This window comes from Plectropomus leopardus, chromosome 4 (genome assembly GCF_008729295.1).
Source record: "Plectropomus leopardus isolate mb chromosome 4, YSFRI_Pleo_2.0, whole genome shotgun sequence".
Lineage (NCBI taxonomy): Eukaryota > Metazoa > Chordata > Actinopteri > Perciformes > Serranidae > Plectropomus > Plectropomus leopardus.
In genome coordinates this window covers 13,501,107-13,573,195 of record NC_056466.1, presented here as the reverse complement: position 1 = coordinate 13,573,195, position 72,089 = coordinate 13,501,107, and the positions used below count along the sequence as shown (strand labels likewise).

Genomic DNA, 72,089 nt, shown 5'->3' with positions numbered 1-72,089 from the left:
TGATGCAGTCAGTACGGAGGCGCTTGCACTAAGGTCTGCAAGCATCACAGCGTCTGCGTCAATCACTTAGCCTATAATTCCCATCATGCATAGTGCTGGATTTGAGTGGTTTGCAGACAGGTTTGCTGTTTTCTGGTCATACAAACAAATGTCACTTATTGTCAGTGTTTATAGTGTATAGTGTTCTGTTTAGTGTGCAGAGCATGGTGTTTTATGCTGATTAATGTCGTCTTTGTGTTAGTTTATAGTTTACACCATTAGTGAGTTGGCTGTTACTTTTCATTTGGTCAACTGTATTTACAAGTGCAAGGTATTTTTATCATTATTGTGGATGTGAAATTGCTTGTGTTTCTGCCCCCTTTGTGCATTAATGCAGTAATAACAACATGTTTCCTGTAGCTTTGGTTCAGAAATGGCAGAGTAACCTTCTTAGTGCTGAGGCAGGTGTGCTGTTACGCAGATTTGAACACATTCTAAATGTCTTCTGGACCAATCAGATTACTTAGTCAGAAATACTTGTTGAATAATGACACGTATACTCTAGCGCACTATGTCATGGCAGGTGTATTGCTTAGAAACGAAGCACAGTGTCAGGTGTGAAGTTGTTTAGATTAGCGATTCTTAAGAAACCTGCAAGCAGCACCAGAGACAAAGTAATCGGCCTGGTCCAAACAGGCACATTTTGAATGGGCACTGCACTGGCTCCTTTAAATATCAGGATGAACATTTTAGTTGTCAAGTACTATGGAAACCTTTCATAGTGAACATGCATACAGTGATCAATAATATATATATTTTTCTAGTAATCACTTAATTTGCTCACAGTGTTAATATACATAACAACATGAAAAAAAAACATTTAAAAGTATGGTAGTTCTATATTTTTTTTACAGTACTGTACTCTCAAGATACTTGGCTCTCTGTAATCTGTGAACTTCCTGCTGACTATTTGAGGCTGCTGCTGTGTGTGCAAAATCATCATAATCATCTCCTAATAGTAATCAATTTGACCCAGATAGACTCATTCACTCTGAGCTGTTTCCACTGTTCTTGTGACTGAAGGAACACAAAAAACTGTGGCAGAAATATGTCTGCAATGACTGTGATTTGCCATAACTGATAAAATTATAATGTCTCCTATTCTGGCTGCCAAAACTACACTGCACGTCTTCAACTTTATTGAGTTTGTTTAGGAACTAGACTTTTCCATATCAGTTGTTTTACCACTGACAGGAGGAATTCTCATAACCTGAGACTAGTCTTTGAATGTGTTGGATTAAAGCAAGGAACGATATAAAAATGAGGCTCAAAGGCTCGATAAAGAGGTCGGGAATGCCTTTTAAGTCTGATCCTGGACCAGTGGCAGTCTGCAAAGAGAGGAAACATTCACATGTTTTATGTGGTGGTGGTGGGAGGAACTTCTGTCTGCGGAAATGTGCTAACATTTTAAGTGTCATCTCTGGTGTATTGGCCTCTCTTAAATCATTACCTGGGTTTTCTCTCTCACCTCCTATCTGTCTTTGCATCATTGCATTGTATTGCCTGAAAAAGGAGAACTCACTGACAGCACTGGCATTCCCAGACGAATCAAACACCCAGGCGGCAAATGCAGTGGATGGAGATGAAAACAGAAATGCACAAGGGAGGGTTGTTTATGAGAATCATTCCAATTTAAAGCCAGTGCAAGAAAAATGATTCAGAGGAGAGCAAATGACATAAACAGCAAGGCACAAACACTGGAAAAATCAGCAAGGGCAGTAGGTCACCACACCCTGAATTAAATGCCTTCCTGATACATTTTGTGAAAGAAAAAAAGGAAAAATAGTATGAATGTTTACAGAACATTCTTTAAGGTGTGGTGGCACTAAATATCACTCTCGCAGGCCTTTTCGTGACTACACTTTATGAAGCAGATGGCAGGGCGAGGCAGGGCAAAAAGGATTTTGGCACAGCCACTTCACTATACATCCTCTGGGATTTTACTGTTTCAAATTTGGCTCAATTTGGGCCGCGACTTGGGCGAGACTGAGGCCAAGAGTTCAAACGCTCTCCTGGCCGCATATTTCAGCTGTAATAAAATTAGAAACAAGACAAAACAGGCTGCAACTTAACAGCAGACTGTATGTCTCGGGCCCCACATACTGTATGTATCACGCTTCAGAAATATTACCTGCAACCACATGTTTCAGCTCACAGCAACGTGGAGGGGAAAATAAGACATTTTCAGTTTAGAGTCGGCTCAGAAATGAAGGCCAGTTACAGAGAGAAAAGGTCTGCCTTTGATCTCTCCTTCCAGGCCGACATAACAATAACATAATCATTTACCAACACATGAAGTCATGCATGCACACAAACACAAACCTCAACACACAATTCCAAAAGTCTTTTCCTACTCACACAATCCCAAACAGAACTTTTCAATTCGGTGTTTGCATGTGTGAACTTTTTTACAGACAAAACTATTTTCAGAGATGTAATTCAAGATATCACCAAAAAAGTCATTTCGATATCAGTAATCACCACTTCCATCAGAAGAAATTAAATCAGTGACAGGATAAGTAAATCACTTTTGTCTACTTGAGAACATGGCCATTCTTTTTTCTCCCTCGCCTCAGGCCTGCCAAGAAGAAATGACTCATTTGCAACAATTTCTTCGTGTCGGGAGACGTGGGGGGAAAACCCTTAGACAAAGGAAAGAAATGAGTTGTTTCCCCACTCTGAAATAGAGTCAAACACAGCCAGCCTATAAAAAAACACTCATCTGATGCTTTTTAAATACAACAAAGGAGCGGAGCCAAGGTGCCTAACTAAACCTGTCAAATTGGCAGCATGTGCCTGTGTCTGGAAATGCTTTCCTCTCTAGTAACAACTCCCGGGAATTGTGGACTTTTCTTCTGTGAGACTAGAAGAAATCAATCAGCACAAATAAGTATCACACTCCAGTGGTTTTAACAGTTAATATCCTGGCGCACACAGGAAATCAGCTACCAACCTGGTTAAATATTGCTTGCTTGGGCTCTTCACATAGACCCTCTCTATATAAAAACAAAACAAACAAAAAACCCACTAAAAACTGAAACTCATCTAAATTTATGAGAAGACTGATGCTTTTTTTAAATTCACTTATCAGTTGCTGATTGCAAGGTATGCACCTACTGTTTCACTGTGTTAAAATAATAACATGCAAGGGGGTAATACACAAAACGATTTTAATATAACATGTTATGAGAAAACAGTGTTTCTGATGTCTCAGGTCAAAGCCATAATTTTACAGTATTTACGAAACTAATGCTAGTGCGTCCAACTGGAGAAAAAACAGGTGTGTTGTCCTGATCAGACAGTGTTATTTAGCAGCCTAGTAGCAGCTCTTTGTAATGGTTTACAATGAAAGTGAAGCATTTTGCTCACTGCTTTTGTGATGCTGACTGCCCCACGTTTTTCAGCTTTATGCACCTTGTGTTTTTTTTACCCCGAATGCCTTAAAATGAAAAACTTCAACTCAGAATACGAAAGTGCCCAGCTTCAGTGGCACCATATCTGCAGTTAGGCCAAAGCTCCGGTTATCTCACTGTGCCAACTCTGCTCAATAAAAGTGGCCCACTAGGCAGCTTGTATTCCATGCCTGCCGCCAAGCCAGAGAGCTGGGCTTCACAGCCATTAAAAGTTTAAGAGTAGGACACAGAAAAATGTTCTGCTGGTTCACCAGCACAAGATCATTATCAGTTAAGTCCACACCTTCAAGCAGGTTGTATAGACATCCCTGCAATGCTGGGCTGATGCATGGAGTCAGAGCGTGTGTATTGAAAAAAGAGCTAGAACTTAGCAACTGAAGGTTAAGCACATACTGGAGTATTTTGCAGCTCAGTTGCCAGGCATTTCCCTCAGGAGTTGGTAGAAACCAACAACACAACTAAAGGAAGAATGAATATTGGATTTGCAATTGTCAAAGTGTTTGCAACAAAGTTTCAAATGTTTAAGTTGTTCCGTGTCTGCTGGATGTTTAAACAAGCAACTGTTCGCCATATGGACTTTAAGTGGTAATAATATATCAGTGTTTACAGCATGTTGTGTCCTTCAGTAGTTGAAAAAAAATCAGTTATGACCAGGGCTTTCAAACTATAAATTATTTTTACTAGCAAAATTACAATAGTTAATCATGCTTTATCGTATTTTTAATCACGTTTTCAATTCCATTTTTTTTTTTTTTTTTTTTAATTTCAAAACAGTTTTGAAGTCCATATTGAAAAGATAAAGCAATTCTTACCAGACTGTCTTGAGTAGGAATAAAATGACAGCAAGAACTGCATGGGACTAGCACAAAGTGGGCATGTCTGTAAAGGGGAGACTCATGGGTACCCATAGAACCCATTTTCATTCAGATATCTTGTGGTCAGAGCTTAAGAGACCTCTGTGAAATGGCCATGCTGTTTTTCCATTGTTGAAATCTAGCCTAAATTTTGTCCTTTTGCTGAGAAGCTAGCATGGCATTGTTGGTACCTGAGACAGTTGGTTGTTCAGGTCTACTAGTTTTATATATCGCTATCGTCACTCTAGCTTTAAAGCTCAGTCTGGTACGGCCTCTTAAAGATGAGCAAGTTAGCCAGTGATTAAGGTGATTAAAAAACAAACAAACAAACAAACAAAAAAACACATTATGTACAGCCCTCAATTGCATTGCGATTACTGGATTACTGGTTGATGTCGGCAGCCCTAGTTATAACACATTTATAAATTTGCTCTTTCAAATTATTATTTTCATTGCCGTAGTCAAATTAAAAGGCAAAATCAGAACCAGAGATGTGAAAGCAGAATCTCATTATAAATCTGAATTGATTAAATCTAAACAATACCTAACCCTAACCTTCACACAGCGAGGTGCAGTCACACAGGCTTCCATACTGATGTATTTACACAATCTCGCACACACAAACACACACCGTGAGCAAAACCAGGCTGGCTGTGTTTACTGTTTGGCCCTGCGTGTTGATGTGATGAGACACCCAGGCTGATAACACAGGGCCAGAGGTACCGCCGCTCCGTGTTTGATCTCAGGCAGCCAAGGCCAGCTGAGGCTGGGCGACGGGCACAGATGGAGGAGCGGGGTCGGTGAGGTGTGCTGTGTGCTTGATTACAGACTGGATGGGGGCCCCGCGACCTCTTAGCAGGTCAGCTCTGACCTCTGACCCTGACACAGCAGGCCCCGACGCAGTGCTCAATGCTTTCTCCAATAACACAGTGGGATGAAAGGAGTAGCTGTGTGCGTGAAGAGGACTGCACCACTTCCCCTTTGGACCTGAAGAATGTAGCACAACACAGCAGTGCACAGTGGAGGACGGCTGGTGGTGAAGCTTGGCCAGCCTCTGGACATATGTAGGCCCTGCGCAATAAAAAGGAGCCTTGTCATGCCTCTCTAACCTGATCAATTACACCAGTTGAGACCTTGCCCTTTTCCCACAGCGTAACCGAAGGAAATACCTCTAAACTTTCACTTAGAAGAGGACAAAAATACTGCAGAAGATGTGCTTTTTTCTGATCTTCTTTTAAAGGGATACTTCACTGATTTTCAACCAGCTTTGCATCATTTGGTAGTATGTGTAGATGAACTGTGGTAAAGCTTACTCCATCAAACCAGTGCCTGGATATCCCTCTTTCCGAAAATTGTGTTTTGTAATTTACGTCAACCCCGCTGCCAACCCTGCTGCCTCCACCGCATGCTCAAAGGGTATACAGCTGATCAAGAGACACACCTGTCCCTCTCTCTGTCTGTCAAACTGGAACTGAAATCTGATCAAATCATAAAACTAGGCAGTGCTGACTGAATATAAATCAAGATTATGTTACTGCACTGCCGATTTCTTGCCTAAAATGTTTTCAGAAATGTGCTTAAATGCCCCGTTTTGCCGTAATGGTGAGAGTTTATGAACAGGAAGTGCCACCGCACTGTTTTATGCACAGTGAAAACGGTGGCAGAGAAAACACAGATTAAACTGTAAAACTAAGCAGCATTGATCAAGTATAAAGCAAGATTCTGTCACTGAGTTTTCTATTTCTCGCCTCAAACGTTTTCAGAAACATGTTTTAGCTGACCATTTAACTGTTATTCGAGATCTGGCTGGCCGCCATTGTTTCACACGGACCATTTCACGTTACGTAAGGAGCATAGCATTGTAGCTCGAGGTTTCTGCCTCTTGAGCGAAAGCACCTTTCTTCTCTGTTTATGAGGGCCTTCTTTATATCAGTGAAATACGTCTTCAAATATTTCAGTAAAGTTTGTGTTGCACTGTGTGATGCATCAATTATACAGCACACACAGAATTAAACGACTGCCCCTATCAACAATAGAGACCCATGGTGCCAATGGGCAAGCTCAGCAGATTCCTGCAAACTGACAGTCTGCTGCGGAGAAGGTGGCGGTCCCAGCTGGGTGAAGTTTGTAGGAAAACACCCTCACCATTAGTTTCCCTCAAGGCACCTGGGTCAGCCAAGTGTTAATCTGAACCATTAGTCTTCAGGAGTGACAGCGGGACGGGGCTGCATGTGCGCACACAGAGGAGAAAGACTGCCTGTCATGATATTATAGCCCCAGAGGATTTTCTTTTGGCTGTGGTGAGGCAACACATACAAGTCTCAGAGTGATGTGTGTTGAGGAAAGGCAGAGAAGAGATAAGGTTTGTGTCAGTGCATGTTTGTCCAATGTAGTCCATCAATGATGGTGGCATGCAAGCACTCTGGTTTTTGAAGCTTGGAGAATGTAAGGTAATACCGTCTTGCCTGTGAGAGTGAGCCAAGTCTGAGGGGGAAAGTGATCCTTAACTCTCCCTCTCTTTCTATGAGGAGCTTAGTCAGTGCTTCTCTCTTTTCTGTCAGCTTCACCGTCTGGCAAGGATAGAAGGGTGGAGTCAGGTGCCACTTTGTGTGAATCATTCTTTATCTTTGTGAGTAAGACAATAGAGGAGTCTGCTGATTGGATTTGGTAATCTGTGCAGTGGGCGGAGGAGAGGATCCTCATGAGGAAACTTTTTTTCAAGTGCATTGTTTAAAATGTAGTAATGTTACATTGTTAGCTGCATGGCCCCAAGTATTATCACGATAATTTTCCCCATATTGATCGATATCGATATTTAGCGCGATATATAATTCGATAATGCTGCTCTTTCCCTGCCAGAGTATTGTTATTAAGTTGCCAGCCAGCGCCAGCATTTTTGGTCATATTTACTAATCTTTTAAGATCTTCAGAATATTTTGTATTTTTAATTTAGAAAAAATGAATACAAGAACAGATATTCAGCTTTCATACACAAAAATAACATTTAATTCTAGCTTCTTCATTTCCTTTTTTAAGATAAAACTTTATTGATCCCACACCGGGGAAATTCATTTGTCACAGCAGCTCAAGCAGTACAGATAAGAAGGCGAAAGTGACAGTAGGATAAACAGAAATTGTGTATATACCTATCAGAATTTAAAAATATAGAAATATAACAAAATATAAAATCTAAAGTACTAAATGGGCAGGGCTATAAACACATCAACATCATTTGTGCATTTTCATCAAAAAACATAATTTTTTGACAAAAAGCTAAGAAAATCGCATTTTTGTAAAAGAAAGCCATTTTCAAGATTTGTTCTGAGTCAAATTTCTGAAGAGCTATTGGAATGATTGCAATGAAATCTCATCTGGGTGAATTGGTAATCTTTTCTTTTAGCGCAATCATGAAGTCAAAATATCAATATGTCCAACAGTTTGGTTCCAGATTAACTGTGGAACCAGTACCCACACAGCCATACAACATTGTATTTATTCTGCTAGAAAAAGATTTAGAGATTTCACCCGTTAACATCCTGCAGTGAAGAGTGTCCCAGGGATGACATTTTTCTGTTGGCCAGTGTGGAAGCTAACGTCACCCTGGTTACTTTTTCTTTTTATGATTCTTATGCCTTAACTTAACCATCGGTGACTTTATTGCCTAAACCTAACCATCCATACCAGCGTGTGCATTTGCTGACGTCCTGGCATTGGTTGCCATGTGCTTATGTTGTCTAAACATATTGACGTGCTGTGTCATTCCACCATGTGCATTTGTTGACATCACAGTAGCGCCATCTTGAAGCATAAACAGCTGATGCAGAAATATACCTAAAACGTCATTAGTGGACGCAAATGACAAAGCGGCACCATGTTGGAATGAGAACTTGTGAAAGCATTTATCTCAAAGCACCTCTGTATAGCATCGCAGAGCCGTTAGCATGTCTGCAGACTCCTTTATCTTCTTTTAAATTTCTTCCCCAGAACTGTCATGATGTTTTTTACCTTACCTGTATCCTTGGATTTACTGCTTTTATTTTTATAAACTCTAATGCCTAACCTTTCCAAATTGGACACATCCAAAATATATACATAGCAATACAAATTCCCCTCCTTTTCCATCAAGGAGATAATTTAATTTTAATGACAGTTTGTCTGAGACAGCCTCCTGACAGCATTGCCATAAATCAGCAGATCACACGTCTGCCCCTCTCTTCCTCACTTTACCCCCAAGACACTTTCCTCCCCTTCAAGAAGGTGACTCATCCCCCACCAATCAAAGAGCAGCACAAATAATCACTCACCTCGGACCTCCCTCGTTTTTGATTTGCACGTTTGATAAATGGTGTCTTTTCTCTGCTTTAATTGCAAGCTCTTTTCATCATAATTTGATGTTTGTTTCCTGTCGTTTTCTTGGAGATGGCTGCGAACACGAGGGCTATAATTTCGACATCAAGGAAGTTGTTATGAATGACTAGCAGGTGGAATAGACAGCAGAGCAGGGATATCACCGCTGAACTCACCTGGCAGGTGAATTTAGGAACTGATATTGACAAATCGTCACACTGAACAGGCGGCTTGCTCCTTCATGCAGACACAGAAACGCACACGTAGACAGCACAAAGCGCGAACGGGAGATAATTAGGGTAATTTCTGTTTGAAGTATTGTGCATTGCAATGAAAATAGAACAGATAAAAGATGAGACAATAATAGATCTAAAGAGGACCTTGACTGAATGTTGTACCAACAAAGAGCATTTTGTTTGACACAATTCGTCTGCTAAACTGATATGCTCTCTAACTTTATAAGAGGTGGGAAAAAAACATCTAAAACAAAATGTGCTACATATGCATTATGTTCGTCAATACTCTGTGTCTCACCCTGATGTGAAGTCCTATAATATATATAGTTTCTTCCTCAGATTGAATACTGGTTTTTTTTAAGAAGGGAGATAAGGAATCGAAATCCGCTGACGATAAATTATGCCGTGTGTATTGATATATTCCTTCCTTATATAACATGCAAAATGTAGTATCTAAAGTGAGAGACAACTGAATTCAGGTCACAGCTCAGCAGGAAATCTTTCTTTTCATGTGAGATCCAGAGGGGTCACTCTTATGAACTCATTAGGAGAGAAATGCTAATGTAGCTCTGTTTTTTCCCCCTCCTTCCTTCTCTCTCTTTTCTCCCCACTTCGACTTTCCTGGTTATTTTAACAACCAGGGCTGAGATACACCGAGCCTCGCCTGAGAATATAATGTATTTTGATGTCAAGAGAAAAGTGTGTAAGGTGGTTTTGACAGCGTCTTCATTAGAGAGGCTGCCGCTGGTCGCCTTGTCATCAAGTCGCTAAACTAGAATTATTACACAGCAAACAAAGCCGTATCTTTCTCCATGCTGGGTTATCACTGATGTACTTATTCCACTGCTGCAAACAATATTCCATAAATAAATGAAAATTCAATGAAAAAAATCCATATTGCTCAGTGAAATATGTACATTAGTGTCCTGGTGAACGTATGACCCCTCCTCACTTCTCTGCAGTGGTCTCTCATCATGCAGCAGAGGGCATTAAATAATGAATCTCTCACTCACCCAAACTACACTTCCCTTTGCAAGACCAGAATATAAAAACCTAGTAAGTTTTAGTTTATTTGAAATAAAGTCCATGCAGAAAACATAATTGCTACCCGAACTGTATTTTTCCTTGTTCCTTTGTGAGCTAATATGCAACCCACAAAACTGCATTATGTAACATTTGCAATAATTCGCTATAGGTTATTTTTTCTTCTTAATTATCTGATGTTTGCACCTTGAATAGCATCATTCAACTGGCTTTTATGATTGTTGGAGTGTCCGGCATAGTTTCTAAGTGATATGTTTATTAATATTTCTTTGGACAGATAATGTGTATTTTTTAATTAACCTCAGTGTTTGGTCAATATTGGCTTTGTTTCTTCATTGTTCCCCATTGCTGTTAGAGCTCCCATGGTCATGGGAAATCAGGAAAAGTCATGGAATTTAACTATCTTGTCCTCCAGGCCTGGGGAAGTCATGTAATTAGATAGATTCTTGAAAGTTTTGGTAAAGTCTTGGAATATAATGAAATACATTTTTACAGCAATCCTCTGTGATAACCTTTTTGCATGATGTAACATAACAGCAAATTTGTCTTCTGCCACAGCAAAAAGTCCATTGTTGAATTAACTCCCACAGAATTGTTTTCAACACCTTTCCATGATTTATATAGCTCCTCACTTTCAGGGTTAAATTAACACTTTTGAAATAGTTAAACATTTAACACTATGCCAGAGTTCGTTTTATAACTCACCAAACAGAGTTAAAGCAACACCATGAGATTAGATCTATAACACTGTCCTGAGTTATATTTTGTACTAGTTGAGTGGTGTTAGTAAGCCACTAAGTGTCCTGATCTTCACAGAAAAAAATGTTATAATTAATTAACAAAGTACAGAAGAATTAATTCCAAAAAACAAAACAATTTTCCAAAGTAGCATTTATTTTTACTTTTCAAACTTAGAGTCATTTATACAGATAACTGAAACTCAAATGAGACACAAGCAATAGGCAGTCAGAGAAAACTAAATTAAAGAAGTGATAACTCACTAATATCTTTTTACCAGCCAGTGCAAGATGGGGATCCTGATCCTCCTCTGGACTATTTTCAGATGCCAAGAAATGTATCCTGTGCTGCTTGCAGCATCATAGAAGTGTTCCTAAAATAAAAATAAATAAGTAAATGCCGTTTAATTCTAAAATCACAAGAAATTTAAGAGTATTCAAATATCAATGTTATGCACATAGCATCAGGTCACAACATGTTAGTATGACATGAAAGCATTATACCAACAATAATTATGACTTACATAGCCTTCCTTGGTAAATGGATCCTTAAGGGAGGGGAACAGCGTCACTATCTCCGGAGCATACTCTTTTCTTCTGTTTGCCTTAGTGTTGAGGTGCCTGAGAGGAGAGATAACAAAAAGTTGACAAAGTAAATTAACTTTTAGAGGAAAAACAGTATCATATAAAACAAATACCAGTTACAGAGAGAAGATGACACTTGAAGATGCATATCTGCCTGTTGGAACGTGCTTTTTTGCAGCCACTTTAATGTTCAACCACAGTAGAGGTGGATAAAAAACCCACACAACCACTAGATCCAGCCTTAAACCTTAAACAATATTTTAAAAGGTAACAAACATTAAGCTTTGTTTTCATTGACTTTGGCTTACAGGTAAATTGTTGTTAAATCAGTTAAGTTGGATACAGTTGGTAACTGAAGGTTAGCTAGCTACCATAGACTGCAAGCTAACATCAGCTCCCTGGACAAACTTGCTGTCCATTTGTTTTTACTATTCTTCTTAACTAATTAGAATTTGTAAACTAGGCAGAATTGACCATAGACCATAAAGCAATGTTACTAGGCGACACCAAAAATATAGCATGTTTTAATATTATAGGCTATGGGCCTATCAATTTAAAAAATAATCGATAGATTAATTGATTAATTGAAAAAATAATCGATAGATTAATCGATAAAAAAATAGTCGTTAGGTGCAGCCCTAGTTATCTTAAATAGTGACATTATTGTTTGAGATGTCTAATTCTAAATTTCAGTCTTAGAAACCCAAATACACTTATTTGGGAATTGGGAGGAGTATACTGCATAAAAAGTATTGCGACCAATCATACTTCAATGAATCGAATGTATTTAACCATTTTAAAGACACCCCAAACAGAAGTGCCATTTTCTGCAGTTCAAAATCATGTTTATAGTCAAAACTAGTAAGCGTCATTAAATATCAAGGTACTAAAACAATGTTAAGTATGTTTTAATAGCTGCCAAAGAGGGCCTGAGGTCTCACAGCACCCCAAACAGAACATTAGGATTAAGGTTGATATCCCTCACAAATGTTACATTTTATATCTTACAATGCCAATAACCAAAGCCAAAAACCAAACATGAATCATTTAGTCCTGTGATTTCTTTAATCTGTTTCATTTTTCACAGTTTGGATCTCTTCACCTCTTACCTCAGGCCCTGCAGGCCTGCACTGTCTCTTTTTAGTATCTTAATAGGCCTACTAAAATCATTTTTCCCCCCTCATTTCCCCCTTTTCTCCCAGTTTTATGATTAAGACCATATCCAAGGTGAATGCTGTAAAAGACACGGAATAAAAATATATTTCAAGGCAATGAGGTTGTTCCTAGCGTGGTTTTAGGGCAGTGGTGGATGAAGGTAGCATCATTTCAGCTTGTGCCAGAAAAAAGTGTCGGATAATTAAATTAAAGATAATTAGGTAGAACTGACACTTTTCACAGAGTAGGAAGGGAAACAGCCAGAGTTTGTACCTTGTATCACATTTTTACTCTTCTACACTGTAAAATCTGACAAGTTGACTTTAATTTTTAAAAATTAAAAATGTATATATTAATCTTAATTTATTTTTACATTATATCTAATTGTTAAGCTTACTTAAACTTTTGTTATATTTACTTGATTTTGTGAAGTTGTTGCAACTTAAATGACACGTTTAAAAAAATAAATCTGTCTAAGTTTTAGCAACTTGAGTAAACCAAGTTAACTGTGCCATATATTTGTATTCTGCTGGTTGCAAACTAGTCAGTCATATTTGTATTTTCCTAAACATGTTGACAAAACAGAATTCACAAATATCCTAACATCATCTTTGGCAAAATCCTCTGTGATGATCAAGTTAAATCAGACTAATTTGGTTTACTGAAGTTGCAAAGACTTAGACAGAACAAGGTAATTTAAATAGACATTAAGTTGCTACAACTCCACAAAATGAAGTAAATACAGCAAAATTTTTAGAAATCTTAAAATTTAGATATAAGGTTAACATACAGTGCCGTGCAAAAGTCTTAGGCCAACATAGATTTGTTGTTTTAGCAAAGTTGTATTGAGAACATATTTTTATTCTTAGTCTCTTCATTAAGATACAAAGAATACAGATAACACGCAGAATGAATTAAAGCACCAAAAAAATCAGAACAAAATGGCTTGTACAGACTGAATTAAACATTTAGTGTGAAACATGGAATCATACATCCATAACAAAAGGTAGCTCAAACAATAAATATTGAGCATTGGACATGTCTTGAATGCAATGTGTAAATACACCAGATGTAAATCATATATTAGCTGTGTTTAAAACTGTTCACTCACTCACTATTCTCTGTATGGTGTGTATTAAATAGTGAACTATATAGGGAATAACCAAATGAGATTTTGGAAACTAGGTTGGAATTTTCTTCTTGTGGAAATACACCAAAAACACTTTGCATTTTAATATACGGGAGTAAAATGTAGGGTAAATCGTATGTGAACTCAAATTTGCTGTGCAATGTGGGTATTTTATAGTTTACTATATAGTGGATGAAATTGACCTCTAAGAATTCAAACAATACTACAAAATGGTGAACATACTATATAGTGCACTATTTCTGTGATAGGGAATGGTTTTGAACACAGCTATTGTCTGCTCAAATGAGTTCAAGACATGCTGAATGGAAATAGAGGTCACTTTAAATACTTACAACTTTAGCCTGTTGAAGATATTTTACTCTGAAATATTTGCGTTTTTATTAGTGTTTACATATTTCCTGTATGTTTTGTTTGTAGTTTAGTAAAGAGACTACTAAGAAATAAAGACGTATGATGACAACATGCTTAAATAGGTGTTTGAGGTGGCCTTTTGCACAGTACTGTAAATTAAGATTAATAGTTACATCTAACTTCCTTTTTCAAGGCAATTGGTTTCAAGGAGTATTTTAAGTAAGATAAACTTGTCAGATTTTACAGTGTAATTTTTTGGCTGGAAACAAGAAACGTTATGTTAAAGGTTTTTTTTAATGAAAGGTTTGGTTGTTCGGGTCTGCCTGTGTGAAATCTTTCTAATTAACTCTCTCTCTTTCAGTGCTGTGTTTACGCGCGTGTTGGTGCCTGTGTCGCGCGCGCGTGCGCTGGTGCGTGCTGTCGTATATGTGAGTGCGGGCGCGTGAGGGAGCGCGCGCTTTCCGCTATACTCTGGAATGCAGCCAGTCTCTGCTCTTTTGAATCCACACTCTGCTTCCAAAACCCAAAAGCCTTTGATCTTTTTTTTTTTTTGCGCTGTCTCCTTACCCGGAAGAGAACCCCTTCTCTCTCTCTCTCTCTCTCTCTCTCTCTCTCTCTCTGTCTCTCTCTCTCTCAGCTGGGATGAACGCACACGTGGAAATGTTGGCCCGGCTCCACACTCGGACCAAATTTAGTCATACAAAGGCGAGGGAGAGCGAGGAGGAGGGAGGGAGGGTGGTGGTGCTAGTGGTGGTGGTGGGGGAAACCGGGCGGGGGGAGTTGGGGATGAAAGAGCCAGCCGCCGCAAGATCAAAGGCAGCCGCGGCTCCGCCCCGCTAACCCCACCTCCGCGCTTTATAAAGATCTGCCTCCCCATCCCAACTTTGATTCTCACGCAATCTCTCACTGCTCAGACAGACACAGAAAACACGCCACTTCTGCTGCCTTTTTTTTTTTGTTTATTTCCTTTTTTCTTATATTTTCTTGTGAAATATTTGAGCCTCAAATACTCTTCTTTCCTTTTAATCATCTTTCCATGTGTACATTGCTTGATATTTGCACATTTCTTACTCTTAATTAATGACACGATTTATAATTTTTGTGTATCTGCGAGCGTGTGTGCGCGCATTTTTTCAATAATTGTGGAAAACAGTAAACCTAGTCCTCTTGTGATCCCAAAACTGGGCTTTATTATTGTGAGTGTATTAATGAATGCAAATAATATCTGGTCAAATTTGTCATCTTTTCATTTAGAAAGTAAATCCATTCTTTTTGTTTGTTTAATAAGATCCCCATTTGCAGCAGCATTTTTTTCTGGGGTGAACTCAGTAAGGCCTACATGTTTACAGTACAAAAATACACATTCATACTTCACAACACAATACACTAACATAACATATCAAAATACACATCTACTATAAATAAGACAAATAAATGGTCGTATGAGACTTTAAAAAATTAGGGGGCAAAAGTTCTGGGAGCCCTGGCCTGTTTCAAGTTATTTAACTAGACCATTATCCCCAATCACATTTTGTTATCTTGCCTCTGAGGCCAACAAAATTAATAGGCTATAATATTATTTTATTAAATAAAAATAGTATACATTTCATATTTGAACATATTGTCATAAAACATCAACAGCACTGGGAAACCACAAACATGCTCTTGATATTGCTAATACAAAGCAATTTAAAGAGACGTAAAAATAAACAAACAAAAAACAAAACAGACACACACCCCTGTTTTCCCAGATGTTGCCAAATAGCCTAAATACAAAAATAAATCCATACGACAAATTTATATGTTGATGGAAATGTGTAGCCACATGCTTTTTACACATGGAACCAGCCCTTAATGTGTGTTTTTTCTTCTAATTGCATTTCTACAAAAATAACAGTATTGCCAATTCTTGCGTTTAGATTAAATTCCACCCAAACTAGGTTAAACTCGACCTGTTTTCTATTTTCAATTATTTTTATTTGTCCTGATTGTTTTAACTCATCACACACAGCGCGTGCCTCGCCGCTTCCTTCTCTTCTTTCTCTTCTCCTGTCTGCCCATTTGTTGTTCTCTGTGTATAAATCTCTCTCTCAGGAGGAGTGTCAATCGGTGCGGTGTCAATCAGAGCCTCGGCTTCCCTTTCATCTCTCCTTCCTCCCAATGACTGAAGAGAGAGAAAGAGGAGGAGGAGGAGGGCGCACGGCTACATTACTAACACACACATACACACACTGGTTACATTACACTGTGGAAGCAGTGCGGGAGCAGTGGGAAGTCGATGTTTTTTTCCAGTCTTTTTCTGATTGTTTTATGACTTTTTTGCTTTTATCCCTCCTGCGTTGAGGATGTATTTGAAGCATGAAAGCAGCGTCGCTTGTTGTCCTCGCTAAGTGTTAAAACTGCACATCCCTCAGTTACCTTTTCACCTCCACACGGTGTTTTGGTTTTTTTTAGCCTACTTTTTTCTCACTCCACACTTTCAAGGAGCTTCTTCACTGGACCACCGAGGAAATAAACTCACTTTTTTTTAAATGCACTTTTTAAGTCATTTTTTTTACTGGACCGTATCCGTCGTCATTTCGTGTGTGTGTGTATTGAGTGAAAAAATAGTGATGAGATTTTAACTCGTGGTTTGTCTTCCTTTTTTTATTTTTTCCCTCATGACATTGAGGCGTGCACCGGACTCTCAATCTGAGACTTTAAGTTTTTCGGCTCTTTTTTAGTTTTAAGCACTCGTGGTGAAAAAAAGGACGCCGAAATCAGCCACACTCCTCCTGTTGCTTCACTAAAAACACACCGGCAGCGTGTTTGCACGCCGCTTCCTCTCCGAGTGACTCCCGGTCGACGCTCCGGTTAAAGAGGGGGACGTTCACTCGGTTTCGGGGGGATTTTAGTGGGAGTTTTCCCCCTCCTGTAGTTTCGGACACTGCTGGCGTGTGTGTGTCGGCTTCCCAATTTCTTGGTGAAACAACAAACAAAATAAAAAAAAAATGCCACAGTTATCAGGCGGCGGCGGAGACCCGGAGCTGTGCGCCACAGACGAAATGATCCCGTTCAAAGACGAAGGAGACCCGCATAAGGAGCAGATCTTCGCCGAGCTCAGCCACTCGGAGGAAGAGGGAGACCTGGCAGACATCAAGTCATCTCTGGTCAACGAGTCAGAGAGCAGCCCCAACAGCAACAGCCACGATGTGAGTAACTGTGTGTAGACCGATGTAGTGAATGATGAGGAAGAAGGTGGGTATCAACTCTGAACTCCATCACAGCCTGCATCAAGCCTGGGAACAAACTTGTTTTTATCCTTTTAATTCTTAAAGCACCTGGTTTTCATTTAAGCTTTTGGCATTTTTTTCTAATGACTCTGGGTTTGTCTGAATCATCTGGCAGCACAGAATAAAAGGGGTGCTTCAAAGAGCAAATTGACAATATAGGCCTTAAATAATTTTCTCCTGCAGAGCCCATCCGTTCTATAGTGCATGTGAAGCATTTTTATCATAAAATGTACAGTGCTGAGTTCAGGTGCATTTATAGCTTCTTTTGCACTTTGTATTTTATATTATATTTTAAAAAATAATGGCTTTAATGATGCCACCGCAGTCTGCAGACTCAGGTGCACCAGCTTCACCTCCAGAAACCTCCTCTATATGTTACATATTCAGCACCAAATCGTTTTATTTTTGAAGACATTACAGGCCTAAATTGACATTTAAACTTGTCTGCGGCAGCTATAGTTCATTAATTTGTCATGACATTTGGGGAAAATAAACACAGAATATTTTTAGATGTTAGAATTGGGCCTTGTGTGCTTGCTGTGATAAGTAGGCTAATAGCTGTGTTTGCAGGCGTACACTTAACCTTCAGCAGCTGTAAACACCAGCACATGTATCTGTTTAGCACACGTGTTCTAAAATGTATTGACAAATAGTGTGATTAATTTATTTTGAATGTCAAAACTTTTAAATTAACAAAAAGACAACAATTATTTTTTCATCCGGTTGTTTCTCATATTTCATTTTTTGTTCAACTAATGGTGCCCAAAAATTATTTTTAATGCTTTTGTGTTTAGAAAATATTAAACACATTTACAGCTGCATTTGGTTTTACTAGCCCTTACTAATCATGTTTAAAGGAGAGGTAAATCAGAATAAATGTACCATGTATGTAAATGTATAAATAATCTCAATGGAAGAATTATGAATTATGGATTTCTAAAGTTTCTATGATTATTACTCTCGCGTTATATTCCGTACTTGCAAGTTGTTGTTTTATGATCATACATAAAGACAGGGAGTAGTCATGAAACAGCACAGTCAAAATGTATTTTTTCCTGCATCCGTGTACCCGTGCACCAACCTCAGGATGCAGGCTGCAGCTTCCCCCCATCACAAAGTTACTCGGCTGTTTTTGTCATTAACCGCAGTGTTAATGAAATTTTCGCCACATCCTGAACGAGACTGTACACATCCACCACCGAATATCCTGGAGACGCACGAGACAGAGGCTGAATGTTAATTAGGAATCCAGTGAAGTTCCCCTCACTCAGCTTGAAGCCATCCTGAGGGGTCTGAACTCCAAAAAGAGGTCCTCTTACCAATTCAGATTTGGAAACAGAAAGGAAATGGATGTGCGGAAAGCAGTTCATTTTTCTTTGTGAGGCAAAAACTGTCTCCACCATTTTTCCCTTCTCATCATGGGATGATTTTATTTCACTTTGCACAGACGTTTTAATTTGTAACACAAATACGCTCCATTCATTTGAATTTAGAAGAAGCCTTAAACAGAGATGAAATTGAGAGTGGACCTATAGTATTGAAAACAAGTTAATTTGTAAGCTCCTTAAGGACATGAAGCTTAATTAAGTGGTTCTTTTGAAGCTTTGATGCAGGCTGCTCCATCACCTCTCTATAGATAGAAATGTGTGTGTGTGTGTGTGTGTGTGTGTGTGTGCAAGCAAGCTTGCTCTGCTTTGGTGACAAGCAAAAGGGGCGGCATATGTCCCAGCAGGGTTTTGTGGGTGTTTGACCGTATCAGCATGTTTGTGTGTGTAACTGCTTTTGAAGGCCCTGCTAATTGATTCACCATCATTTCAATTTTTTTATTCTTTCTTTTTTATTTCTTTTTTTTTCCAGGCAGCTAGACAGTCCCAAATACCGCAAGATTCATATCACGAAAAACACAGAGACCATCCGGATGATGGTAAGTGACACTGCTTTGAGCAAGAGCTTGTTAATTCAGCATGCTTTATAGGACAGCCAGTGTGCCCCCCCCCACACCACACACACACACACACACACACACACACACACAGAAGAGATCAGTCACACTTGTGCACTGGTGGTCATTTTCTTATCAGAGCCCCTGTCTTCTGCTGCTCTCAGACAGATAATCTCAGATTCAAGTCTAGTCAGGACATGCTACACCACCATGGACCCAGCTACCTGTTACCTACCTCAAAGATGGGGGTGCGTGCAAAAACAGAGTTGCACTAAATTTTACGAATGATCAGTATGGCACATGTGGCACAAGCCTACAAGTAAAGATAATCCAGAATGTCTTTTGTTTTTTTTTTACCCCAATAAACTGTTTCCCCATCAGCTCTGCGGCTGCAACATGTTGCTGCCGCTCGGGGCTCTTTGCTCTTTGGGTATTGTAGTCTGACCCCGCCGCTGCAGGTCATCATTAGGGCTTTGAGGAAGAGTGTGCCTCTTCTTTGTTCCCCTCTTTCAATCCTGAATAGGATACCCTCAAACCAAACACTGGCTTTCTTCACAACAAGATCCATGTTACCATCAGGCTATGTACCACTAACACTCCCAGCCCCCCGGCCTTATTACGCAGCGCTCATTTGAGTGGTGAGTGGCGCTGCATTGAGGCCTCTTGTATAAAGCTCTCCCCCTCTCTGAGGTCAAAGGCATAGAGGAACAGTTGGGGCGTCTCCTGTTTTGACACAGTCTGTATGTTCTTCTAATTGGTGCTAATTGGCACAGAGGGGCTCCATTGTTCCCTTGTATAATTCGACCCTCCTCTCCTAGACGGGAAGAAAGGGCACAAACAAAAGGCCGAGGCGAAATGGGGCACGGGTTAAAGCGATCGACAGTGATATCATTACAGCATTAAAATGGGCCAGCAAACTTTGTGCACAGCTTTGTCATTATTACTGGCCTGATTTATTGACTGAAACACATTAAGAACATTTGTAAGATCTGTTTGTGTTTAAAGCTCCAGTGAAAGCCGAAGAGTTTTGATGATGATAAATTAAAAAAAAAGAAAATTGAAAAAAGCCATACGTGAGCCTTTTGCAAACACACAGCAAATTGTAACTTTTTACATTTTTTTTTTTAAATCAGGAAAACTCCAGGACCTGTACAGTAAAGGCCATCCGTACCCGGGCTACCCAGGCTACATCATGATGAACAACATGAACGACTCCTACATGAACAATGGCTCCCTCTCGCCGCCCATGCCCAGAACGGTCAGTACCAACTCAGTTTGTTAACGCAGCTCATATGATGTCATGATGTGAAATGCTTGATGTAAAAACTTTTTGCTTGAGGTCGACAAAATAAAAATCAGCATCTCCTTAAGTAAAGCTGTTCAAAAATCATAATGAGCACAAAGGTGTGAGCTTTTCTTAATTTTTAGTGACAGTATATCGCTGACTATTTTAATAAGGGGTGAGAAAACCGACTCTTAAATCAATGTTGTTTTGTCAAGTGTATTTGGTATATCTTTGTTTGGTTAAGTGCAAGGTTTATGTTTTTTTATGCAGCTAGAAGTTGTTAAAACGATGCTGAGAGTGTTGGTTTGTTATGAACACACGCTTGTGAGATCTAAAACAAACATGGAGGATAATGATAGACCTGTAGAGAGTTAACTTCATGTTGCACCTGCTTGGATTAAATTGAGGTTTAGGCTCTGTGTCAGGTTTCACAGTTTAAAACACGACCTGAAGTGAGGTGATAAAAGTTGTTTGTAAACTGTGTCATAATAGCGCCAAATATTCTGATAATGTGACATAGAGCATGCAGTCTGAGAAAGAAGAAGGTGGGCAACCTGTTGCGTTATCTGTTTACAGACTCTGCTACGCTGTCTCACTTTTACAACATCCTACTCATGATCAGTTGTTTGCCATGCTTATGAAGGAAAAAAAAAGGAAAGAAATTCAATTAAAGAGTTATAGCACTTAAATAAGTGTTTAAGAAATTATAAGGTATTGTAAAATGTGCATCGCTTCCTGGCTTAATTTTGATAGGCGATTTTTAAAATTTTTATTTTAGAAAACAGGAGCAATTTTTGATTTCAGACTTCTTTTATTTGATTTATTTTTATTTTTATTTATACTTCTTTTTTTTTTAAACCTGAAATAGTTCCACTGAGATTCAAAATCTTTTTTTCAATGGAGTCGTGGCCAAGACAGCATCATGAATTTCGCATTAAAAGAACTGATAAAAAAAAAAGTAGCAAAAAGTTACAAAAAAAACGCATAAAGATTTTCACAAACAAAAACATACTTAAAACAATCAGCCAGTTTACAACAAATAACTAAAATTAGCAGCATTCAGTAGCCAGACGATTGGTCAAAAAATAAAAAAACCTCAATCTTGTTATGTGAACATTTGCCTATAATTCACTATTTTTCAGTCATTGTAGTTTGAATACTTAATAGTTTTGACTAGGGCTGCAACTAACCATTATTTTCATTGTGATAAATTTGTTGATTATTTTCTCGATTTATTGATTAGTTATTTGGCCCATAAAATGTCAGAAAATGCTGAAAAATGTCGATCAGTGTTTCCTTAAGCCCAAGATGATGCACTCAAATGATTTGTTTTATCCACACTTAAACCTAAGAAATTCAGTTAGTCATAGAAGAGTAAAGAAACCAGAACATATTTGCATTTAAGAAGCTGGAATCAGAGAATCTCTACTTTTTGGTCCTTAAACTTTCTCAAACCGATTAATCAAATATTTGTTAACTAATTCAATGTTGACGACTTATCAATACTGTGGTTTGGACTGTTGGTTAGACAATAACAATTTTAAGATGCGTGTTGTAACTTCTTACACGTCCTTGTTAATTTTTTGAAAATTTGAGAGACCAAACAATTAATTTATTAATCAGGTTACACTGACAAAGATATAGTCCTTAGTTGCAGTCCAACATTATATTAAAAAAGATTAACAGCCAATATAGGACTGTTTTCATGGCCTCCCTTTTAGATAAAAGTAGAATGTTTTTAAGCTCTTGGGTCAAAATGCACTCAGCATAATATATTATTAAATAAACTTTTAATTTTAATACATCAGGTGCTTTAAATTCAGTAACATATTTCGTTTGGAAGATCAAGTTTTAATGAGAAAACCATTCCTGTAAAACTCAGAAATTATGAAGTTACATCACCTTTGACCTGAAATTATGAAATGTGGATTAAAATTAATGGATTTAAAAAAAAAATAAAAGACAGCATTTCAGGTAAGATCACATTTCTCGACTTAAAAATTTAATACATCTATGAAATAAACCAAAAAAATATTCCCCTCTGATGTTCAGAAGGTTTGTGTTGTTGTTCTGTATCTTTATAAAATATTGACTCTTATGTACCATCATTGTTGACACCAATAACATATGTGATGTGACCCCTGGAAATCAAATGCCTGCTGTCCCAGAAGATTAACATGAGAGATACAGTATTTCTCATCTTGTTAAAATCTTAAGTGATACATGTCTGCATGACCCAAGTAAGCCCTCTAATTAGCCCAGCATGACTGAGGAGGCCTAAAGGCAACGTCACATCTCCGAGGCTGCCCTGCAGAGGAGGTTATAGTACCGTCCGGGGGTGGCGTGTGCCGTTGCAGATTTCGTCCCTGTAATGGTATTAATTTCAGGCCAGCTGCAGGTCTCTCACTGGCGGCTTCCTGTGTCTGTCCCGTTTGCAAATTTCTCCTCTCAAGACAGACATAAAGCACAGGGCACACCAGCAGCTGTCCACTCTAATCCTGTTTTGTCCACGTCTCTGTATCACACTTGGGGAGACAAACCAGCCTTAGTCTGGCTATGGTTTGGTGTCTCCATACAGGAAACACTCACACAAGCCCTGGGTTGTTTGTGCTTTTGCAGTGCATACACGTTAGTTTCATCAGGGTAAAGTTGTGAAATGTGAGCTCTGCGTTATTATAAGAATCGTCTTTCAGAGGCAGATGTGATTGTCGGGGGCAGATGCCACATGCTGTGTGTAAAGGAACTTCATTCACACGCAACTCTATCACGGGATGATGTTAAAATTGCATTGCTTCCCCTCTGCCAAAGTTGCAGAGGGTGAAAGTATGTGACATTGTGGAGAAAACGTGATTACCTCATGATTTGCCCTCTCCAGATTACAAATAGAGTGGTTTATGAAATGTGGAGAATGATGCTTTCCAAATTCTTTTTTTATGGCTTGTTTTCTGGTCAATTTTATCGATTACTGCATCTCACGCCCTGAAAAATTCGTAGAGGGTCTGTATGGAGACCAGCTGACTGTATGAGAGGAAATTACCCCTCACTGCAGATGAATTAGGCCAGGCAGTTAGGCAGCGTACTCGCTGCCAAAACTTTTAAAGCCCCGCTTTCATTTCATTTACCATGGCTGCTTTTTTTTTTTTTTTCACCCAATTTTCCCCCTCACCCTGTCTTCAATAAAACGGTAGTCATTTTATATACGTTTCTCTCACTTATCCAATAAAAAGAGCCAAGGCTTGGTGGAAGGATCACGGAACATGAGTCCTCTGGCTTTCTCACTAATGTCAGCTTGCTGCCTCTGCTGCCGGCCACCGCAGCCACAGTATCTGCAGGCCTGGGATCGGTTTTCACCGAGATCAAAGGCACATTCTCCCTTTCATTCTCTTCCATCCCCAGCCCCACTGCCGCCCCCCAATCCCAGTAGTTTAGATTGATTTCCATTGACCATGACATTCCTGCACATGCCGTCCAGTCATGATGGAGCTGTTGGGAGTAGCTGATTGTCAGCAGATTTTAGGGCTTCGAGCTTGAGAGGTCGCCTCCACCACAAGAGCTGAGATTTTGGTGTCAAGATGCCTAATGGTGTTCAGTTGCATATACATGTTGACCACTTCAGAGTTTTGGCGCCGTGTTATGAATACCCTCATGTTTACGTAAACCTATAGCTGTTTTAGGATGTGGAGTCTGCAGGGTATCCTGAGCAAAAAAGTGAAGTGAGTGGAGAGTTCATCATCATGTGAGTGTAATCCTCTTGGAAGTAGCAAAAAAAGGGCATTGTGTTTGTTTATAGATGATGCTTGGGACTGGTGCCCAAGTAACGTCTTGTTTTAATAAGGTCAAATCAGGAAGTCGGCTGGTATATTATATATATTACATTATTTATCCCAGTTATAGTCAAATTGGAGGTTTAGTCATTTTATTATTTGTGATCTTTTCTATCATCTCACCTCACTGCCACACATATGTTAATATTAGCTCAGGGAGTATCTGTTTTTTTCATACCTTCATATCCTTGTGACATTTTATCGGGGTATTTGGTATATGACTGTATTTAAGTTGAATTTAAGTTGGTATAGAAGTCATTGTAGCATGTATGTCATATTCTAGCCTAGGATGCCCCCTTTTTATTATAGGAAATTAGCCTACTTAAAGTTTTGCTGGGTTTAAATAATTCTAGTTTACAGAATAATGAATAGATGGGAAATAGGTGTCCTTCTTGCTGGAGGACCTCCAGTGGGCTGAACGGATATGATTTGTTGAATAAAATCACTTGGCTAATAAACTGCTTTTGTCACAGGATGAAGTCATCTTATAATAAGGTAATATGTGACTTACAAACAGGGGCAGAGGCATTTTCCTTTTTTACAAGTCCTGTGACGTTATCCCACGACTATTCCTGTTCCACCAGTGGAAACTGACCTCTAGTGGTGCATGCTGTGCACTGCAATACATCGCCACAATACAGCATATATGTATCAATTTAATGAAAATAGGATTGTATTTTTGATCGTATTAGAAATAATACCTTCAGGATTTCTAATGGCCCTGGTATACTGCAATACATTGACCGCGTCCAAGTCAATATATTTGTCTTCAAAAAATCTAATTCTCCTGAATATATCTAGCTATGTGTTAGGTTTTGGTTATTTAGCCTGATTAATGAAACTGGTTTTCTTATTTAAATAATGTTTAAGTTATTGTAAAACAATTAAACAATAATCAGATTATTAGGCACACTGATTAATTTGTCTGCCGCCTCGATCATGGCATTTTGAGATGTATCAGATAATATGAAGAGACTGGCGTACATTTATTGATTCTGTTTGTTGTAACTTTTGGTTTGTAAAAACACTAAAGACTATGATGACAGGGAAGGGTTGTTTTCTATCTGGCCTCTGTGTCTTTATATTGACAAATGAAAGATGCTTTTATGATTTTGGTCAGAATTATCATAGCACTACACAATGGTACTGATGAGAATGGTTGCCAAGTATAAATCTTCAAAGTATTTAGGATGTCATCACTCCAGGTTTGATGTGTGGAAGAAGAGAAGTTCACTGCTTTGAGGCATTTTTTGTCTTATCTTTTAAATAAGTGGTCCTTCAGCGTTTTAGACTCAAGTGAGGATTTGAAAACGGCAACTTCTAAATAAAGATCAACATGTAAGTGATGGACAGTACATATTTTTAAATGACCTGAAATCTATTCTCTGATTATGTTGCTGCCTCCCTTTGTTAAAAATACACCATAATTCTTGTTTAACCCTTTAGAACCTGAGCAAATTGGCTTGATGTCTTTTAAAAACATAGGTAAAAAGGCAATGAGCAGATAAGGAAGAAATGACCCAAAAACTAGTAAAAAAAATATTTTAAAAAGTACATGAAAAATAGCAAACAAAGACAAATAAAAGGAACAGACAAAAAACAAAAACCTAAGGAAATAAACTGGGAAAAAATAAACTGTTTAAAAATAATAATAATTCTGTAAAATGTTTTTAAATATATAATTATGAATTTGTTTTTTTGGACATTTTCCCCAAATTTCTTTAAAAATAATTTTTCTAATCTACTAATATCTTGTAATTTGCAGAACAGTTCTTTTATAAGATTTTGAAGGTTTAAATACTTGTGAAGGTGTCTGAATGTAGCACAAGTAAAGTGATATCAATCCAGGTTTCAAAGAGTTAATGTGCTACCCTGTGGGTTAAACAAAACCCTAAAACCTCCTGAGCTCATGACATGCTTCTGAAACCGTTTGAATGAACTCATAAATGCAAGGTTGACAAGATAAAGACAAAACTGCGTGCTCCTGGTTCTGAAATGTTGATATTGCAGAGAGAGTTTTTCACCTGACTGTGAAGATATGTTGGTGATCTCCAGCTGTGTTGGAACAGTCTCATGGTCTTGAGCAACAGCTTGAGGAGAGGAGCGGATTGAATCGCTGATTTTTTTTATTTTTTTTTTTAAGCTGAGTTTTTCTGCCGTGGTGGGGGGAGTTAAGAGAGCTCCCTCTCTCCTTTTGCCCGTGCACTCTTTTTTCCCTTTGGACCCTCAATTGCAGATCCTCATGGCGAGAAAGAGGGGGTGTGGAGGGGGTGCAGCGCTGTACTTTCCTTTGATGTAGTGGGAACGTGACGGATCTGCTAGCCAGTGTCTCGCAGCGTGGAATCACTAACCCAGGCTTACCTAACGGGATTTGGTAGGACCGCTCTGGTGTCCCTCAGTGCCATGTGTGTCCTGAGCTCATGCCCCCAGCACTACCGTGGAAGATCCCTGTTAAAGAGAACACTACATTTACCAGCAGCCTTCCATGTCCACACATAATGTTCTAGATGGCAGCTTATGGCACCTTGTGTAGTTTTTTTTTAAGTCTCACTATAGGGTGAACATACCGTGTGAAGTTTACCTGAGCTGAATGCAGCATTTTGCCTGTAAGGAGCTGGACTCCATATGATCATCCAACTATGAGCTCATTTTTCTATAAGTAGTATTTAGTGCAATACTGTCATCAGTCTAAAAATAATAGCAACTGTAAAGAGACAGAAGCATAGTTGCCTGTATATACCAAATCAGTACATATCAAAGAGTTACGCTGACGTCGATGTCATCTGCTGTGCAGCTCTAACAAACGGCGAAACGTGTGTGTACAAATGAAGGACAGCAGCAGGGACCTCACACAGAAGAAACACTTGGCGTCTCAGGCTCTTTGTAGTGCTGCCGGGTCGCGGTGTTTTATAAACAGAACCATTAACGCCAAGGTTTCTTCTCGTCCTCTGCTGTATGGTGATGCTGGTTGACACATTTACTCCATATGCACGGTGCTAATGACGCCATGTGGTTGCAATCACCTTATCAGTGTGTTTCATCTGGTTAAATCGAGCTCAGCAGAGTGATTGTCTTCCAGGACCAAGAGATATGTATTGTTGTTTAAGATGGGAACCAAAAGTAAGATGATCATGGGTAAAGTTTCTGGTTGATTAATTTTTTTGTTGTGTGAGGGCATGCTGATTGAGGTTAGTGAAAAAATAAATAGTTTTTTTAAAATATGTTTATACTCTTAAAGGAGCAATGTGTAGGAATTAATGGCATCTGGCTTTGAGGATTGCAACCAAATGAAACTTTTTCCATGTGCCAAGCGTTAAACTCTCTCTTAAAATTCCTTCAGTGTTCATTGTTCGGGTAGTTTTTACTGGAAGCCAAATTATTCGCAGAGGTCTCTTCCTTTCAGAAATAAGCGACTTTAACCAGTGAAAACATTGAATAAAACGGTTTCAAGTTACAAATCGGTGTTTCTACGACGCTGTTTGTTTTGTCATAGATGAGCCACTGGTCGAGCACTTCTGAATGTGCGCTCACCTTTTTTCTCTGACTACGTAAGATCCAGATATTCAGGAGGTTTTTACTAGGCGCTGAATTATCCGTGGAGCTCTCTTCCTCTTTAGAACCAACTGACTCGATGTTTCAAATTGGTAAAAACACTGAATAAAACAATGTAGTGTGAAAAATCAGTGTTTTTGCTATGCTGCTTAGCTTGTTGCCACAGGGCTGCAAACTACAGTGGACATCACAGAAATGCAAATGGCTTTATTTAGAGACAGTGTTGGATTTGTCCATTCTGGGCTACTGTAGAAACATGGCAGACTCTGTAGACAAGGAACAGCTCCTTTTGTAGATATAAGCAGCTCTTTTTAAGGTTACTAGAACAATTCTTAATTTCTAGTGGTTATACACCAAAGAAAACATACCATTTTGTATTCCATTTCTGATGGTATATCCCCTTACATCCAACACACTGGACCTTGATTTGATAAAAAAAAAACACAAAGCTGTGTTTTTACTTGTGTTATTATCTGTGTTATTCCAACACATCAAAATGCACATGCCAATTGTAAGGCAATGTATTGCCTGTTTTTTGCCATTTTTAAAATAAGTGATGCAGATGAAAGACGTAAATTAAAATCATTAAGTGTTGAAAATGTGTGTTTCTATATGTGTGTGCGAGAAAAGCAATCGGGTGTGTCATGGTTGGGAGCGTGACATGCAGGCGCACACTTAACCCCAGTCGATGTTTATTTTGGGCATGTGTTACGGCTCAAAGTGAAGCACTCATAGATGATGACACTTTTCTTCGCTCCCCGTCCTCTTACTGAATTGGATGAAGCTTAACCAATCAAGCGGTGCAGCCTGGAGCCAGCCAGTCAGGCTTCTGCGGACGGGCCGCCGCACAAGCCCCACAACACCTGCTCAGGGGACTTCACTCTTCACCAGCAGCCTGCCGCTGATCTCCTGGGGTCAGTGGAGGGCCTCGCCAAGGTTGTCCCTCATTCCCAGTTCTGTTTGAATGGCCTGGGTGTGGACTTCCTGTAAGGGTGGATCAGAAATGGATACTAGAGGGCGGTGTTAAGAGTGTTTTTGTCAATTTGTTGCGCAAGTGACGTAACTGTTGGTGATGTTATGACTGTGTTGGTTAAATGGGACACTGGGTAAAGTGGTTTTCTCTCGGCAAAGATGTTATGTGGGCTTCAGAACTATTTTTAGTGGTTTGTTATATACGTTTACAGCACAAGCTTGATTGGCCTGGGTCAGCCTTAAAGCTGTGATTGAAGCTTGACATGGTCCCTCAAAGCTGATCTCAGAGCCTCAGCGATGAGTAAAAACATGAATGGCTTTATTGACTTCGTCCTGACACCTTGTAGGTCTATATAGAGGCGAGCAGTGTTCCAGCTAGTAAACTGCAGCAAGGGGAACAATAGGACCACAGGAGTGAAACATGGGTGCAAATCCTGCCGGCTGTGTTCAGACTTCAGAGGAACTCAAACAGCCCTCACTTTGTCCAGCTAAGAAATAGAGCTGTGATCAATAGCTGCTCTGTTTTGTATGAAGTTGGTCAGTCTCTGGCGCGCTCTTTCCCTCCCTCCTTTTCTCTTTGCTGTTTCATATTTTTCAGAAGCTCATTATTTCTTTCTGCTGTGGGTGTGAGTGCTAAAGAGGCTCACATGCAATGTGTATCTGACAGCGCTGAAATATTAATGGTCCCCAGTGTAGGAGGTTGGTATAGGGCCTGCATAGTTACAGTACAAAGGGTGCCTTCTCGCCACCAGGCTTTATTAGCAGAGCTGTTAAATGAATGGATGGATGTAGCTTTCTTCCTGCCTCCTTTTGTGTTTTTGCGCTAAACACCGGACCACTTTCTTTCCGTCTTAACAATTTCCAACTACACCAAACGTGTCTTCACACACACAAACATGCGTGCATGAGTGTAAGAGCTACACTGTTGAGCTTTTCTGTGGGAGGACAAAGAGGAGGGCTTTGCTATCAGTTCATTTTGTGTGGTCTCAGCCATAAAAAACACGCTGTTCTTTGACTGTGAAAAAAAAGCCTGTCTTTAATTTTTGGGAAACCCATAAAAGTTTGTCGCTCCTTTCATATCGGCTGCACAATTGAAAACAAATGCTACATTCTCCCCTCCTCTCCTTTGAACTGGCCAATTATGGAGTTGTGAAAATAAAAATCAGTCTGTAGATCTCTTTACCCCCCTCTCTTTTCTTTCCTTCCCTCTCTTCCCCCTTCTCTCTCTTTCTTCCTCAGTCACTTTCTTTTTTTCCTCCCCCCTTGTTTTTGAAGAAACCGAGGGGGGATCACTGATGTCAAAGTCAAAACCAAGAGCATTAAGAAAACTGGCGAAATGCAATACAGCTGCAATCCGACATGACGCTAGAAAATAGGGCTGAGGAGCAGAAAGCCTCTCTCCCGTATTCCCAGGGCGCGCAACTGCTCCCGGCCTTGGCTTTGATCTCTTCAAAGCCTCCTGCCTCCTACTAGATGGAGAGTCTTGGCTGCCGCTCGTGAGCGCTGGAGAGAGGCAGGGAGGGAGGTGGGGGGGGTGTTTTTTGGGGGGGAGCCGTCGTCTTTTCCTTTCCAGGGCTGAAATCAATCACGGTGCCGGAGGCAATTATGTGTAATTCAACCCCAGCCAGATTAGTGACTCTTGTTACCTGAGCGACCGGAGCTCTGTAATCTGTGAGACACACCGGCCTCACCAGCAAAGGAGTAGCCAGGAACAGGCGAGGGCACTTGAGGGAACCGAGGGGAGAGGGAGAGGTGCTGAAAAGCAGGCTGCCATGCTGCTGTCCAGCAGAGCAGAAAATCAGAGTACAATGGAGTGATTACACTTGCAGATGTAGCCATATTTATGACGAGGCGGATAGAGCGAGCAGAAAGAATGACGAGCGCTGATTGCCATGGAGCTTCCTAGTTAGTGTGCTAACGAGCCAGGTCTCTTTTGTGTTAAAACATGTGCGTAATGTCACCTCCGCTGCGCTTCTAGTCCTCCCCCACCATCCACTGCCCTGTCCCCCCCCCCCCCCAGTGCCTATCTCTATCCCTCATGCCCTCCACAGTCGGCTCCGAAATGCAAGCTTGGCCAAGGCTCCTGCCCCAGGCGCCCAATTTACTATGGCTGGAGAAAAACTCAGTGGCCCCAAGTCACAGAGGAAAACAGCAGAGCTGAATGCTGCTCTTTCCCTGCTGCTGCAGTTCGTCTGATCTGTGCAACTGTTTCAGTGTCTTAACACGCAGCAGTGTAACAGTTTACACCCTTCTGCTTTTTTATGTGGCTTACTGAGGAGATTTATCCCAATTATGTTTGCTCCTAGTTTAGGCAAATCTAGAACATGGTAGGAGTTTGATGCTCATGACTAATACCACCTAGCGTACGTTATGCGATTATTTATTTGTATGACTTTTTAAGCTTCTGATATTTTCATTTGGAGGTTTTAGAGACAATTAATTGGAGGTTGGGTAGGGGGCAGAGGAGAAATTGACATTATTGGTGTTTAATTGGAAATATATGATTGCCTTGGCTTTGAATCTTCCCCTGCGCCCTGTAAGGGCTGATGTCACAGGGATGAGAACAAGGCTTTGTTTTTTTCGTCAGCAGTCACTTGATGCAGGATGATGAAACCCACAAAGATATCTAGCAAGAATGTGTTTGTTCATCTGATGAGCTCGCCTTGTGCTCCATGTTTCTTTTGATCATTGAACTGCTCGCTTGGTGATTGAAGGCACTTATTTTCCTCGCGGGATGTACACAATGAATAAATTAGATATACCGTCCTGTTATAATAGAACATAGTTGATCAGGACCTTGATGTCTGCGATAGTTTTAACAAGGCAAGCTGACAGGGAAGTGGAGCTGACTCTAAAAATATAAAGGTCACGCTGAATGGATTATGTGGCATCAATGGAGCCACCGTCCAGCTCAGCAGGAGCCCTTAAATCCACTAGCAGCCATAACCCCTCAGCTCAGGGGCCAGGTGACGCTTTTCATGTCCTCCAATGGAGAGACATCACAGAGGCATCCTCCACTTTGAGCTGCCCGTCATCAAACAATGCATCAAAACATCAAATCAATTCACCCCCACTGTATCTATCTTTTGAGATGAAAGATGGGGAAATGGAAGTGCCCACTGCGCCCCCGCACAAATCTGCATTTACATTTCTCACACTGCTAACACCCACACTCACTCTATACTGAAGCAGTGATATGGTAGAAAGGTTGTGCTCAACTTTTATTTGAAAAGTTCAACCGTAGAGACCTGGCCCTTTAAGTGGGTTCACCTTATGAAAGGTCAAAAACCAACAGCAAACCTATGGGCTGAAAAATTAAGTCAAAGCAGAAATGCAGAAAAAACTGCAGTTCCTTGAATGGCCACTTGAGGCTAGCTCTCAAAGCAAATCAGTCACCATAGACCCCCATGATAAAATGCCCAACTTAACAGCAGAAATAAACACGTTCACAGCTTGGTACAAAAATCAGTTTGGTTTCAATAGCTATTTTCGCTCTTCATGAGAACTTTACGGGCACTGAGTTTTTATATCACTCACCAGTTTATACTTTATTAGGGCATTAAGATACGCATATTTAAGGGCAGGTTTGCTTTTAATAACAAGCTGTCTGCATGCGTCACCACTGTCTGAGTCAGATCCAACTCTTGCTTCTCCACAGCTCCATGTCCTTGTGCATATAGCCTACCCTTACTGTGGTGGATATTTGTACCTCAAACTGTTCTTTATAAATCCTACTTCCCATGATCGCAAAAATGTGGGAGCATGATACACAGCTTGACATACACAACTTTTACATAGGGCTGGATATGGGGAAAATCAAATATGTCATTATTTATGACCAGGTTTTACTATTCAGTAATGTGGATATAATGACTAAGTGAATAAAGGCACATGATAGAAAAGCTAAAACAGTCCGAGTTCAGAAAATTGCATCAATTACTGTTATGCATCCTTCAAAACCAGGAAAACACAACACTTGCAATGTTACTATCCAAAATTTAAGACAGTATCTCATATCACGATATCGATATAACAATAATTTAATTGAATTTTACAAAGGCTTGATTTGGTTCGTTAAGATTTCAAGTTACCGGTAATGACATTAGAGTAATACATTTATTGTAGCCACAAATTGTGGCATTTCGTTTTTGTATGCTCTAATACATGTTGCTCCTTGGATTAGATTTGGGGACAGGTGTTATTTTGACAGTAGCTGGAATTGACTGTTAAAATATTAAACATGACATATTTGCATTGCTTGTTTTATCCAACCAAAAAAGACAAACAAAATTAAGTTTTTGATCACATATAAAGAAGAAAGACATTCTATTCTCACATTTGAATACATTTGCTCAAAAAATGACTGAATCAATTATTCAAGTAGTTGCAAATTAATTTTCAGTTGATCAACTCATTGTTTCAATTCTACAAAATGACACCTACACATAAAACTTTGCTCAGAGAATTAAAAAATGTCACAACACAGACATGTAACAGCTCATTCAATCTGATATTGCTTTCTTGGTAGAAGAATGAGATTATGTTAAAACACATGAGCAGTTCACTATGAATAAATCAATCTGAATTACAACCACGGAGTGTTCATTGTATACCTTGTCATTCAGATTTGTGGCATCAGGTGCACGAGTGTGCCCTGTAATGTTGCTGTAACCATATGCCCTGAGCCTACGGAGCCCCTTTTGTGCTCCAGAAATTCACTATTACCATTTCTTTAGAGGTATCAAGGGATAAGCAGACGTTGTCCGTTGCCATGTTGTACATGGTCATTGTTTTGTTTGTATTAAAGCCCACAAAAACCCTGCCACAGAGCTAATTGATGGGGCGGGGTTTTCGTGTGACCGTTCAGATCCTTGGAGAGGTTCTTGAAGTGTTCCCTGCTTCTGTGGGGATGGAGAAAAGCCATTTGTTCGTAGGGGATCAGATTTGAATAGCTTTGTGCTTCTCATTCAGATCTTTACAGGGGCGTGTGCGCCTGGCTGGAAAGAAACCCTAAAATGTGTGGTTTGATTAATGACTAATTCCAGGCTGAAAGGCAGTTGTTGGTAGTCTTTACCAGTTAATCCCTTAAAACGTGGAATCACACCCAAACAGTGGGCTGCTGGTATTGTTGTACGGTCTATAATGTGAATGAACCGAAAGGTTTGCAATGTGATCCACAACCGTGAAGGCGTCTTAGCACTGTGGCGTGAACCTTGCCTCATTATAACCAGGACCAGAACAGTCATAGAATTAGGGTTGGTTACTGAAACTTATACAACCAAGACAACTAGTACTTGTGTTAAGTTAGCAAGCAGGGTAAGCCACCCTTAAGTTGGACTGTTATGGTGAACCAGTTATTCCCATTGCAGTGAAAATCTCCTAAATAGATAATAGAGAAATGAGAGAGCATTCCCTGACTTAGAACCATTTTAAAAAATAAATATAATAATTATAAAAATAATTACATTATTATACAATAATACAAACAAATAGAAAAACAGATTTACAGAGAGGGGAGGCATTAACTGCAGAGCAGGTTTAGCTGCACAATGACATTTTTACTGTTATTTTTTGGGGCATGTTCCCTTAAGTGATAGACAGGAAAGGTAGGAGAGAGAAAGGAGAATGACACACAGCAAAGGACTCGGGAAGCCTCAGCCATATTGGGCACACAGAGGTTGCCCCAACAATGACCTTTTGAATGAAATGTCATTATAATACAGTCTAAACCCATTCTGCTTGTTTAAACCCCCAGATATAATGTAACTTGAGTCCACCTTTGTGTAAAAGTGTCCATTTTCAGTGGCAGGTTTACCGTCATTCGTTTCATTGAGTAAACCCTTTTGAGTCTCTGCATCCACTGGATTATAGTTGGTGGTTTTGCATCTTTCCATACTGGTTACGTTTTGTTTTTCCCTCGATACCAGTGTTAAAACAACAAATACCAAACCCTACATATAATATCTAACTCAAAGAATAACACAGCTTTTTCTGTGTGTTTGTCTAAATATGTAAAAATCATTTTGGAAGTAAAAAGATGCAGAAGGTGTATAGCTTAGAGCACTGCGGCTCAGTGAGGTGAAAAGAGCACTGATCATGTGACTTCAGGGTCAAAAGTTCAGATCAAGGCCAGGACACAGGTGTCATGACACCTGAGGCAGTGGGGTTTCTAGTGACCTGCAGTTTTTATAGCATTACATAACCTGCATCCTAAACCCTATCAAGAGAATTTCTTCCTAATTACTAAATTCAAGCATTTTTCTGTGGATGTTGGTTTTTGCTCCATTAAGTCGTCAACGGCACAGGCTCACTAACCCATCAATATTTTTATTCCTTCTATTCTTACACATTGTGTCTGTGGGTGTGCGTCTGTCTGAGTGAAATACAGAAGGAAAACTAGGTCAATACTCTCTACAGCTCAGGCAGAAGCCGCTCTCATTCAAATCACCTCCCCATCCACATTTTCCTAGTGTGTGCCACTGAAAATCTTCCCCGCAAAAATACGCCAGCGCCTGTGCAGCCTGCCGCCGTCTGCCTTCGTCCACCTCTCCCTGGTTAGCTTGCAATGCTAATATTTACCCCTTCCTTCTCGTGGATGTAATGTGCAATGTTGCATAGGAGCTAGCTGGGGCTTAGCAAGGAGAGTACTGTCTCTAGCTTTCGTCTCCACAGGTAGAGACACACAAAGACCCCCACCAGACTCTATTTTCCCCCTCAACGCTGAGCTCCCAAATCCAAACTGACAGCCATTCATGCCCAGAATACCTGGGCGAAAGCTGAGGGGGGGAAACACTATCTAGGTGTAGCAGGCAAATCCGCTCTTGTTCGACGGATCTATGAAGCTCCTGCATAAGGCAACTCATCAGCACTTTTCCCCATTCTGCACTGCATTTTCTCTCTCCGTCGCTGGTATTGTGCGCAGGCTAAGGTTTTAGCGTGCTTGCCACACAAAGTTAGCTTGTGCTGCGATTTTATTTGTGTACATCTCTCAGGGCCTCCCGAGTGTTGTTGTTGAATGTGGATGTTGGCACCACCGTGCTTGCCTGGCATGAATGTAGCTACTCAGCAGACCAGAGCTGGCTTCTAATGATAAATCATGCAGTGTGTTAATGCAGCAGCAGGGCTGCTATAAATAGTTGCTGGAGAGCGATGACGATTGATTCAGGAAGAAAAATAAAGCGTGCTCCAAACATTTTCTGCTTGTGGTCAGTTTTAACGGCTGAGTTCAAACACAGGGCCTCAAGGTTAAGATTGGTTTGAAGCACACAGCTGATCAGGTGTATGACGCAGCTTCACGACTCCGATTTTCATACAGTTTGACACATTGGCAGTGTCCAGATATACCAGATAATTGTTTAGTCTCGTTTGTTCTTCAGGTGCTGTGAAATGACACAATTGTACTTAAGTGTTGTTGGGATTTTCATTTAGCATGTCTCGATAGATCCAAGGAAAGTAATGGAGCTGCAGAGAGCAGCCATGTTCTTTGTGGGGGTGATGCCTAGTGGGTGTTAGAGTGTGTGTGCGGTCTGCCTTTTGTGTATGTGTTTGCGTGTGCGCTTGCAGGCCTGCTGACAGTGGCACTTCAGCAGAATGTTTGCCCTTTCCTCGGTCCTTTGATGTGACCAGGTCCTGCGGTGATAATGAGCCCTGTGCCCCGCCGCAAGGTGAACATCCTGCAGTTCGCCCAGGGCTCTGCCAGAGCTGCAGCCCAACCCCCAACACTCCTCCACTACACACACACACACACACACACACACACACACACACAAACTGCAAATACAACAGTGGAGGAGCCAACCACCACTCAGAGCCGATCAACTTCCACACGGTGAGAGGATAGTGTGAAAACGACGACAATCATTCATGTGGCACAAGCCTGACATTGTATGCACAGAACATACTACATTAAAGTGTGTTGGTATGGTGGATAATGGGATCAATATCTCAGTTCTTCCAAAATGTAGATATTTAGCAATTAGAAACATGTATGCAAAATTACAAATACAAGTAATCTAATTTTTAAAATGCGTCAAGGATGATGATAATATTTTTTTCTCTGGTAAAACAAATTCAACGTAAAATCCAAATCAGCAATGAATGAATCCTACCAACAAATATTTTTGTTCAGCTAAAGCCTGACTTGCTTCTTACTTCTGTGTTTCAGACTGATTTTAAAAAATCAATTAAAAACACATCATTGGGCCAAACCAGAAGCAACCAAAGTGTTGCACCGAGTGACATCATTACAGTGAACGTAGTCGCTGCAGTTTGTTTTGAATAAGTACAACATACACCATCCTGCTGCCGTGAATGCCTTTGTATTAATTTGCTACAGAAAATAGTCCGTAGCAAATTCACGGTTTACTTTTGTTAGTCATATTTTCCAAAAAACTGCAATTAGCCTTTTTAAAAAGTGAAATAGAGATGCAGTGGTATACCGTGAAATCATATATAATGTGGTATGAAAACTGATGATTATCATACCTCGTACACTTGATTCTCTACTGTATTGAAAAAAAAAAAGTAGCTGTATAGCATAACTCTGCTCCTCCTTGACTGCCTCTCAGGCATTTGGTTTCAATTTTGAATCATAGTAGAGCATTTGTTTGATTCATTCATGTCATCTGATAATTATTCTAATAATTATGTAATGTAGCGTACCCTGATCAGGTGAAACTTTGAGACAGTTATCGTACCGTATCATAACTGCAGGTGCCAGATTATTATTTTGATTATTATTATTCACTCTATGTCGTCACATTAGGTGATTGGGTCACGTGGTGCTGGAACACAGATGTCACTGCTGTCAGTTTTTTTTGAATGAATGGAGGAGAAGGGGTGACGGGGGAAGCCCTCATTTTTTTGCAGACCGCATTTCGCTTGATATATTTTGTAACCATTTTGATCGCTGTTTGCTACGTTGTTGGACACCTTAGTAAAAAACCTTATACAGTTCTTTTAATAACAATTTGCAGAAAAACAGGAACACTATATCTGCAACAACATACAACATTGCTGAACTCTTGCCCAGCCGTGTACTGCAGCTTCTAATTCAGACCTCCGTGACCTCTTGCATGACCTTTTTAAAGTCTGAACTCTTCAAAAACGGACTGGTTGTTATCACAGTACTTCTGTGTCTCTTCTTAACTCACTGTGGCTTAACAGGAAGGAGAAAAATAGAAACTGTATCATTTCTAATGTTCTGTTACTCTTCCCTCAGTTTTTTTATAGCTCCGCGACATATAGAAATTAAGAGTTGAACACTTTAAAAAGCGGATAAAGTCTTTTCATCTGGGGCAGGCATATTTCACACAAATTATCTCCTTTACACGTTCAGAATGTCAGCACGAGAACTAGCGTGATTGGTTTGCTTGGAGCACACGCTCTTCATGCCAACTGAAGGATGATGGGTAATCCACCTCGTCCTATTCACTTGTGCTCGGTGGCAGTGTGGAAGAACACAGTCAGCTGTTAATAGCTCCTTTGTGTTCTTATGTAGCATGTATGTGTTAAATTCATTAAACACGTGTATCTGATCCATCACCATGTAGCATGACTGTATTTCACTGCGTGTCTATGTGTCTTTCCGTGTCCCGTGTTAATACAGTAGCATGTGTCGGTCATGTGTGGTTAATATGTGTTTGACGTGTGGCTTGTGTGGGCGTAACGGTGGTATTTAGAGGACAGCGTGACGTTTCCTTGCACGATGAATTTGTGCTGTGACTTAGCTACTAAGAGCATAACATTGCATATGTGGTACATGCCGATATCTGTTATCTAAGTAACGCACCAAGCATCATTCTGCTACAAGTTTGTGATATCCTTTCATACTTTAATGTTTTTCCCATTTTACGGCCCTCCGCCTTCAGTGTCACCGCTTCTGTTCAACTTTTGGACTCTAAAAAGCACGCAGGATTTATGATTGAAATGAAAGGAAGGGGGAGAAGGAAAGATTGGGAGGGGGCTTCACAAATGTAAATGTCTCTCCAGGGTAGGCTTTTCCTGTTATTTGTAGCCTCCTCCACTCCTGTCCCTGTGGTTGGCTTCGCTTGTTCGTCTCATTACCCCGGGCGCGTGGCGCTCCTTCGCTCGCTGGCGGCCCGGCTTTCTTCTCCATTAATTGGGTTTCGTTACATTAAGCCCCCTGGCCGAGGGGCCATCCTGCCAATAAAACATTCCATTTTTAGCACTCCACTTGAAGCTGGTGGGGTTCAACCCGCTCTGCGAATGGTAATTGGTTATTTATTTAAGCTTCCTCAGGTTGGTCTCCACTGGTTTTGGTAAAAAGGGAGGGGAGGAGGGAGGTGCAGTCCCTTTTCTTTTCTGCGCTGTAAAGCTATGACAGGAGATTGTTTGCTCACTTTTGTTGGGAAAAGGTCGGACGACTTGTGCACAAACACATCTGAGAGTGAACACCTGGTCTGAGGGTGAGACTCTGTACTGGGCACACCCATTTAAAAAAAAATTATTTCGTTTTTATTTCTGATTCAACAAATCATATGATCCTATTGACAATCTTGTCCACAGTTTTGTCCTTTTTTTTTTTTTTAATTAAATTTTTTCTTTGCTCCGTCCTGTCAGACCATACTTCATTTCACAATAATGGTATAACATGTAGGTAATAATAAATTATTAAATAAAAAAGCAATGAGAAGAAAAAAACCCACTTAAACTTAAAGAACAGAGGTGTGAATCAGTAGAACAACGAAAAAAGAGGAAAAAAGATAAATAAGAAAGGTGGATGGGGTAAGGGGGGTCAGGGAGGGGAGTTGTGTTTGAATGTGTGCAGTGATGTAAGAGTATGTGTGATGAGACAGGAGGAATCTATTCAGACTGTGTTTGACACTTTACTGTATTGACTAGCTATGGCAGGATCCCACCTCTTAATGTGTGTCTCTTTGGAGTCTCAAGGAGTACGTAATTACAACATAATTACAACATAATTCGCTCCATCTGGTAGTTCTCTCATACCCTCCCAGTCTATATGTTATACACTGGGGGGTCAGGTTTTAACCACTTAATTGTAATTTATGTAACTCCTGCTGTTAAAAATATTTGAAAAAGATAGCACATTGTTGTTTTGTACCTCCACTTCCGTTTACAGAGGCTTTCCATTCAAGATCTTGTCTTCTTTATGATCACATTGTCAGTGGAAACTCCAGCCAGAGATGTTACTTAAGGTCGTGCGTGCTCTCTGCCAGTGATTCTCTCAGGTGACGGCAATCAATATCATATAGAAAATTTACAGCAAACCCTTGATGGCAGTGGTTGCAATCACACTACAATTTCTTGCCTCATCTTTTTCTCCTGTTAATGTCCTGGGCCTTATTATTTTCATGTGCATCCTTTTCCTCTAGTCTGCAGAAAATCCCGTGAGTAGGTGAGGTTGGGTTTTTGGGGTGAGAAGGGGATCTGAGTGAAAAGATTTAGCAGCATGGGAATCCATAGCCACCACTTGAGTTGCCATCTCCCCAGCTGTTTGTGAAACACCTCACATGGTTTCTACACACTTGATTGTAGCTGCAGGCGCGAAGAGTCCTCATTGCATATAAATTACAGAAGTGGGAAGTGATTATTATAAAATTCCCGCTTTCCCTTTTTTCCACTCCACTCTGCAGAAGTGGTATAATTGAGTGGAGTACAAAAGCCGTGCTGTGAGGGGAGAGAGTGAGAGAGATGCTAAAAAGGCAATATTGCAGGGATAGTTATTACATACGCCACATAGACACATGCACAAACACACACTCTTGCTCAGAAAACCATGGCAGGATGCTGGTGGAACCTGACAGAATACAAGCTCACAGACGCCGGCGTGCCGTCAGAAAAATCCTCCCTCAGAAAAAAAAAAAAAAAAGAAACAAAAACGAAACGTCCCATTTCCCTTCCCCACCCCCAATTTCAGACAGCACGCCAAGTCACTGGCTCCCTGTGCTGAAACACACTGGAGTGTCTCCTCCATGGAGGGCTTCCTGCCAGCTCCAGTTCCGCACAATGAATTTCTCTTAAAACCACATCTGAGGGGTTCTTTAGAAGGGCCGGCCAAGCCTGGATATGAAATTCCAAATGGAACGTTTTCTTTTCAATCCTCGCCGCCTCTCCTCTTTCGCTCTCCCTGAAAAATATGAATAGAAAGATCCTAAGCCTATTATTTCTCCTATACAATAAAAGGGACCTCCAATATGGCCGCCCTCCATCACAACACCGCTGCTGCTGCTGCTGCTGCTGCTGCTGCTGCGAAGGGCGTTTAGAAACAGGATGCGAGATGAGAGGGGGTCAGATTGCAGCGATACGCCATGACCCTCATGGTTGTGGTGACTTGAGTGTTTCAGTCTTCATCCTTGAGAAAATCAGTAAAAGGGTGTCATGCTTTTTGTGTGTAAACTTGCAAAGAGCTGCAAAGTGGGTGCAGCAAGCCAACAAGTCTTCACCTGGAGGAATTAAAATGGAGCCTCCATGACGGCTGTTAGCACGTAAAAACTGCAACTTAACAGTTAAAACGTGAGGATTTTACTCAACCCTGATACAATTTTCTTCATTATAGCAAGATGTGTAGATGTAAGAAGCCTCTGCCTTTCTTCATAGAGTAAACCATGCAAAGTTATGGCATGCAGTTTATGTAAATGTGAACCCAAACAGCCATAAATTGTGTATTGGTCACAGAGGCCTGCACGTTTTTCTCTGGTGGATTTTTGCCACAATGGAGGCACTTTATTAAGAAGTTGAGAAAAATGGGATTTGACAGCTGTAACTGGGAAAAGCACAAAAGAGGGCTTCTCCTCTCTGGCGGAAGCCTTTAGCTCTCCTGGATGCTTGGGAGTCAATCACCTTTTTATTATTCATTTATTTATTTATTTTACGGTATGGTAGTTTATGTGTGTGTATGAGGGCCTAACTTTTGTTTCGCTCGCTTTTTCTTTCTCCTTTCTCTGCGACAAGTTGGAGAGGACCTCCAGCTAAAATGATAATCCCTCAGGTTCTTATCTCATTCCAACAGGATAACAAATGGGAGTGGAGAGGCGTAAAATAATATGGGCGAGAATGCTATCATTTAGCCTCTGGTGTAGGCATGTCCCAGCCACCCTGGTCCTGGTTAGCCCTCCTTTAGGGTTAGCAGCCCTCACTAATCAGCCCTCTCCTCTGTAGGATCAGGTCTGACACTCCCACACTTGCAGATTATCCCGTCACCTTTGACTCTTGTTGACCAGGGTCAAAGAACCGCACTCACCTGGGCTAACATGAAAAGCCTTTGTATCAATGCTGAATTAGTATCCAGACAGGATTTTTCTTGTTTGTGAACAGTGTGTTGCTACCTGAAATGCTACAGTATCCCTTTTCGCACAGCAATTGTGCCATAGGACTGCTACAAAGTCCCTTCTTTGTGCTGTTTTTGCATTTTAACACAAGGCCAAACAAATGCAGCATCATGATGCTCCAATGGGTGATTTTTAGACAGCATGCGGGCATTGCAGAATCTGATGTGTGACGAGCATGATGTTTGATACAACAGCTTCAGTCTCTAATGTGACATAACATACATGTCAGCAGCCCTTTGTAAACAATAACAATGGCATAATATGGCAACAACATTTATTTACGCTCTCTCTTATATGGCGACCCATCTTGTCCTCTGCTTGGATGCTAAAGAGCTCTTGAATCATTGTTTTCCCAAGTTGTGGACATCTTTTGCTTCTGTTCGTCTTGTTTGAGTTACCTGCCAGCTGCTCCTAGCTGCTTTTAAACGTCACACCCATGATCTTGTCCTACGGGTTGTCCCTTTTACATAGACCTTGATTTGACGTTGTTGCCACCTCTGTTGCTGACTCAAATGCGAGAACTCTTTCTCCCCATACCACTATTATACCTTTCATGCAGAACGGTGAGGCCGAATAACGATATTAATAGCGCAATATTCCCGCCTTGAGGAGGCACTGTTAAAGGGGCTAATGTGGCAGATGATAGATGGCATACGAGGTGCACATCAAGAGAGGAACTGGGAACGAAACGGGCCCTGGGAGATGAGATTTCCCATCCTGATAAGGAATCTATTGGAGATGATGCGTCATTTGGTAGAGGAGATTTTTTTGACACCCACACACACATACACACACACACAAACACACATACAGCACACATACTGCCCTTTGTGTAACCGGTTAGGAGGTTCCCAGAAGGAGGGGAGGGGGAGAGAGGGGTCTTAAGTTGAGACCGGTGCCAGTCTGCGAGAGGTTCGGGGAAAACGCAGACATTCCAGCCTTCCTTGTGTCCAAGGAGTTTTGTGTGCGTGTGTGTGGGTGTGTATGTGCACCAATCACCAGTTAGCACTGCAGGAATGTCACCTTGGCAGACACCTCACTAGGACAACAACGTGAGAGCTAATAAAGAGCGGTCCCCTGATTATATTGTCTCTTCTCAAAATTATGCTCATACTAAATTTAGATGAGTATCTCCAACAATATTATTAATCAGGTGACTGCTCCTGTGAGAGCATCTGATTACAATTTCATGAAACTCTTTGATTCAAAGCTTGTGGGAGCCATTTGGTGTAAGACGTGTCTCACCCAACAGTGAACTGACGTCTCTCCGATTAGCCATATATCCTGTGGAGGTGATATTTTGACTCCAACTCTGCTCTGGGCTCAGATTTGGAATAGTAGATTTAGCATGGCTAAGCATTGCCATGTGTTCGTTGCTGCTGAAGCATGTAAGCGCTATTGGCTGGGGGTTGGGGCCGGGGATTTTTGGGCCTGGCTCGGTCTATTTTAGTTGTCAGGAGGCAGGTCTCTGTGAGTCAGCCGGGGATGGGGGGCCTGTGGTCAGGCCACTGTTGACGTGATTACCCCTGCATTAAGTACCGCTGTAGACATCTGTCTCACTAGCGCTCTCTCTCTATAGCCAACCCCCTTCTCCTCCTCCTCCATCCCTCATCTCTCCTTCCCCCGGCTCTTGCTCTGTAATGAACTCCCCTTATTCACCAGCTAATGACTGCCTTTGATCTCCCGCCTAAGACCTCTGCTCTAACTCTACCCTGCGAATCTCTCTTTTCTCTCCCCTCTCTTTGCTCTATCGCTCGCTTGCTCCTATTCGCTCCAGCTCTGTTTCTCTCTTCTGCTGTCTCAAACATGCACCTCTTTGACTTGTTTTTCCTCGTTCCTTCAGGGGATAGGGTTTTCGGTCCTGCTGACCTAGGCTAAACAAAGTTTTGAGGTGCTGCGCTCAGGCTACTAAAAGAGAAGGAATTGGAATAAATGTTCTTTAGTTACTTTTTTCATGACCATACTATTAAGCTTCACCCACATCTACAAGGAGGCAGACCACCTGCACTACATGTGCCATACCAGTCCCCAGATCATGTGGCAGGGAGCAGGGCCATATTGTGCATGGAATAATGAAATTGAAGTTCATGTATAATGTCATCCCTCTTTCATATTGTTTTTAAATCTTCTTTTTTTTTCTCCACAGTCCAACAAAGTCCCTGTGGTGCAGCCGTCCCATGCAGTCCACCCACTCACCCCACTGATCACGTACAGTGATGAGCACTTCGCCCCAGGATCCCATTCTGGTCTTCACCCCCAGGAGGTGAACAACAAACAAGGTAGAGATCGAGCAAACAGATCTGAACATGACACACTCAAAGCCTCAACAACAACTGTGTGGGCTGCAGGGTTGCTGAAATAGAACTTTGTGAATGATCCATGTCTCCAATTACTCTGGATTTTCTCATCTCCTTTTGCTTTGCAAATTAAAAGAAGGCAGTATTTTCAAAATGGACAAAACTCATTTTTTTCCATTTCTCATTTGAACTACTTTAAAAAGAAAAAGTGAATAGATCTTATTTTTGTCTCTCCAGAGACAGAGTATATGCCAACACTTCTTAAAAAATGCCTAGTATTTAAGTATTGTATAAGTGTTGATTCTGACTATTGGAAACAGTTTCTCATTTCCCGTAGTATCGATACTTCGGTACCAGCTGCACTTTTTCGCTGTCTCTTAGTGTTCATGTTTACCACAATTATTGTGCTTCACCTCAACTAATAACCTAGGAGAGAAGACATTATCATGTAGAAGCGTAGATGTTGTTATCATGTCATAGCCTTTTTACATTTATCTTTTACTAATTCTTTTTACATCGTATACCCTCAATGTGAAGTTTTCTCTGTTGTATTGAAAATGGTATCGAATATCTATGTTTTTCAAGGTATGGTAACTATGTTAGAAATTCCAGTATTTTGATATCATGATACTAATCAGATGCCAGTGCTGTATTTTTCCAAATTTAAAATCTGTTGAACTCATTGGGATAATTTTTCTCCATGTTAACATGATTGCTGTGGGATTAAAAACCTACTTATACTCCATCAGTCATGCCATTCTGCCAACTAACAGTGAAAACACTGAAATTTCTGATACCATTGAAGAAGAATTTGTATATGACGAAATAGGTCAATAATGGCTGATACCTGTTCACCATAATAAGATCAGTATATGTGCCTCTACGATTTACATCCAGATGGACACATCCTCATTACTTAATCCAACAAAACATAAACCCTCAGTGCTGATATAATTTTTGCATTGTTTCAACTTCCAGCTCATATTTAGAGTCCATTTAATAAAACACTAACATCTTATTTTAATTTGCAGAAGTGAAAAAAAATAGTGACCCTGTCTGTTGCCTTAAAAAATACTAATGGGCTGTTTGGAGAACTTTCATAGTACCAGATTTTGTCAATATGCATTTTGAATTTGATTTTTATTCAAAATATTGCAATAATGCAAACAGTGCACTACCTAAGCTTTTTTTTTACATTACTTTGAGCCAACACTGTCAGAAAATCAATAGAGTCACAAACCAAAATGTGTCACAGCAAAGTCATCCTTTCCATCAGCTCTTAGCATGAACTCATTTGATGCAGCCTGTGGGACGGCGCACTGAGCTCCGCTGCCCTTCTTCCTCTGCACTCTCTGCCTCTCAGTAACAACATCAAGCTCGAGCTCTGACAGCTGCAGAGGAGCTCCTCAGCAGTTTGGACGAGCTCCTTAGCCCCGCACAGCCGGAGACTTTGGCAGCTTCTCACGAAATGCAAAAAAAGACGTGGGCCCCGCCATAGTTTTGTCCCGCACCTTTTTCTCTTCTCCCGGCTTTCTTCTCCCGCGGCTGCCAGTTGAAAAGGAGGAGAGGGATCAGACAGGATGTAGGCGATGATGAAGATGATGATGAGGTTGGGAGGTTCTGAGGGACCAGCTATAAATAACAATGTAGAACTGAGCACAAGAGTACACAGTGTAGTGAGATGAAGGGAGTGGGACATATAAAGAAACTGTGCTCCACATATGTCAGAGGAATCATGCATCAGACACAGTTTTGTTGAATATTTTTTCTAAGGGAAGCAGGGAAGAATTGTGTTGACATGCTGTTGAGCACTGTGCGCACATCAGATTTCAGAATTTTTTTGTCATGTAGTACAGTTTATGAAGTAATGCTGTCCATTTTACTGCTCATGTTGGTCCTGCCAGTCCATAGAGAAGTTTCTGACAAACACTGAAGAAAAGAAAAAAAAAAAAACCTGGAGGTCTTTTTTACTATATTTGATCTTTGCACTCGCAGCTCAACAGAAATCCATGTCCAAGCGATCCAGTTGCAGAATTAGCTGCAAATGATTTCCCTAGGCATATTCATGTGTGTATACCAGCAGAGCTAAGCTGAAGATGCTTAAATCTCTCTTATTCTCTTTCTTGCTGTCCCTCCCTCTCTCGCTCTCTCATATCGACCAATTGCTGCTCTGCCTTACTTAGTGGGCTCAGACTTTGATCTGCTCGTTAATTATGAAAAACAATCATGGATTTTCTCATTATGAGCTCTAATATGCACAGGGCCGCAATGCAGGATGGAAGGTCGAGCGGAGGGGGGGCTTTGAATTTTTTACACTGGAACACTTATATGTTTACTGTGTAAAAAAACTTGAAATCTATCATTGGACGCTCATTTCTACATAGGTTATTTCTAGGTTTTACCATGAGAAGTGGGTTAGTACTGCTTGTTTTGAGAGGAAATGCATAGCCCTGTTGGGTGTCAATAGAAACGTGCAAATAAGGGGGTGAGTAATTAGGAACCTTAAGGGTGTGAGCGACAAGGTTAACACGCTGGGGCTCACTCCGCCTCCCTCACCACTTCACCCCTTGCCTCCTTCCCTTCTGCCCTCAGGAGGGCCCTCAGGAGTGTTAGGTGGTGGATTAGTTGGCAGGGGGTAGTGCTATGCGTGCTATGAATCCAGCGTTGCAACATTGGCTTTGGAGATATAAGCCCCCCGCTCGCCCTGCCTCTCCGAGGAGGGAGGCCCCTTCAGACCACAGCCTGGAGAGAGAAAGAAGAAGAGAAAAGATAGAGGCAGGGAGAAAAGGCTGGCTCCAGCAGGGATTAGAAGATGGTGCTAATCTGGAGGCATTTGCCCTCTTTTCTTTGTGTGTGTGTGTGTGTGTGTGTGTGTGTGCGCGCTTCCATGTGTGTGAACAGTATTTTCTGATATCTACAGTTTTTCAGTTGTATTTTCACTCGTTCTGCCTAGAATAAGTCACAAATAGATGGCAGACAAGAAGACACAAGTCTTGCAGATTTTGTTAAGTTTAAGTTATTTTACAGCCCCGTTCCCAGTTAAGTCTTTTCTACAAAAAGAGACCCCTCGACCTTGAAACCCAGTAGGAGCAGGCGAGCTAGAGATGGAGGAGCTTAGTCCTGAAGATCCACCGGCAGTTAGTCCAAGTCAATCCTGTGTCTACAGGGAAAGCTGCAGCCTCTGCCACAAAGTGGAAGGCTCAATTAACCAGCTTAAAGACGCTGAAACACACTGGAAGGACTCAAGCTAAGCGGGGGAAAATATTATCCTTTTCTTGGGTGTTGATGAGGTGAGGTCAAGAGGCTCATTCAAGCACTGACACATGCACCGTCTTTGACTTTTAGTGAAACATGATGGGAAGAGTGAGAAGGACTGATGGATTTTAAAGGAAAAAGGTTCATAATATTATGGTTTACAATTGGCAAAGAAAATCAGATCAGAAAATGTCCGATCAAAAAACATGTAAACCAAACATGACAAATCATTTGATGATAACTTATGGTGCAGGGCTTTGTATATGGTTGATTGTTAGGGTTTGGCAAAAAATGAAGAGGTAGAGCACCATTTGGCAGGTATAGCTACAGTTAGTGGTACAGTAAATAACAGAAGTTTATCGGTCATCCAACCTAAAAATAGTCGAACTGGAGAAGCAAAAGCAAACTGAGAGAAGTACCAAATAGAAACAAACTAACTAAGGATACCAGGAACCATTCCTAGGCTAAAATGTTTTATGTTCACAACATTGATTTAATCTCAAACATGAATATTACCAACCTGCTTGTTTACAGGTTAACATGTGAACAGTTAAGAAATTATAAATCCACTGTAGGCCACAGACATTTCAACATTGGGAGGGTGTAAATTAACAAGTGTTAATTTGAAAACACAATATTTATTCACTTCACACGGAGCTAAAATTAAAATAAGGGATGCAAAATAATGTCGACATGCAGTCTGTATCTGCAGATATTGGCTTTAAAATGAATCATCGAACATTGGTCAACATGCTGATTTCTGTCTACGTCACAAACAAAAAAGTGAACATGTACAAAACATCTACCCTAGTATAGAGTATTTTTCTTATTTTGCACAATGTATGAATATTTCACACACTGAAAAGCATTGTATTTACCGTTTCTATCTATAAGAGAACGCATAATATGTTAATAATTCTACTACAGAAGAGACTTGATGATAAGTAAAATTAGTTCGGGAAAAAATGGATATATCTACCGGTTATTGGCCAAATGAGTTGTTTTATATCCGCATATCAGATATCTGCAAAAAATCCCTAATTCATATGAAATTATGTTAAACGGACGTCAAATGACCTAAATGATCAAAAGTGGAAACGTGTTGGTCTCAAAATAAAGGTGTTCTTTATGTGAGAAGTGTTGCTGTAACTTTTGACACTTTCCAGCCTTTGATTCTCTAAGTTATGGGCACATTTCAGTGGTACGCAGACTGACAGGATGCAGTTCTTTAAGTGAAAAATTTAATCTGAATCTTTTGTAACAGTTGTGTACCGTTGTTGTGTGTTTAGGAATGCCGAGGCATCACTCCGGACCAGACATGCCCAACTTCTACTCTCTGTCTCCTGGAGGAGTCGGACAGATCACGCCACCGCTGGGATGGTGAGTCAGACAGACAAAAGCAAAAGCATGCACAGTCGATTTCATGTAAACAAGGAGCAATTACTATCCTGTCTCTTCACATCAGATGCACACTGACGCTGTGCTGGCTTTGGCCTGCAGCAGCAGCCTACACAGGGAGGTCTGCCTCTGGCTGTTCCTGCTGTTACTGCTGCGGCTTCAGCCACACCGCTCCTCTGTGTGCCCAGCACATGTCAAACACATCACCGCATGCATGCCCCTGCATAACCATATGGCTGCTTAACCCCCATCAAAGCTTCCTGGAAGCACTTCTCTCTCTGAGCGTCACTTCATGTTTGCGATGTCCTTTTTTTTTTAGCATCTTTTACCCCGCTTTTCTTTCTTTCTTTTTTGACTGCATCCTTGTCACTGCCATTTCTGTACTTTTTTCCCCTGTTCTCCCTTTTCCCTCTTTCTTCCTCCTTAGTATCTCTTTCTCTGTCAGCGTGATGTTTGTAAAGACGGGGCTTTAGGCATACTCTGAGTGAAGCCAGATGTAAGGTGCAGGAACGGGCGACAGTTGAAGCTCAGACAGTCTCCTTCTGCTTTCCTCCTGTATTATTCTGAATACCTGCAGTATATTAACCCATTTTTTGATTCAGTAACTTTTCCAAATTTAGGGACATTTCCCAGCTGATGAACCAAATATTTTGGATTCTTGGCCATGGTTTGTACCCAGACTGAGGAAGTATTGTGTTTGCAGCACTGAACATTGCTGATCAGAAAATTTTAATGCTTCACAAGAATTTTTGTTTTTACAACAAAATAAACAGCAAACCAGCTGAATGAAACAACCACAACATGATGACTTTTGAAACATAGAAGAATAGAGACACAGACATAATGAACCCACTGATAACTCAGTGAAAATGATTTATTATTTCAGAAGAAAAGTCTCAAAGAGTCTGAGACAGTGACCAGGAAAGAAAAGCATATCTGGAGATTTCCTCATGCTTAGAAGAAAATTGATATTCAAAACACTTTAGAAAGAAACCCAAACAAGTGGAAACAGATTTTAAAAAACACTAAAGACCACAAAACATTACTGTGTCAGTTCTTCTTATTTTGCCTGATCTTCATTGTTCTTGAGGTGCAGTGAGGAGGCAACACAAGCAAAACTCATGCTCTGCATCACTTGTAGTTACCGTACTTCCTTTGATATTAATGGGATAGAGCACAAAACAAAAAAAATCCCATGTAATCATACACCATTGGCACCCAATGTTTTTTTTGTTTTTTTTTTTATAAGAGAAGAAGGTCACTTTGTGACCTCTTATACTTTAGGAAAAAGGCATGTTCTTTCTGAATATTTAGCATTTAAAGGGATAGTTCGGATCTTTTGAAGTGGGGTTGTATCGGTTACTTATCAATAGTCAGTGTATTACATGCTTTAGATGTCGGCACACCACCAGTTTGGAGAAGCAAAATGGAGCCTGACACTGCTGATAAGCAGTCTCCGGTTGTGGATTTTGGTCCGCGGCAAATTGTATTTTAGCCACCTGAAAAAGACCCACCTAAAAAAATCAGTTTTAAGTTAACGCTATATTTAGAATACCTTTACTAAACCTTGTGTGACGAAGGTAAATCAGTGATTTGTCACACAGAGTTCAAGCTATTATGTATTCAAAGCCAGGCTCCATTGAGAAAAACAGTGATTTAATTTAAATGAACACAGGAGCTTCCGCTCTACTGCTGCCTCGATCATTTATTTTGTTTGTGTTATTGTTTGACTTTGGGGTTGTACAGTTTGCCAAAGTCACACAATAACACAAACTAACTGTATCTGCTGGTCTACCACTGCTCAGTCAGAGTTTAGCAAGCCAGAGTTACTGTACTTGTCAGCAGAGTCTGATATCTTGAACTAAAGTCGTTAACGGCTTCCGCATCAGAACAGGCTGTCTGATGGAGAGGCAAAGCAGTGAAAAAACTCTCAATGTAGTGTGCACTTAAACTATTTAGGATTTTCTTAGGTTGGACTTTTCTTGGATGGCTAAAATACATTTTGCTGCTGCACCCATTACTTTGCCTCCGTTGCGGACTCCAGCCTCCTTCTCCAAACTGGGAGTGTGTCAACAGACTTCTACTGTATGTAATACACTGTAGGCACTTCAGTCAGTCGAAGACCCCTGTCAACTGAGAGTGCTTAAGGATTTAATATTATTTCTTTAAATGCTAAATATTCTAAAAGACACCTCTTTCCTACAGCATCAGAGTAGAGGGTCACAAGGACATATGCTTTATATCAAGAGATGACAATTTAAAAAGGCTGGGTTACACTGGCTTATATGATCATAAGGGAATTTATTTGTCTTTCACTCTATGCCATTTAGAAACAAGGAACTTTGATAACCAGAGAGCCATTGTTTCAGTGAGTTGTGCTTGTGTATGCCCTCTCACTACACCTCATGCAACTCCACTTTAAAAATCTGAAAAATCCCTGTCACATCTAACATCAAGCAAATAAACACATGTGCATAGACTTCTTTACTTGTTTGTGCACACGCTGTTGTAAGTGTGTATCCACTATCACTGGACATGCAGGGCACCCTTTTCAATGCAACTGTCCTTCTTCATCCTCTCTTAATTAATCAAAGCCTGCTGTCTGCTGTTATTGCAGGTTCTCACACCACATGGTGCCCGGCCCCCCAGGTCCCCACGCCACAGGGATCCCCCACCCGGCCATCGTCAACCCACAGGTCAAACACGAGCCTCCGCATGAAACAGATATCATGCACATGTGAGTCCTGCAAACACAGAATGCCTTCATCAAACACTCTCACTCTTTTCTGAGACGACACACTTCCAGGTATTTGTGCACTCCACCACGACAGTAGGCCATTGCTGAGCAAACCCTCTGTCAGAGCCTTGTTCTCATTCCCTTGATGTGAGCAGATAAGCAGCGAGTGCCCGTGCTCTACTGATAACAGGCCTATGCTTCATTCGGCCTCAGGGATCACAACACACTTAGCCAGCAACAGATACAGGTCCTAGATTAGTGCTCGGATGAACTGAATTCGCATCCCCAGTGTGTGCAGTGGGAAGTGCTGTGAGCGCCCTGAAGTGGTTATCGCTGATATTTCCATTATTCATGGCCATTCCGACACCAAGACTGTACTTTATCAAAAAGGTTGTTAGAAAGTAAGTCAGGAGTAGGAGCAGAGTGTCTTTGAGTGTGAGCATTTGGTTTTAAGCGATTGCCAATGTGCTGTGGACGAGAAGGTTTGGTTGCCATTACTGGTGGAGTAATCTCTCTGCATCAAGGGCTGCGACTGTGCAACTGCACATGATTAAAGAGGCAGGGGCCCGTGGCGTGGCAACCCCTCTCACGCTGCCTCACCATACGCTGACAGCAACCAGACCCTCGCTGCTTTTGTCGCCACTGCGGCACCACAACATCCCCTCTTCTTTTTGCTATTTTGTATCCCCCTTTTCTTTACCTCCACCCGTGGTGTTGTTGTTATTGTCTTTACAGGAAACCCCAGCACGAACAGAGAAAGGAGCAGGAGCCCAAAAGACCGCACATCAAGAAGCCGCTAAACGCCTTCATGCTCTACATGAAAGAAATGCGTGCGAACGTGGTCGCCGAGTGCACGCTGAAGGAGAGTGCCGCCATCAATCAGATCCTGGGACGAAGGGTAGGTCAAAAAGTCTGCACCCCGATGCACCGATCTCTTTGTCTCTGCGGTTTATCTTTGGTGACTGAGTTAAAGCGCCAAAAGATCACAGCTCAAACCGTGGCTCTAAAGCGTCCACATGGACTGACTTCCGGGGCCCAATTAGTTATAAAAAAGAACAGATATCCCTCTCTCTATTAACATACAGTCTTTTATGAACTAGTTGTGATTATTGTCATAATGATTGCCCCAGCCAATTACTTCCTTCTCAGCAGCACAGATACAGACTGCCTATCTAACTGACATTTAATCAAATTGGCTTTAATAAAATATGCCTGGATAATGGCACGGTTGGAAATGACAAAATTTGTTCCTTTTGAGGATTGGGAAAAGAGTGGAACCACAGAGCCATGTTAAAAGCCTTAACGAATAGGCCTAGCGGTTGAGGCAGCCAGCCACAGCAAAGCCTAGTTTGTGGCCTGCATAGGGTAATTGCTCGCTGACATAGTTTGAATAAAAAGCGCTGCTAAATTGGAACCAGTGTTTTGATATGAAATCAAAGTTTTTTTTTTTTCCGTCTCTTCTCTCCCTCCCTCTGACTCTTGTGCATGTTAATCTCTTCATCATGTGTCCCCCTTCTTCTTTCTCCCTCTTTTATCCCCTACACCACACGTTTGGAAGTTGAAAAGATTTTTTTTTTTCTTTTTACCAAAACACCAGCACACTTCTCTATGCAAGGAACATGCAAGTGCATGCCAGTAATTGACTGTATGCTATTTTTTCCCCCTAATCTCCTTTTGTACTGAAACAGTGGCATGCTTTATCTCGGGAAGAGCAAGCTAAGTATTATGAGTTAGCCCGCAAGGAACGGCAGCTCCACATGCAGCTCTACCCTGGCTGGTCCGCTCGAGACAATTATGTAAGTATCAACAGAACAGATTGGCAGAGGTGCGCGTGCGTGTGTGTATGTTGATTTATGTTGTTTGTTTATGTCAGTGTTGCATGACTTGCTCTTTAAGTGGCGCACACACACTAATTCACACTAGTCGGCTCCATGCTAATAAGGTCCATTTTCGGACCCTTTGTTTCAGCCTAATGTGTAATTCATAACACTGTGATTATATTACCATCCACAGTAAAATGGATTGTAGTATCATGGACATTATTATTGCCACAGTGAGTGAAAACTGCCTGGTAATGGTTTTGCTAGTCTTTGATGTTCCATATCAGCATGGAGCTTCGGATGTAAAAAGCACCTGTTAGACTGCGTCAAGGAGGATGGATCATGCATACAGCATTCAGCAGCAGCAACCTTTGCTCCTCTAGCTGCCCATTTTGTTTGTGAATGTGGGAGGTTCAGCTGGATTTAAGATGCAGTCTGTTTTTTGGTGTCTATCAACAGTGTGCATGCGTGCATATGTGTTTTTGCTTGGAAGTTGTCACATGTGTCTCTCTGGCGTGAATGAATTTGTGTGAGAGAGAGAGAGAGAGAGAGAGCACCAGCCTTTATTAAAAGTGTGGCTCCGGCACTCACATTCACTCCACCACCAAAGTGCTTTGTGGTGTTTATCTGCCTCCCCTCGGACACCGACAGCATCCCCCTCCTCCTTCTGCCTCCACTGCTCCACTGCCAAAATGCCTCGCTGAGGGGGAGACAGTTTCGCAGCTTTGCTCCCAGTGAAGCACACCACAGTTAAAGATACACAGCATCAGCTAGTGACAGTCAGCCCATTTAATTTCCTGCTTTGTTAGTACAAACATATTTGACGGGTAAGAGCAAAAAAAAGTAGAGGACTGGCTTTCTACTTGGCATACCAAAGAGATAAAGGGAAACGATATGTTTAACGCAAAACATTTCTTACAAGTAAATTTTGTATCCCTGAAAGCGCCATTCTGCGACCCCTCCCACAAACAAAATCTTCAGCTGCACACAGGCAGCACATCATGCCTGGAAACACCCAAAATAGGTAACGTACTGGCATGGAGAGCGTGCAGCATTCATAGTTTTGCTGTGTACCCCCTCTCTCATCCTTTCTCTCACCCACTCTCACTTAGTCTGTCGTCTTCCCTGTCTGCCGCAGCAGTAGAAGGCAGATTAGCTCATGAATAAGTGGATTAGCAGACTTTGCAGCAGGAAACCAAAGTGCTGCTCATATTTGACTAGAACGACTCTACGCTGCTATCTATACCTATAGTCTCCCCCCTGGGGATTTAGCATAAGCTATAAATCCTTACACACTCCCACCACCTCTCTGGAAAGAGAGTGGTGCTCTTCACAGTCGTTGAGCTAGACTAGCCTAATTGCAGTGAGCATTTTTAATTGCACTTCATGTTAATATTTGTCATTAGAGGGACTTCAAAGGCAGTGGAAATATGACACAGACTGGTCACAGCGGCAGGACAAGCTGTCTGTAGTCTGTTAGGATGGTCACAAGTAAAAAAAAAAAAGGCCTAAAAATGATAGAAGTCATTTGCGACCAGCTGAAAGCAGCACACTTAACATCAGCTCACACTCTCTTGGGTTGGTCCGTCCCTCTCAGCGTGGCAGTTTGTGGCGGAGTCCGGAGTCCAGGGGATGCTGGTTGGATGCCCAGCAGGGGATGAGTGAACATGGCAGTCAGCAGCAGGATATCAGAGTGGTCTAGTGAGCGTGAGTGCTGGAGCCACACTTTATGTGTTCCTCTGTATATTTTTTAGGGAAAGAAGAAGAAGCGGAAGAGGGAGAAGATGCAGGAATCAGCCCCAGGTAAGCAACTGTCCCTCCAGTTCCTTGTTTGTTTTTATTGTCTGTTGCATTTTGAAGTTGCGAGTTACACCATCTTTCCATAGACTACACATGATTGTTTACAGCTGCTACATTTTTACTAATAAAAACTCCGTAAAGCTATAAAAATTCTCCCTATTGACAGGGACAAACGCCTATAAAAGTGACAAGTGGAGGTACAGTACTGTGCAAAATTCTTAGGCTACCTTTCTTGTTTCAGCAAGGTTATAGTGATTGTACATGTATATTTCTCAGTAATTATTCCACTAAAATACAACCAGAATATACAGGAAATGTATATACAGTACAAAACAAAACAATTTGAACAGTATAAAGTTGCAAGTATTTAGTGTGACCTCTCTTTCTACTTAGTATGTTTTGAACACTCTTAGGCAGACAACATGAGATTTACTATACTAGTCCTCTGGTGTATTTACACCATGTTACATTCCAGACTTGTCCAAACCTCAGTATTGTTTGTTTGAGCTATCTTTTTGTGATGGTTGTAAGATTCCATGTTTCGCACTTAATATTGACTTCAGATTGACAAAACCATTTTGTTCTGACTTTTTTGGTGTTTTAATGCATTGTACATTCTGTCTCTGTAGTCTTTGTTTGACTGAGAAATTAAAAAATAAATATCCTCATTACAACTTTGCCAACACAACAAATCTGTGGAGGCCTAAGACTTTTGCACAGTAGTGTATACTCTAAACTAGTGTCACCTACTATCCTTATTCAGTAGACTGGCTTGACTGTGCCGGCCTTTACTCAGCTTTCTTGCAGACTTTCTTTGTATACATCCCGCCATCCATTTGTCCCTTGCCTCTCTCTCATCCCCGTCTTCACAAATTACACCTACTTTGGGATTAGTCTGTCCATTCTATGCGACTACTTACCGACTCTGGGCTTTGCACTATTTGTTTGCCTGCTGCACTACAGTGTGTCTTTCTGCTGACCTTGTTTAGCTGCGCTTATGAGCCTCCTCTCAGTACTGCAACTGTAATCCATTGAGAATTACATTTTAAGTAAAATGCATTTTTTTTTGGTCTGTACACCCTGCTGTCCACACTCTGGACAGTACAGATCTGTGCCGTTCAGGATTCGTCAAAATTTTTTTAAAAAAGATGCAATTTTCTGCAGGTACAGGCCAGAGAATGAAAACGGCGTACATCTGAGAATATGGTAAGACAAACCCCTCTATCCCCTCCCTGTCTGATCAGTTCAATATATGTCAAGTCTTTTTTAAACTGCTAAACACTGACTCGAGAGTATGTACTCACAGACTAATCCTGAAAAGGGTCCACCCTAACCTCGCCATAGTCATTGTGTCAGTGGTGTTAAGGCCTGAAGAGGGATTGTGCTTTGTGTGTGGAGTTTGCTCAATGGCCTCAGCACAATGGCCATTGGATTTTTTTCTGTGTTTGTGTGTATGCAAACGTGCATGTGTGCGTTGAATTCAATGTTTTTTTTTGTTTGTCGAGCATGGGTTGGATTAAAGGTCAGATGTTGTGTCAGCAGTTTGTGGCTTATTTTTCATCCATCATGAGTTCGAAAAAATAAAAAGAGTTTTGAAAAATATGGCTGAATAAATCAGACAGCTCATCCACTCAGTGTTTTCTAAACATGGACTAAGTAATACATCTGAAAACAGTTTTACTAGCCCAGAACTTTTTTTTTTTCTTCTAAGATGTCAGCTCAGCCCCATATGGACTACATGTGTTGTCTCTCTCTGCATCTTTGTGAAGCAGAGCAGGATCCAGCAGCTTGTTTGGCAGGAACTTAATGAGATGCTATACCTTAATAAGATTTCATGGTATCTGGGATTTCAGGGTGTCTATAATGCCTTCATAACAAAGGCACTCCGTAGTGGTTTTTTTGGGGGGGTTTTTGGTATTTTTTTTTACATGTAAATGATATGCTGAGATATATTGATTCAGATGACATGTCAAACCTTCACAGAACTGTCACCTATGCTTTTTTTGTGCAAAGAAGGTTTAATGTTCCCAATATGTGGCAAAGGCAACTCTATTGTCAGTGTCTTTCTGGATCTGTTTGCCCCCCCCCCTTGAGTCTGGTAGCATCCTGTTTTTCCGCTCCCTTTCGGCAGCAGAAAAAGTCGGGCAGATGTGGCAAATCTGGTCTTACGTCGAAATCACCCCAACCAGACAAAGGTTTTCCACTTGATCGATTCCTGACCCGGTGGCTCTCTGTGAACCCAAAATTGGTCTGCTTTTCTTTTCCTTTTTTTTCACTCTTCTTTTTTCACCACAGACAGTTTTCAAAGCGCAGAGAGAGCAAGCGCTAAAAAGCACTTTATCTCTGATCCAATAATTAGCAGCGCCTAGCCGCAGCGGGATGGACACCCTTGCTGATTCTCAGTGACAGCCTTAAACTAATATGCATAATACCAAGGATACTGCCACAACTCCCCAAGCCCTCAATTTATGCAGATCCCAAAGAGCTGGATTGAGGTTAGCTTGGTGTAGACGCCAAAAAAACATCTTTAAATGAACTCGTTTGTCTATTTCTTTTCATCTGCCCTCGCCTCTACCCCATCGGTGTCTCCTCCATATGAAAAATCTGAAAGGACATTTTGTTAATGAGTTAATTTTGAAGATGTAACTCGAACACCTTTTTGTAGGATGTTGAACACTCGCTCCATCAGTTTTTATTTATAGCATCTGTACATTCAAAACGAAGATCAGCATAACAAAGTGGAGTGCTCCACTCTTGGTCGATTTTTTGAAGGGAAAATTGACTTAATGCGTTTTCATATTAACATATTTTATGGCTTCTGCTGAGTTTTTCTGCCTGTGAGGCAAACCAGGAGTTGAGTAGTGGAGCAGTGTTTTATGGCTTGACGTTGGTTCTCTTTGTTATCTTTAGCATGTCAAACACTGGGGCCGCCACACAGCTGGCTCTCACCACAGTGGAACAGCACTCTGAGAAGTCATTACTCTGACAATGTGAAATTAGGGTTTCCGTCTCTTCCCCTCGTCACTCCGTGCCCCAGCCCCTGTTTTTTTCAACTGACTGGAAATGTGCAGTTTTAACTCCTCCTGTCCTCACTGGTTCTGCGACCCTCTTTATTTAGTTTCTCTCTGTCTTGCTTCCTCTCGTGCTGTTTGCCTTTTGTCTGACTAAGCCCGCTGATTCACAGCCTTTTGAGATAGTTATCTGGCCGAGACACATGCGTGCCCTCCAGGCTTTTTCCCGTTTCAGCCACTGCACATTTTTTTCACAGGGGGGAGACACTCTTAACAAAGGTGGCTTTTTAATCTGGCCTGCGAGGGCTGTACACGGAGTTGCAAACACCTGCAAACTGCCATAAAACTGAGTAATGTTGTTGCGGTGATCTTTTGTTGACATGCAAAATAGATACCAGTTTTCCCATTCACTTGTGCAAGACACTGTATTTTAAATCAGGTTATCCAGGATATCCTTTCTAAAATGACACTTTACAATTAATAAAGTTTGGTAAGTGCATCGAGGGTCATTTCTAACCACATGTCCTGGCCTAGAAACATGAAAGAAAGTGTTGTTCAAGCCGGAGCTTTGGTGGCCACTCTCTCTCCTCCTCTTTCTGTCTGAGTCGTGCCCCGGCTCTGCTCCCTCTGATGTGTGCAGCCAGAAGTCAGCTGTCAAAAGACTTTGATGAGCGAGGAGTAGAAGAAGAGGAGAGAGGAGGGCGTGAGTGTGTTGGGGTGGGGGTAAGAAAAGGGCCAGAAGAAAATCCCTCATTCTCTCGAGTTCTGAGTTTACCCAATCTCTCTCAACTGCCACTCATCCTCAGTCTCCATCCCCCATTTCTTTCCCCTTTTTCTCCCTTTTCTTTATTTGTTGCCTCTCATCTTCTCTCCCTCATCACTCTCCGCACATTTCTCTCTCACACACACACACACACACACACATGTGAGCAGCCAGCCACACACTCCGGCTGCAATTAGGCAAGATTCAGCGTCTGCCTCTATTTCCCGAGCCGTTTCAATTTGGCACCGAGCCTCTAGGCCACTGCGGCACAGCCCAGTGCCTCCACACCCCGCCTTATTAGTGACCTGGGATAATTGGGGAAGGAATCCGGATTGCAAAACTGACTCTGGGAGTCGCTTTGAGCAGCGCGCAGGAGATGAGAGGATGTTTTTAGAACTGTACTTTCACACATGCATAAAAAATGGGGGGAAAAATAGTTATGAGTGGGAGGTGGAGGAGAGAGATTTGGGCTTAAATCAGAGCGACGCCCCGGCTAATGTTTCTGTGGGTAGGAAATAGAATCGGAAATGTTCACCCCCACAGTCCTCTCACTCCCCATGACCTCCACAAAGCCCACTCTGTGAAGAAAAATGACCCTCTCAGCACTTAGAATATGGATTTCCAGAGGGTGGTCGTATGTCAAACTCGATGCAACTTAAGTTTGTGGTTTTGGCTCAGAAGTACAAATCTGAGTTGTCTTCTCCCAGCCTGGCAACCTTCAGAGGGGGGTATAACCCTCCTAAAGGTCTTTGTTTACATGTGAGCAAATGCAGCTATACTGCTCCCATTGTTTAGACTGGGGCTTGAAATTTGTTTTGATTGAGTCACGGGCCTATTGTGTTGTGGTTTGGCCAGCTGCAGTAACAGTATGAGGGTCCAGTCTCTTGGCTTTTTGTGATGTCTTCTCCACTTCCTCTCTCTATCTCTGTGTCTCTCCCCCTCCACCTCCTCCCCCTCTCTCTCAGCCTCACCCCTGTGGCTCCTTGAGGCACTACAGCCCTTTTCGGAAGAGGCGGAGATATATGACCTTATAAAACGCTCCCCCTCGTGAGATGCTTATCTCTGAATGAAAGGCCCCCAGGTAACACAGGGGCACAGACAGGAAGAGGACAGGGGAGCTGGAGGAAGCAGTGTTTGTTTTTATTTTACTCATAGTCAGTCTGGCTATTGTTGAAGGAGGTAAAACCTCGACTCCAACTCATTCTTTGTTGTCCTTGTTTAGTTTATTTGAATTTATCAAAAGGACAGCATGTGATTACATTGATCATTTACAAAGAATGAAAACATCGTTGCACCAGATTTAGCCAGATGCTAATTTCCATCTGTAGCCCTACACTTAACAGACTGATGCAATTCATACTTTTACAATACAGAACACACGAAAAGCAGACTCACACATTGGGTCCAGATTTCTCCTTCGTCATTAAATCAGTCAAAGTCAGCAAATAAGAAAAATTACCACATATTCAATTTTATTTGACAAAAAGTAAATAACATGTTGGCTTAAAACACAATGAAATGAAACGAATTGCAAGAATTAAGTGCTATTAGTTAAAACTAGGGACATTTCTAGGATTTGAGGACATTGGGGGCTTAGCCTGGACCTCTGTAGAAAAAAAAGGCCAGTTCTTTTAAAAGAAATTATGCCCGCAGGTTTGGAAGGCATGTTTTGTTACATTAAAAAAAACATTTTTTTTCCCTTCAAAATATTGGAGGATTTTTAAAATCTTTGATGCAGTCCTTTCCCCTTTTTTTGTCTTTTCTTTTTTTATAGCTTTTTTTGTTCAATTTTGAAAGAAAACTTGCCTTTCAAACCACAGGCCTGCCAAAATAAAAATTGCCAAAATGACAGTCAGAAACAGAAATTATCATTGGATTTTCAAAGTTCCAATTGAACACATCGTGTGAGGAGAACTCAATGCATTTTCCCTGAGTCACTCAGGGAGGCTCAAGGAACAACGTCTGTAGCTTTGGGCAAAGTCGAAAACAAGACAAAACAAAACAAAAGACAGCCAGTTTTTTCACAAACTTGACATGGTTACGAGTCATTTGTGGTCAATTCAGAGTTGACCTGGGACCCACTTTAGGGCCGTGACCCACCAGTTGGGAACCACTGCCTTAAGCCATATAAGCAGTATTAGCAAATTGCACAATACAAATTACAATATGAAATATTTAAGATATATTTCAAATGGATAAAGTGCAGATGCCTTACACAATAAAAACACTAAGTACACATTGCACAATATAAGACACATTTAACTCCACTAAAGATTTCAAAATTGTCAGCGCACATACCCACAAGGGCAGCATCTAACATCCGTACCGACTGACGCCTATCTAAGATTAGTGCTGACATGACTGATCGCTCAAAATCCAGTTTGAGTCACAAAAAAAACCTATAATATTTTGTGATATTTTTTAGATTGTCAGGGAAACTATTCCAGTCTTCCATGGCCTTGTATGAGAGGGCTGATTGGGCAAAAGCACTCCTTTCTTTGCTCCTCCTTTTCCTGCTCCTCTCCTCTGTCCTGTCGGTGAATATGAGTGGCGGCGAAAGCCTTTGAAGCGAGACCACAGCAGAGGGAGCAGTCATTGTGCTGGCTCTTTGAATGTGCGGCAAACCCCTCTCCCTCCCGACATCCCCCGGCCTGCAGCGGCTCAGACTGAGCGATGCGGGGGCACACGGCCAGACTTCAGCTGCCCGGGCCCCCCAGCGATGCCGCCTCAGATGTGGGCAACGCCTCCCCCCTCCTCCCACACCCTCCTGTACTCCCATAGTCTCACCCACACATGCCTGAGGTTTTGGGTTTTGGTGACTCCCCCTCCCCTTTCCCCTTTTGACCACAACCAGACCCCACCCTTCCCCTCTCTCCAATATTTAACACAGGCACCGTCTTCTCTCCTCTCTCTTCGCCCTCTTAGTTTCAGCCCCTCCTGACTTGACTTGTTAGTTTCTGATAGCCCCTGTGGAAAAAATACAACATCCCCTGAGTCTGCATTTTGATTGGAGGTTAAAAATTTCAAAGCTTTTTTTTAAGAGGCGATTTCTTTTATGTGGAATGTCTCAGAGCCGGAGAAAGTGCTGACAGTGCAGAGCATTTTGTTTCAAACATCGCTTTGTCTTCCAGGTGCTTTTTTTTTTTTTTATTGGCCCGCTCGTTTTTATTTTCCCCTTGTGTCTTTAAGAGTGCCGCTGCCACAAATGTAGAAAGAGGAGGCTCCTTTTGGAAAGGTGTCACCAAAGCCAGCTGTGTGATCCAGGCCAAGGTCACTGCCAAGACACACTACCGCACCAGACTCTAAATGTGTGGACAATTATACTTACTAGAGCTCCCAAGTCTGTTAGTCTGAGCCAGACTGAGCTGATCTCAGTGGATGATGTAACAAAGGGTTGGCACTTAGTGTTCACTTGATCTCAGGTTGAAACTAAAAGATGGCATCAGTTTCAGTCTTCATCAGATTTTAGAGACAACGATTTTTAGGGCTGAACTGGACTCAAAATTATGTCAGTCGAGTCGGACTTGGCTCTTTAATATAAGTATTCAACTGTTTGTTCCTCTTTTTCTTCTTAAAAGGCATTGAATCCATTAATCTAAAAATAAGACCTTAACTGGTAATAAAATGTCTAAAATAGATCTTTTAAAAGCCTTATAAATGTTAAGACATGGGAAGTAAGATTTTTCCAAATTGTTTTACTGATGTTGCATTGTAAAATCTAAATAATGAAGAATGCCTCTCGCATTAACGTTACCAAAAACATTGCAAGTTTTCTATTACAATAAATATTTGGGCAACTGTCTCCCTTATCTTAAGTAACTGATGTCACTTCATGTTTTTTTTCCCTTAAGTTTTGTCTGCTGAGAAATTTGGCTTAAATTTAAGTCTGAGTGGCTTTAAAAAGCTTAAAAAGTTTTAAATCCCACTTTCTTAAAGCTGTAGGAACCCTGTTTTCTGTACAGTGTTTAAGAATTTGGACATATAGTAGACAAACTAAGTTAGCCCTCCAAGCAAATGTGTGCTAAGATAGCTAACAGTGGATCAGAAAGATGCACCAATACTTTTTTTGTTGACACCAAATGTCATAAATGCAAATGGCACTGATGTATTAAGTTGCTGTGAGCTGTAAATTCCCCACTTCTAAGCAAAAGGCAGAAGATAATGTTCAGGAAAAGCCTATCTTCCTCTGAGCAGCTGCCTCCGTCTCACTTTGACTCACACTGGATCTGAGTCTGCAGCTGCCTGTACTGGAGAGCAGAGTGGAAATGATGACTGCTCACATATTTGGGGGTCAAAACATCCCAAGAGGTGCAATGACTGACGAAAAAACTGCTTGACTTGAAGAAATCTCAGTCAAATGAGGGGCCTCTGACTGATGATTTGAATATTTGACTTTAGGGGGTCATCCGTAGTCATTTTAACTCAAGCGTCTAGATTACTTACAAGTAAAAATTCCAAACATTCACTGGTTTCAGCTGGTTTTATAGAAGAAGTTTTATGTCAAGTAAATTGAAAATTTTGACTGCTGTTAAAAACAAACAAATATTTTTGTTCCTTTGGGAAATTATGATTGGCATTTTTAAACTTTTTTTTTCTCTAGACTATCTTTCTACCAAACAGTCAGAACAATTTAACAGATTATTGTGTAACAAAAGTAATCATTCGCAGTCCTTACTGTCAGACGTTTGTTAAAGTCAGCAAGAATCTTGTTATGTCCTTCCTTAGACCTGACAGTTAAAGGATACAACTTAAGTGTCATTTTCCTAATTTTGGTCGTCATCCTATCAGTAACAAGAAGACTGTACTCATTCAGTTAATTGCTGAGATGCAATAAATTTCCATTTCACCTCAAAATAAGTGACTTTGGTAATCTGACTGAACCGGTCTAATCATGTAACTGCACTTGTTTTTTGCCCTGCTGGACTTTCTCTCATCACCATGTGACATGAAAATAGGACAAAAGTTGTAATAAATCAGATTCATCTCCATCTTTTTTTCTTTTCTTTTTTTTTTTTTTTTTAACTTTTATTGCTTTCTGTCTTATATCTCCTTTCTCCTCCAAATATCTCCCCTTCTCTCTGCCTCTTCTCTGTGCCATGGTAAAGTCTGCGTCTCAGTCTGAGCTGGAGACACCTCTCTCCACTTGGCTTATTTTTAGGGTAATTTGTCGGCAGTGTTTTCCTTTTTAATGGCACCAAAAGAAACCCCAGAGCTGTGCGCAGGGAGAGAAGGAGCTGAGGAGGCGGGTGGGTTGGTGGGTTTGGAGGTTAGGGGGCTATAAGGCAGGCGGGCCCCAGCTGCGGCCGCTTTGATTTGGCCTGGGAGGTGAAAGCGGCGATTGAGACGCGAGGTTGTGCCAGTTATCTTAACCTCCCACACTTCAAAAGCCGGGCGAGAGCTTGTCCGACTCCTTCCCCTCCTCCTCCCCTCCGTCCCATAGAGGGAAAGGAATTGGGGGGAGAGAGGAGAGGGGGGAAGACTAAACCTTCACTAGCCCTCTGAACAGAGGAGCGTTTCATTTCCTGCAAAAAAGTCCAGCCGGCATTCCTGAGCACTAATGTAGAGGGAGGAGGAGGAGGGGATGGAGGGAGGGAGCTGAGGGGAGAGAAGAGGAGAGGAGGGGTCAAGTTGCTCCTGAATCCCAGTGTTTGTGTTGGTTGGACCATGTGAAGAGCTGGCCTGGTGCCCCCCTACAACCAACCACCACACCAGTACACACCCCTGCTGTTACCACCAATCTTTTTTTTGAAACTTGTGCGCACACACACATGCACACTCTTCTCGCCCGCAGCCCCTCAGGCCTCTTCCTCAGGCAGGAAGGCCAGAGCTTTTCATGTCTGTGGTGGGGGAAGGAAAAATGCTCCCCAGGAAACAGGGTGCAGTGCCGGGCGTGCGGGCCCGCTTTGAGATCCTGGGATGAAAAGAGAGAGGGCGGTGGAGGTAAATAAAAGCGACAGGGGCTCTCTCTTTCTCTCCGAGCGCTGTGCTTCTTTCAGTCTCTGCTCTGTGCCGCTCAGGGTCAGCTCTCCTCGGGAAAGGTGGCCTCTGTCCTGTTCTCTTTTATCCACATGTGGTAAAGCAGTCTGCAGGGTGGTGTGTGTGTGTGTGTGTGTGTTAAGACTTTTGAGTGTTAAGATGCAGCGAGCAGCAGGGCTCAGCTGACTTCTCTCCTACAAAAACACACTCTTGGCTTTGCCACAAGGGAAAAGCAAACTAATACCGTTTCTTCCCCTTTTTTTCGTCTTCACAAAACATCCATCTTTTTAGTCGCAGGAGGCATCCATCCACCTCTGTCTCTGCCTCTCCACTTTGATCACAGATTCTATTTGATGCTGCTCGGGTCTAAAATAACTCTCCTTGGCTTGTCAATAACTGAAGCTAACTCTGTTACGTTAGCTCAAGCCTGAATCACGAGAGGGAAAAGAACACTTTTGCAGCTTGACAAACAATTTCCCCGTCAGGGAAGGGGGCCAATTTCGTGAGAGTCCTGTGAAGTGGATTGAGCAGTCAGGTAACATTTTTTACACGGCAGCGTCAATCTGCACCTGAACCGCGCAGGTTCACATAATTACCAACATAGATGAACTCTGCTAGTTTTAACAAACTGGGTCAATGCGGTGATCCTTCTGTGTGGAGAGCATTTCCTCGCCTTGTTTTCCCATCGCCCACCTGCAGCGGCAGCCTAAATGTCATCCAGAAGCTACACAATTGGGAGCTCGCCTCAAGAGTGAGAGGAGGAATGAGTCAGTCAGGGGAGGGCAAGGAAGAGCGTAACACTGCCAGCTGGGTCACGGCAACCCCCATGTCAAAGCAGATCAAAGCCAGGCCGGCCCACATCCTGCCGCTGACCTATAACCCCTCTGTAGTTCAGCGCTTTGGCGCAACCCTGCTGCAAAAAGGCTTTCATTCAATCAGCTGTAACACTACGAAGAAAGAAATAATGATTGATGATGTGTAATGACAGGTAATTTGTCCCTTGCTGAACCGGGGAGGCATGCCTGCGTGGTGAGACACGTTCGAGTCATTCTGAGTCATCTTGATGTGTCTGGTTTTGGTTAATGTGATGTGATTGTGACCTGTGTTTTGGTGTGAGACGTGTTTCTATTTTTTTTGCTGATGAGAAAAAAAGCTTTTCTTTTTTTTGTATACAGATTCAGTAACTTCATACTTAGAGCGGTTGATTGATGTGCTTTTCTTTTGTTCCTGTCTTTGTCTTTTTTTTCTCTCCAGGAGGAAAACGGAACAATTTCTCCACATGCAAAGCGAAGGCAGCAGCTACGGGCCCTCTGCTAGAGATGGAGGCCTGTTAGATTCCATGAAGACCCTTAAATCTCCAAACTGAAGCCTCCCGTTCTCAGAGGACCCCACCTCCCCCTCCTCCCAAACCCACCTAACCCTTACGCCCCCTTTCTTCAACACAGTCACATGCCGCCACCACCACCACCACCCAAAACACTTCACTGTCTGACTCTACTCCCGTCCTAAAGGCGCCTGCTGTAGAGACACTGAACTGAACAAGACAATCATGATTAGTAGGAGCACCCTCACGCGACCACGTCCTCTCACCGAAATCAATTTGACGTCTGTGTTTTTGTCAGTTTCCTTTTTACAATCAGCTTTATCGCAATTCTTAAGGCACTGCACTGAAAACAGCAGCAATTTTGATGTGCGCACAAACTTCTTCACTGCACCACCCAAACCCCTGTTTCCAAGTTTACTGTAAGTTATTTGTCACCTCGGTTCCTTTTGTATAGTTCATTAGGCTGACATTCACTCCCTCAACACCTTCCTTCCCCCTCTCCATTCTCTCTCTCTCCCTGGATTTTTGAGACCATTTGGGGTTTCGCCCGACCGACCAAACACCTCTTTTTAGACTGCACTAAGGAAGCCGGAGGGATCTCATCTTGTCTACGAAACGTCCTCAAGACGCCATTTTTAGTTTGTCGCTGACCAGTTGGTGCAAAAAAGGATCAACATTTTGATTTGCTTTTCATTTTAGACTGAATTTTATTTTGAATGCTTTTTTGTATTTTGAACCCTTGTTTCAATTTCTCGGTGTATATTTTAGTGATTTTTTTTTTTAAATATTGTTTTTTTTTTTTTTATATAGTGGTATATATGAAAATAAGCTTTGGACACAGGAAAGCCATTTTTCTTGTTGAAGCGTCTTGCAGAAAATTGAAACTTAAGGCTTCTTTTGATAACTATTTGTAACAAATAGTGACCTCGAGTCTTGCTCAGATGTAAAATAATGCTCAGTATGTGTACTTTTTAAAAACTGTCAGGATATGTCAATTTTCTTGGTATTTTTGCAGGCAACATTAGGACAAAGGCGAGAGTGATAGCTCAGAGGCCTATATTTTATTGTTCTAAAACATGACAAATGAAGCAGATATATATATTTACCCCAGCACTTGGCAGTCTTTCTTTTATTGCAATGGACCTTTGTCTTTTCTCTCTGGTAGCTAATAGTGTGGTCTTTAGCCATGTTGTTTATTCCATGCAAGCATCTCTGTAACATTTTGATTTTAATGCTCTATTTTAGTATTACTTGATGAATTCCTTTTTTTATTATCATGTTTTGGGTCACTGTCATCTTGGTATAGCATTTTGCTTCCCAAGTGGTCATATTTGAACTGTTTCATGTTTTTTTTTTTTTTTGTAAGAAAAATAAAAAGGCACCATTGGCTCATTTGATCACTTGTTTGGTGGAAAGACCAGAGCTGGAAGTGCCAGATGTAGCAGTCCGTGTGTCATCTTTGGAGGTTATTATGTAAATGTGCATGGGTGGATGTGCTATGTATTGATGGTGTAAGGTGGAGAAAACACAACTGCTTATAACATGTTTTAGTCTTTGTGGAAACTTTAAGCTTTAAAGAATCAAAGCTATCTAAAGTAAAAAGCCCACAACACTCAGCGCTACATTTACGCTGTGTTATTGTGATGATAATGAAAAGAGAGACTTGTATCATCACAGTATAAAAACCTTTTGTCAGTTGGGTACCAAGTTGAATTCAAGGGAGAAATTCATCTTTACTGTCTTTCTCTAAATGTAAAACATTTCTTTAGACTTCAGATTTTGTAAAAACTCCTCAGGTAACAATTGAATTTTCAAATTAAACAAAATCTTCGATTAAACAGCCAAGATCAAAGGAAAAGTATTTATAGACAAATCTGAATTGTGCTGCTCAAATGCCTTCATTTTAAGTAAAACAGCACCACCTTGTGTTCCTGTTGGGTTAACAGGACATTTCGAAGTGGCTGAATGTTTCCAGAAGCATTTCACAAATGATTCATTCTGTGTTTTCAAGTCCATTTTATTTATAAAGCCCCCAAATGTCATATTTTACCTCTTTTAGCCGGATACACAAAACAATAGTAGAATGACCCTCCACTAAAAATGTGTTTTTGCTTATTGTTAACTCACCTTGATGTTTGAGCTTCACTGTGCAGAATAATTTGAAAAATGGTTTGTATGTTCACAGGTTCTGGCTTTTCCAGTGAGTGAGAAGTGATAGATGCAATCTTGAAGGTTTTTAACAAGGTACTTCTTTACCATTTTCAACAATCAGGTGCCAAAATGAACTTCAGGGTTCTGTTTGCCATAACTTTTCCTGCTGTTCATACCGGACATAAAAAAATCCCTTCAGTCGCTTTAAGTGTAAGTGATGGCGGACAAAATCCACATTCTTTGTTTTGTGCAAAAATGTATTTCACAGTTTATATGGAGCTAATGTGAGGCTTCGGCTCTACAAAATTTCCTATTTGTTTTTTTGCCTATGAAATGTTAGCTCTCTGAGCTACAGTGGAAGGATAGCAACAAAAAGAGGTAATGTCATACAGAGAAGTTTTCACTTTGGTAAATCCAAGCCTCATGTTAGCCTCAGATAAACCAACAGGTGGCGGTAATATGCCCCCAAAGGCAATGAAGAAGAAGATGTCTAGCCAGTCAATGTAAACAATATAGGTCTGAAAATGTATTTTGAAAATGGTAAATGTTTATTTTGAAAGAGTTACAGTGAAGTCAAGTCAGTTTCATTTATGTAGCACCAAATCATGACAGTTATCCCAGGACACTTTTAGTAATCAGAGTCTTAACTATTTTAACTCAGAGACCAAACAGTCAAACACATCCTTTACTCCTGCAACCAGAAAAGACACCAAGTATTTTAAAATGTATTTTAATCAGATCTAATCTCTTCACAAACAAAAGAGGTCATTCAGTGGTTGCCATAAGAAAACTGACCAACAGACAAAATTTTATTGCAAAAGGCACTGGCAATTTTTCTATTCCAACGAGAGGTCGACCGATTTGGCTGATTAATCATGGAAGACGGGACTTTTTCCAATCTGTCGTTATCAGAGGCCTGCTTTAAATGGAGCAAACAGGAGTTAATCAGTGGATCCAGCTGCAGAGAAAGCACGTCTCTTCTATTATGTAAGTGCATCTAAGTGTATTATTCTTCATTTTACCGTCAATTTACATACATTTTTTGGCTGGACCACCACAGCAGGTCCAGCGTTATAGTGCAAGAGTGTAAATGTTGGAGGCAAATTTGTGTTTCCTGAGATAACAAAGGCATGGCCCATCCTACTCTTCCTCTGATTGGCTAGTACTCATTGCATCATTTGTTGGGTCAGTTACGTTTAGGGAAGAGGAGTGGGGATGGTTAGGGGTCAAATGTCAGGATGAGACAGTCAGAGGAGGATGGGTTGTGTCTTTTTAACATCCTAGCATATTTTCACTTGAGAGTCCAGGACGAGATGCTTTTCTTTATGCTAACTTGTACTTCCTCTCTCTCCAGGAATTACTCCCTCTTCAGCATCACAAAAGATCTTTCAATCCCTTAAATGCACGGAGTAAAGGAGAGTAAAGCGAGGAAACACCAGTGTACACAGAAGTCCTTAACAAGTGGCATGACTATAGACCTCCCTAAGTGTTGGGGTGAGATTTTTATTTTTACTTTTTTTTTGTGTTCCTTGTCAAGTAATGTCGTACCTCCAAATTATTCTTCATTTGCACAGTTTAATTCCAAAGCGCTTATTCTGTAGTGTTGTATAAAGGGATCAACAGATAATACAATAAACAGCGTCATGATGCAGATGCTATAAAATGCGCCGTCACTTTGTGTGTGATAAATATAACACTTTAGAATATATAATTTATTGCAAAGTGTGGTAGCATTACACAAAGAAACAGATTGTTCTTTTATTTTCCAATACAATTGACATTTTTGCGTAGCTGTTTAGTGTTATTGTGTAGATAACAGTAGCACATGTAAATAAAGAGCCAAAGTAATTTTAGCAAACAACACTGTTCCATATTTACAATTAAAAGACCTGAAAGGAATATTAAATGATGATTAAAATCATAGATGTAGAAGAGTTTTTCCTATCTACAGCTCCACAGTACGCGAACCACTGAGTTAGATGTTCAGCTCAACAGTTATTCAGTTTCTAATAAAGTTCAGGGATTTTCATTTTCAAATTTTTTTGCGCAACAAGATGGGATGACATCAGCTGTTTAAAAGTCTTTTTTCTATTCCAATCTATAGCTTGTATTATAAGGTTCTTTAAAAATCCAAATCGGTCGACCTCTAGTTCGGACTAATTTCCCAGTAATGTGTATCCCCACAAAACTAGCAACACTGTAAAACTGAATTATTTGTACTTGTAGAATCCTTCTCCTGTCTTTTTGCCCCATTTGCCCTCAGCAACCAGCTTGTTCAGCAGCTCACTCTGGGCAAAGAGAGGGTTACCAGGATTCGCTGCAGACCAACCTGAAGACATACAATAACAGAAAAGAAATAATAACAGTTCATTTCGTCTGTTCGTATTTGCAGCTGTTTCATCTTGTCACACACGTTTAAATTAAACCATGTTCCGTGATGTAGGCAGTATTTAGAGCCTTTACTAGAATACAAACGATACACTGTAAAAATACTTTGTTACAAGTTAAAAGCCTGAGCTGAAAATATTATTTAAATTAAAGTATGTAAGTGTAATCAGAAAAATGTACTCTAAGTATTAAGAAAAATGTCTCCCGTGACTGTTAATAAAATAATAAATAAAATTATATATCATGAGGTTATTATTACTCATGCATTAATGTAAAAGCATGATCTTACTGTTGCTGTTGGTTAATGTAAAACTTACTATTTTTAAAAGGACTACTATTACTAATGATTTTTGCACTGAAGATGACAATTATTAAAATTAATCTTCAAATCAAGCAATCAACTATTTTTTCCGCTGTACTTTTAGATTTTCATATTTTTATGTATGCAAAAATCTGAATTTATAAAGTAACTTATGTTTAAAATAAAATTATTAAACATTGTTTAACTCACCATCAATGATGAACTTGATGGTGTCTAGTCCTACATAGTCCGAGAGCTCAAAGGGTCCCATGGGATAACCAGCACCAAGTTTCATGGCAATATCAATGTCCTCCTTGGATCCATGACCTGAGGGGGAAAACAGAAAAACAAAAAAAAAACGGTGAACATGCAAAGCTGAAGATTTCAACTAATGGAAAAACTACAACAAGAAAATATTAGCAACTGCAAGCTGCTATCACGACAAGACACTGAAGAGCTACAACGATGCTACGGCAAGGCGGAGCCAGGACGACAGGTCCGAATGGGAGTGACAGTCATCACCCCCACAATCAGGACTGGGTTCAAAGCCCCAGAGATGGATACACTGAACGCAATGGCAGCAGTACCCTCTGAAAGTCTGCTAGAAGATGTGAATGCAGCGCTACTAACTGTCCCTACTGAGACAGTTACAGAGACCAACAAGCTGAGAGACAGTACAGCAACAGTGATCCTCAAGATGCTTGATATAAGATGAACAGCAGGAGCCAAAAGCAGAAGTACTCATGGAAAAGAAGGCTGGAGGCCAAAATCAAGGCAACATCGAGGGAAGTCAGTCT

At 41.0% G+C, this 72,089-nt stretch overlaps 1 protein-coding gene across 3 annotated transcripts; it reads left to right on the top strand.

Moving 5' to 3' along the window:
* Positions 1-16,147: 16,147 nt before the first annotated feature.
* Positions 16,148-67,200, top strand: lef1 (lymphoid enhancer-binding factor 1). 3 transcript variants are annotated; one of them, XM_042485657.1, is made up of 11 exons: positions 16,148-17,102; positions 19,041-19,107; positions 20,259-20,383; positions 44,218-44,350; positions 48,913-49,003; positions 51,639-51,758; positions 52,494-52,656; positions 53,447-53,554; positions 55,333-55,381; positions 56,543-56,584; positions 66,383-67,200. In XM_042485657.1, the coding sequence occupies exons 1-10, from the start codon at positions 16,902-16,904 to the stop codon at positions 56,575-56,577; spliced, it is 1,092 nt and encodes a 363-aa protein (XP_042341591.1). In that variant the 5' UTR covers positions 16,148-16,901; the 3' UTR covers positions 56,578-56,584; positions 66,383-67,200. The 3 variants fall into 3 exon arrangements, with proteins under 3 accessions (XP_042341591.1, XP_042341590.1, XP_042341589.1); XM_042485656.1 differs by having other exon boundaries at positions 52,485-52,656; positions 55,339-55,381; XM_042485655.1 differs by having other exon boundaries at positions 52,485-52,656.
* The last annotated feature ends 4,889 nt before the right edge of the window (positions 67,201-72,089 follow it).

Bases quoted from the DNA above. Each gene is read 5' to 3' on its own strand.
- lef1 (XM_042485655.1), top strand. From the start codon at position 16,902: ATGCCACAGTTATCAGGCGGCGGCGGAGACCCGGAGCTGTGCGCCACA. The intron at 44,351-48,912 runs GTAGAGATCGAG...TTGTGTGTTTAG, and splicing joins GGAGGTGAACAACAAACAAG to GAATGCCGAGGCATCACTCC. The intron at 51,759-52,484 runs GTGAGTCCTGCA...TTGTTGTTATTG, and splicing joins GAAACAGATATCATGCACAT to TCTTTACAGGAAACCCCAGC.